The sequence below is a fragment of the Cibotium barometz genome, chromosome 57, assembly GCF_041138505.1.
Source record: "Cibotium barometz isolate CiBa-2024 chromosome 57, ASM4113850v1, whole genome shotgun sequence".
Taxonomy (NCBI): domain Eukaryota; kingdom Viridiplantae; phylum Streptophyta; class Polypodiopsida; order Cyatheales; family Cibotiaceae; genus Cibotium; species Cibotium barometz.
This window is the reverse complement of record NC_141102.1, coordinates 12,438,779-12,510,867: the sequence shown is the minus strand read 5'-3', so window position 1 is coordinate 12,510,867 and position 72,089 is coordinate 12,438,779. Positions and strand designations below refer to the sequence as shown.

At 40.6% G+C, this 72,089-nt stretch overlaps 1 protein-coding gene across 1 annotated transcript; it reads left to right on the top strand.

Moving 5' to 3' along the window:
* The first annotated feature begins 48,087 nt into the window (after positions 1 to 48,087).
* Positions 48,088 to 51,782, top strand: LOC147606436 (UDP-D-apiose/UDP-D-xylose synthase 2-like). The gene is made up of 9 exons (XM_086792146.1): positions 48,088 to 48,618; positions 49,421 to 49,513; positions 49,623 to 49,730; positions 49,889 to 50,003; positions 50,101 to 50,234; positions 50,467 to 50,568; positions 50,678 to 50,770; positions 50,859 to 50,994; positions 51,262 to 51,782. The coding sequence occupies exons 1-9, from the start codon at positions 48,349 to 48,351 to the stop codon at positions 51,375 to 51,377; spliced, it is 1,167 nt and encodes a 388-aa protein (XP_086648272.1). The 5' UTR covers positions 48,088 to 48,348; the 3' UTR covers positions 51,378 to 51,782.
* The last annotated feature ends 20,307 nt before the right edge of the window (positions 51,783 to 72,089 follow it).

Sequence of the window (72,089 nt, the reverse complement as noted above, 5' to 3'; positions counted from 1 at the left end):
TGCTACCCTTTATTCTCTCCCAATAGATTCTTCTCACCTTTTCACAGGTTCTCTCACATTTACAGGTTCTCTTTTATTAACGAAGGGCTTGTTCCCGCACACACCCTATTCACTTGTATATTTTAACAATACATGCATTAGAAAATCATTTACCTACAGAGATAGATAGATAGAGAGAGAGAGAGAGAGAGAGAGAGAGAGAGAGAGAGAGAGAGAGAGAGAGAGAGGCCCAACAAGTGGACCTCAAGTCCATTCACACTCACACCCTTCTCTCACCCTTCTACATAACCTTAGTCTCTTAATACTCCCCCTCAATACCAACTATGAAAGAATGGAATAGGTGGTATTGGACATAAGATGCCTTTATAACATTAGGTGTACAAGGTTTGGAATATAGGTGTGGTTATCTAGGATTTACAAATGTGTTCCTAGAGCCTTAGAGGCTATTACATTGATGCCTTCTAAGTCTTTATTTGTTGTCGATGAAGATGTACACCTCAATGATGGTGCACCCCACTCTTTGTATTTGCTTGACTTCTTGTAGATGACATGGTTGAGACATACATGCCATTGCTTCCACCACATGCTTTCCACCTTGACCATTCTCACACAATGATCATGATGACAAGGTTGCCACCCTTGCTTAAGTGGTTTGCTTTTAGATGGTCCTCCAACATGCTTTATGCTTCCTTGAATAATATATCTCTTCCATGAGTAATGAGGTAGATTTAAATAGGAAAGGGAAAGGGAGGGTCTTACCACTTGCCTTATGGATTGGTCAAGGGCAGTGTCTACTCCACAATTACAATAGCTTTTATGCATGTTGGTTAAATGATACCCTTTAGGGTTTGAAGTTACAAGCTTAATGAGTAATTGGTTGAGGTAAATACTCAAACAAATAAGGTTTATCATCTTTGGCTCAAGAAGGAGAGAACATGGCTCATAATGTTACCAATGCCTCTTACAAAAGTAATGCCAAAAAATGCTTAAAATCATGACAACCAATAAGGTAGAGCACTTAGGGATGCTATGCTCAATCTTACAACTCATCTTAGATGATGAAAGTGCAGAATATGTAGCAGAATGAAGTGCCTATGTTATGTGAAGTGAATGAATCTGATGAGATGGGATGGAAAATGATGTATCTCGTCAAGAATGGATACACTTATGAATTGGGTTTGGGTTAAGTAATATGGATTGATGTGGAACAAACTGGAAAGATGTGAATTCATTATAGAAACTGTATTTGTTATCTGTTTGTAAATGACTGTTTTATGTCAAGAATGCTGGGAAAGCATTTTGACTATCTTGAGAATGTGGTCGTGAGAGGACCTACCTGATAAAGTTGCAACTATTGTACGGAGAGTCAATGGAGGACGTCTCGTGTAGCAAGGTCAGTCAAGGTCTTGACCAGCCTCGGTTCGATTTAAATGGTGAGCTTCCGGTACGCTGGATGAGGGACCAAGGAAGCGGCCTATGAGTGAAGCGCTAGGTGACCTACGAAGCGAAGGATCCTAGAGGGTACTGACCATACGGTGCTCGGGCTCTGGGTCGCCGAAGATACCCACACGTGCGTCGTGGAAGATATTGGAATAAGGAGTAAGAGTTGTTTTCTAAAACCGGGCATGGATCTGGTTGATTGACCTTGCTGGTCCTCAATGGATGAGTCCATGGCTCTTTTATATGGATCTGTTGGTTGATCTTGCTGATCTTCAATGAGGATTCCATCTTGATTTTATAAGTGATTATCTACCAGGTACTATAAGCTAGGAACTATAGAAAAAGCCCCTGAGCGAACAGGAGGTGGTGAGCGTTCTGGTTGCCAATGATGCCATAGATACTCCGATGAAGGAATGATTGGAAATTAAGATTCAACCGGATACTTGGAAGTTTATGATCAGTAACACTATGATTTCTTTAAATGATTGAATTAAATACATTTGAATCTAGGAAAAAGGTAATTTTATATTGGGTGTGTAAGTGGTGTGACTGGAGTTAAATTTGCATGAACATCCGGCTAGGGAGCAGGGGAACTCTTTTCCTTGGTACCCGGGACAAAACCTAACCAAATTCCTAATTGGATCCCATCACTATAGTGGTTGGGCGGTTGGCTAACCCATGGGATTGGATGGGGTTAGGCTGGACTGATGGATCCATAAATTGAGACTCAATTTCTGTTTAGTTCGATAGATGAAGTAAATCTCAGACAAAAATTGTTCTATGGAAAAAAGGATCAACGGCTGTGCCTCTCGATGAGGAAAAAAGCATTGGTCTCTATGATCCAAGTGCAATCTATCCCTTGAATCTGACTATGGAACTTACGAGTTCGATCAGATCAGTTCAGTTAAGTAAGGCTTTTGACTACGTTAGGGAAAAGTTATCCTGGTGGAATCGCCCATGCTTTCCGGGCAAGAGAAGTTTTTCCGAGTTCAGTTTGGAACAATCGAGGAATTAGTCACCTGTCCGAATATCCGTGGGTGAGGCCCCAAGTGTGGGACCCTGCCCTGCGCAAGATGTGCTACTTCCGCCTGCTAGCACCTCGAATCCATTGCGCAGTGGGGATAGGGATCCTACAGTAAACCTCTCCTCTGAAGTTACATCATGTATGGCTATAGTTGGAGTCTTGTTCATGATGTAAACTGCTGTAGAAACAGCCTCAGTCCAATAGCTATGCGGCATATTCTTCTCTCCCATCAATGCTTGCGCAATCTCAGCAATGTGCCTGTTTTTTTGCTCAGCAACTCCATTTTGTGGCGGAGTGTATCCGCATATAAACTGTCTCCGAATACCATTTTTCTTCAAAAATTCAGAGAACTCATTGGAGAAATACTCTCCCTCTCCATCTGACCTTAGGCACTTTACATATTTCCCTGTTTGCTTTTCAACCATAACTCTAAAATTCTGAAAATGAGTGAACACCTCACCCTTCTCCTTCATGAAGTATACCCACATTTTCCTTGTGTGGTCATCAATAAATGTCACATAATACCTGCAGCCTCCCGTAGACATGGTCTTCGTAGGACCCTATACATCTGAATGCACAACATCTAGTGCATTTCTGCTCACATTTCTCTCACGTGGAAATACATGCTTTGTTTACTTTCCAAATTGGCATGCTTCACATATTTTCTGCATACCTTCAACTTTAAACTTTGGCAGCCCTATCACAATTCCTTTAGTCTACATAGACTTCATTCTCTCTGCACATTTGCATGTCCAATTCTTTTATGCCAAATGTCTGTGTCTGCAACAATTCCTGAACCATTTGCAAACATCGTAGCACTCACTTCAGGCATGTTTACATTCAATGTAAACATTCTACCCACTCTGTTGCCTTTTGCAACCAACCTGCACTTGTCTTTAAAATCTTCAACATAACAACCATCAGGGTTAGACCGAACTTGCAAACCCTGCTCAATCATCTAGCCAACTAAAACCAAATTCTTTGTTATGTTCGGAACATGAAGTACATCTACAAGGTACTTCACTTTGCCATCTTGCATAGACAATGGCACATCTCCAACAAACATGGGCAATTGGATGAGCAGTGTCATTCCCTGTTTCCACAAAGCCTGGTCTTTCAAGGTTTTTCATCTCCTTGAACCACTCCCACCATGACTTGTCATGTGGTTTGAAGCACCTGAATCAATGTACCATACATCATCTTTATGTGCTACTTCAACATTTTCAGACATGGCATTAACAACATGCTGCATAACAAACAACCTTTCACTATCCTCATTGTTTTTGCTCGAGGATGCATAGTTATTTTGCTGCAATTTTCCATTTTGCATGTCAGCCTGCTTCTTATAACAATCTACCTGCACATTTCCAGGCTTACCACAATAAAAGCATCCACGTGTATCATTATACTGCCTTTGCTAATTTCCACGACCTCTTTGACTCTCCCTGCCTCTGAATTGGCCTCTTCCACCTGCGTGTTGTTGTTGCAGCTCTGCTGGCCATAATTCTGATTACCTATTCAGCCACCTCCTTGGCCGTGTCCACGGCCTCCTCTACCTCATCCTCTTCCTGAACTTGTGTAGAAGGCCTATTGCTCTGAACTATTTTTGTTTTGTGAAGATTGTTGGTCTTCACCCAAGCTCTTCTCTTCTATAGTTAACATAGACAACAAATCTGTGAAATTGGGAATGTTTTCCCGAGTCTGAATAGACGTCTTGAACGCCTTGCATTGTGGCCCGAGACCATGTAGATAGACTTCCACCTTATCATCATCATCTACTGAAACACCAATAGATGCAAGGGATTCCACAATACCCTTGATCTTCAATGCAGTCACAGACATACTCTTTTTCTCCCTGAAGTTCATTCTTCAGTTGTATCTTTCATGCCTTGGTATTCATTTCATAGAGTTTTACCAAGGTGTCCCACGCCTCCTTGGGGGACTTGACATCCTGTATGTGCCCAATCATGGTGTCCTGTATACTAATTACAGAGCCAATACATCACTTTTCTGGCTCCTTGGTTCCAATCCTTGAACTCTTTCACATTTGCAGCAATCGGATTGATCTCTGGTATCTCCAGTGCCAACCCAATTCACCTTCTATGTAGTCCCAATAACCCTTTCCCACATCAAGAAATTTATCAACCTGAACCTCCAAGCGTGGAAGTTGTTCTTATCAAGCTTCTCAGTAACAATCTGGTTTATGCCATCATTTGACATCTTGCCAGACACACAAATTTACTAAAAATAGCACTCTGGTTTGTCGTGCACAAACTGCTGTATTTTCTGCAGAGCAGCGATACTGTACTACACTCAAACGTCACAACCAGTGACATTTGAGTGACCTCAATGTGCATACATACTACACTCAAATGTCACAACCAGTGACCTCAATGTGCATACATACACCCAATGGCAACTATTGACCTCCTTGCTTGCAGCACACACAATGTTTGCACAACCAATTTGTCTTCCTGCAGTTCTTAAAACAGAGTTCTGCACAGAATTGATGACTTACCCGCACTGCTTGAAATCGCCTGCTTTCTGAAAAACGGAGGTCCTAACGCGCCCAAAACACGTTTTCGGCCCGAAAAATTTTATTCAATAGGACATTATAGTTGCCCTACAGCTTTACTCCCATGAAGAAAGCTCCTCAATCAGAGATTGTTTGTTGCCAATGCCTCTCGTAGAGCTCCCGAAGGGTGTAGTCACCCAACACAAATAGGGAAAAGTAGATGAAGCTCTTACCCTCGTACGACTTCCTATGCTTCTCTTGCTTGCAAATCAGCCCTTAGCATAAACTAGGCTCTGATACCATGAAAAGATGTAAGGGAGAAGAGAGCTTGATCTTTTGCAAGCACACACACACACACTCACAAAACCCTAAAAGAGAACACACAAGGTGAGAGGCTGAAAATCTTCTTCTTCTTCACACAACACTCAACACACCATATACAAAGATAAGAGTACACACCATATGGAAAGGTACTCAACCAAATACATACTAGGGTTCTCTATAGTGTGAACCCAACTAAATGAGTTGGCGCTATAACTATGGCAGCAGTCTCTCTAGAATGGCTGTCACACAGCCTATCATCCCACTGGCCGCATATCACCCATGATCTCACCAACCATGCCAGTGGTGTAAGTGTGGGGCCTATCCCCCATGCGGGTCATGAGTGTCCACCGCCTCACTAGATGAGCTCGATATCTCAACACTACAAACATGCAAAATTAAGTGCAAACAACCCCTAAAAACAAGCCAAAGCTTTACCTCTATGCAAGCTTCACTGCTTAAACAATGCTCATTTATCTAATTTCAACATGCTTCCCTAATTCCAATAGACAAGAAGAAGCAAGAAACTTGTACATGTGACTATTGTCTCCCTAGGGCCTAGAGCTTCACCCTCCATCCTTTGGCGTGTCTTGGCTTTATTGATCAGCATCATAGGAGAGGCCATGGCCATATCATGCCTCAACATTTCCCAAAGCATTGTAGACATTGAGAAACAAGGCTACAAAGCTTGACTTGCTATGCAAGATTCACTACTAAAACAACATGTGAAGTGAGAACCGTTCAAAAAAAATTTGCCTTGCAAAAAGTGTGAGCAGATTCATTTTTACTTGATTTTGTTTATTGATTTTTTTAAATCAAAGAATGAGAAGTGTAAGAAGCATTATAAAAGCTTTGTTTTACAAGAAGAATGTGCAAATGTTGTTTTTTAAACTTTTTTTTTTCCAAGTGGCTTGATATGTTTTGAGGCCTTTTTTTTTGCTTTCATATGCTAACCAAGTAAAGAAATGTTTGGCAAGATCAAAATATTTTTTATCAAATCAACTCCCTTAAAGTGAGAGATCAAGTAAACAATTTTAGAACCCACATGCTTTGCACTCTATAGCATAATCTATGTAAAAGGGTTGATTTTTTATGGGTGTTTTGAACATTTTTTAAACCTTCTTTCTTTGTTTTTTCCACCAAGAACACTAAAAACTCATCAAAGAATTTGTTTTAATTCTTGGGGGGTAAAGCTATCCTTAAAAAATCAACTGTGTATGTGACTGTAATAAAGTAGGAACTTTAGTTAGGGCATGGGCAGCATGGGCTCAACTATAAAAGGGGCTCATGGATCTTCATTTGTACCTTTTGATACTTTTTATCACATGCCTTTTGGAACGTACATTGGAGCTTAGAGCTACCATACCTTGGCTTATGGAAGGCTATTTCCATCCTTTGGTGTGAAAGGTTAAATCACTTAGGCATTGTGTATGATTTCTTGTATGCTAATCTATATAATGATTTGTCCCAAATCTCAGCTTATGGTCGCTCCATTTCAATTAGTATCAAAGATCTTGTGTTTTGATCCATGGTTCCATTGATTTTTGCCAAATTTTTGGAGAGACTATGGTTCTTGGACCAAATCTTTTGAGGCTGTGGACCAAATTCGAACTAAGTGGGAGTGATTAGTGTTAATTTTTTGATAATTATATTTTTACCTTCTCTTCCAATTTTCTTCAAGCTTTCCATGGCTAGGGTTCATCACACAGCAGCCATTTGCAAACAAAACCTTGGGGCTTTGGTCGTGGACACTCTTAGCAACACATAGAGCACCATTTTGACCTATTTTTGAAGTATGGATTCTCTAAATTTATCCCTCTTCCCATGTGTTCAAGAAACCCTACAAATGGTGTTTTCAAGATTATATGGTGTTCAATATCCATCATACTCATCATCTACTAGCCTTAGAGCATACTTGTGAGATTAGATTGTGAGTTTTTCTACTCCAAGCCTCCTAGGGATCTGGCGGTGATTTTTAGCATGGGAGGATTTTTTTTGCTTCAATCATTTGCTAAGTGCAAGATTGGATGGCTTCCATAGTTTAGCAATGATCATGGGAGGTCAAAGAAGACTTTCTTGGAGATTTTGGAGCACTCTTGAAGGGGACAAACTAGAGAAAAGTTCTTAACAAATCTACATCAACTCTAAGCATTGGTGTTTCCTAAGGGCCATTGGTGAGTTGCTATTGCCGAATCTTGATTTCTTCTTGCAAGATTCAATGGAATTTATGGGTTTCTTCAAGAAACTCTAATTTCTAAAAAATTGGCCATTCCCTCTTGCCACGCCATTGGGAACTCATTGAGGTTGTTGGAAGCATTTGCTGCTTATGGATTTCCAATTGCATAAGCCACAATCTGTGTTATGCCATGATTAGACATCTTGCCAAACACACAATTTTACCAAAAACTGCACTCTGGTTTTTCCTGCACAAATGCTGTATTTTCTGCAGCGGTACTGTAGTACTCTCAAATGTCACAACCAGTGACTTCAATGTGCATACATACACCTAATGGCAACTATAGACCTCTTTGTAGCACCCACAGTGTCTGCACAGTCAATCTGTCTTCCAGCTCTCCCTTGCTGACTCCATGTTGATCTTCTGACCTGGATACACTCCAACTGACTCACTTCTATCCGAATTCTAATGCAAAATTATGACACTTGTCCTCACTTAGAATCTTGTCCTCTATGCTCCCCTAATGTCCTTCAATGTCAACTCACCTTGAAACCCAGCTTCAGAAGCTCTCCATGTCAGCCATATGTCCTCTGTTGATGCTTTCATGTCCCCCTTCTGACTAAACTAGATTCTGCCTCAGCAATTTGAAACAAAATACAACCTCAAACCCTCAAGCTACACTAATCTCACAGAGATATCACACTTGAGGCTGCCTGCTGCTGATAGCTGCAAATGCACAGCTACCTCCCAACTGTCTGTCCTCCCAAAGATAGCTAGAATTAACTCAACTGACCTTACATCCTAATCCCTCTACGTTAGTAGCACTTTCAGATACTCAAACCACACAAGGTCCCATCATAATGGATACTTAACTAACAGCAACCGACTCACTGCTGCCACAAAAAGCATTGAGACCTTAAACCCTTCTAAGACTGGTGATAGCAAATAGACTTCCAATCATCAGACTAGGCTCACAAACATCACCCACGCTTAGACAAGCCAAACTAAGGTCCCTACACTCTCAGCTGATGATATTGAAGCTCGACTCTTAGCCGACTGTGTATTCTCTCTTCTGGCACAGATTGAGCCAATTCTGGCACCCAGAAACAGTTCACTAGTCTCATCAGACTCACACACACAGATAATCACACTCCACAAACTCAATGAAAGTTACTCACACACCACATCTAAACATCAAAACAAAGATCTCCCAAACCATCCACAGTTGACACCAACCAAATTCTCAGATTTCTTTTGATAGACAAGAACTCCTTAATGTCTCAATGGCCAAAGACCTGGGGCATGAAGAAAAAAGAAGAAAATATAGTCAACTCATGGGTCCTCCTCAAGGAGACCTCAATGGGTAGCAACTTCATAACATCATCTTCATCCATTACCAACCATCTTCCAGATGACAAGTAGCCACAGTCAAGCACTTCTGATCTAGATCATGTGTCTAATAGAGGTTCTGTTTAGAGAACCCAGGGGTCACACCACCTTGGCCGATTCTCTGGTCTGATGCCATAGTTTTGCACACTGTGCTGGTCTTCTCAATGCAAATTTAAGAAAAAATTATAGGTACTTTAGCCTACACACCTCAATCAAAGAAAAAACATATTGCAGGAGACCACTCTACTCAAGACTCTCTTCCTTTTCTCTCTGGAGATCTCTCCCAATCACTGCTCTTCAAGAGTCCCCCCAAACAAACTCGATCCTCTTCTTTGAAACCCCATCATCGCCTCAACTCCCTTGTGGAGTATGCGTAGCCCGCTTCACTTGGATCACCATAACCTTTCTATTTTTGATTTCACGCATCTGTATTTATCCTCTTGGCCATGCATCATCTCCTGCCATCTTGGATTTATACCACACCATTCTATACACACTACATCTACCTTTACATTGTGCTTTGGAGGGCTTGGGATTCCCCTCAAAGCGTGAAAGTGCACGTTAGGTTTTCACATTGTGAAACTTTTGCTTTCCCTTATGCATGCAAAGGGGGATACCCTAAATAGTCCTATATGCTCAAACATTCCAAGGCCAAAAAATATGCATTGAGGGGGGATGAACTAAGCATGTGAAACATATGAACCTATTTCACGATGTGAAATGGGTTAGACATTTTACGGCATGAAATGCTTAACCCTTTACCTTGTACCTATTGAAAATTGAAGTTATTTGCTTTGTATCTAGGTACTCATTGTTGTCACCTTCCCTCTTTCTTATTTCCATGGGAGCCAAGTTGGTACTTTGGAGCTTGTGTGGGTATGTGTTGTTGTACACGCTTTAGCATTACCCTTGTCCATAAGTTGGCTATGCTTGATCTCTTTTTGGGTGACGGAGGTTTCGCACTCCCTTTTTTACTTGGGTGATTGGTTTTCTTCCTCCAAATCAATTTTGGTGCAACCTTGACACGAGATCTATCTAGGCCCTGATTTTGCTTATGCTTATGGCTATCTTCTTTTGTTTTGGAGATAAACACTACACTGGATCTTCTGTTGTTTTTTGGTACCCATACTTTCATGGCTCCTTTGATAGTATCATTGGGCTGCTAGTAAGTCCTTTTTTACCCACCTCTTGTGAATGTTTACCTGTGCTCGGGCTTGGTTGGGTTGCTACTTTCTCTCCTTGGTTTGGTTCCCTTGGCTCTTGCATGTATCTTTTTTTCTCTGCCCTAACACCCCTGAGGTGTTGTCATTATCATAGTATCCTTGGGCTTTAAGCTGGGATTTAGAAACCCACTGTTGTCTTACTGGATACATATAGTGCTTTTGTTGCGGTCCTCATCAGCAGTGATGTTGGTTAGAGGTGGTCGTCTATTCCGTGGACCCTTCCGCTTTGCTTAGCCTTAGCAGCTCCATGTCACATGTAATTGCTTGCTTTCCCTTATTCAAGGGACTCCATAATGGAGTGGTCATGGTGTCATTGCCATCACTGAGTTGTGTTGTCTGTTTCTCCCATTGGATGATATAGTTGGTGGCATAAATCTAGGATCTTCCCAGAATCATCTCCTCTTCCATTGTTCCTGCATGCATAACGAATACCTTCCCAACCAAGGAATTATTTTTGATGGAGATGTTAACATCAAAAAACCCCATGGTTTGCATAGCAGATCGATGCACACTGTGAACCTGGGTATTAGTAACCTCTAGGGTGGATCTGTTGTTTAGAGCCACCCAAGTTTCATAGGATATCAAGTTATGACTTGATCTCATATCAATCAATGCACTGCTCTTTTTTTATTACCTTGGTAGAGACATGTACCCTCAGGCATGCAGGTTCAATGCCTAGGTCATCCTCTTCAAGCTAAATGACTGAAGCCATGTTTACGTGTAGTGTTCTCCCTTGGAGTCTTTGTTTTGTTTTGGCTTCCCTTACCTTGGCTTCTACTTGAGCTTGTCTAATTTTTTCTTTTACTAGCTCTTCTTTTGTTTAAGAAGATGCTCTTCCTTTTGTTTAAGAAGATGCTCTTATGTGGGCATTTCTTGGGTCAGGGGTCCGTAATATTTTTTCAACTTACTTTCATTGATATACCCCTCCATTTCTACCCCATTGATGGTCTCGATTCTCACTGATCCTTGAGGGGTGATCTTGAACACTCTAAAAGGTCCTAACCCTCAAAACTTCAATTTCTTTTTCTTGGTGCTTCCAACACCATACAGGAGGACAAGGTCCCCCCTTTCCAGTTCTTTATGTTTTAGGTTATGGGCAAACCAATGTTTTCTCCATAGTTTCTAGACCATGAGCCCATACGATGCAATTAACCAGGTTTCATCAAGTTTCTCTAAGTTAATCAACCTCTCGACTAATGCATTTTCTATGAGCCTTTCTTGTATCACAATATGTAAGCTTGGAACTAGGAATTCCATAGGCATTACCGCATCGGTGCCATAAGTTAGACAAAAGGGAGTGTATCCCGCCGCTACCTTATACGACATATGATAGGCCCATATTGTTGCAATGAGCTTATGTCCCCAATCCGCTCCACTAACCTCTAAGGTCTTGGTCAAGATCGCATATAGAATCTTGTTAGTGCTCTCAGCTTGACCATTTGCCTATGGATAATAGCGTGATGATTTCCAATGGACTAAAAGGAATCCCATGAGTAATTGTTTGATCACCTCATTGATGAAATGTAAACCTCGATCATCACTGACTAATTCTAGTGGGCACAACCAAAACTGACTAATTCTAGTGGGTGCAACCAAAACTGGAAGTGATTTGTTCATACAAGAACTTGGTCGTAGTTTGAGCATCAGCTTTTTTAGAGGCTCTCGCCTTTGCCCACCTGGTGAAATAATATGTGGCCACGATCACATAACAAGCTTATGACGGATGCGCTACTAGACTAATGGGTCCAACAAAATCAATACCCCATTTCTCAAAAGGTTGTCTCACAATTATAGGGGTAAGTGGCAACCTATCTTTTTGTTGCGGAATAGCAGATCATTGACATTCTTCACACCTTTTTACAAATTCTATGGTGTCTTTGAATACCAAATCATTGACATTCAATTGTGGAATAGCAAATCGTTGACATTCTTTGCACCTTTTTACAAGTTCTATGGCATCTTCGAATAACATAGGCCGCCATAGTCCTGCTTGAAGCACCTTGTGAGCTGTAACTTCTCCAACAAAATGTCCTCTAGATATTCTCGAGTGTGCTTCTTCTAGTACCGTTGACGAACTCATCTTATTGCACACATCTTCTAAGGATATATCTTTGCCAAGCTTATATAGCTCTCCCACAATCAATTGATATGGTGTGGCCAGCTTAATAAGTCGACACATTATCCTTGTTCAAGAGCCGATCTTGTAGAAAACCATAAGGTAGGTACTCGGATATTTCCTCGCTCCACTCAGGCAACCATATCAATCTTGAACAAACATGCATCTGGAAGGTCATCATCAATGCCATTTGTGCAAGTTCTCCATTTGGAATCCTTGACATATGGTATGCCAAAACATGTTGTTTTCCCTTTCTCATTGGTGACTGTAAAGTCGAATTCCAAGACTAAAATCAACCATCGTGTGATCCTCCCCGTGGTGCATAGCTTGTTCACCAAATATAATAAGGCCTAATGATCCACAAAAAATATAAACTTGTTGGCCAACAAATAATGTCTGTATTTCTTAATAGCATATACCATGGCCAACCTTCACGCTCAGTTGTGGTGTAGTTTATTTCCACATCATTTAGTTGTTGACTGGCAAAGAAAATCGGGTAATCCAATTTGAATTCCCCAGGTTGCGCCAATACACATCCTATAGCAAAATTCAATGCATCAATGTGCACATGGAATATGAGGTCCTAGTTGGGTAGTCTCAAAATTGGTACACTAGCCAGTGCTTACTTCAACTGATCATATGCTTTTTGGCATTCTTCAGTCCATATTCAAAGACGATGAGTAGTCTATACAATGGCCTAGAAATTTCAGCATTAAATATGATGAATCTTTAATAATGCCCAACGTGTCCCATAAACCGTTGCACACCCTTGTAGTTTGTTGGTGGTGGTAATTCCAAGATTAACTTCACCTTGCTCTCATCGATAGAAATACCATTTTTAGACACAATGTGCCCTAGTATAACATCATGCTGGACCCAAAATTAACATTTTAAAGGGTTTAAGGATATGCGATATAATTGACATCTCTCAAAAACACCTTCTTTAAGCAAGCCAGATGTTCAGTCCATCATGAGTGTACACAAAGATCGTCAATGAATACCTCAAGCCACTTTTGCAAGTAGTCCTTGAAGACCATGCACATCAATTGTTGGAAAGCTGTAGGGCCATTAGTGAGGCCAAAAGGTATAACTTTAAAAGCATAGGTCCCCCGCATTGTGTTAAAAGTCATCTGGTGTTGGTCTTCTGGTGCAATGGACACCTAATTATAGCCTGAAAACCTGTCTAAGAAGTTGTAGGCTTCCTCACTGGCTACCCATTCTAATACATACTCTGTATATGGTAATGGGTAGTAGTCTTTCCTGGTAGCTGCATTGACCTTTTTGAGATCAATACAAACTCTTAGATTCTCATTCTTTTTTGGAATGATCATGATTGGTGATAGCCAATATTTGTGCTCAATCTCGTAAATGAAATCTGCAGGTATGAGTTTATCAATTTCCTCCTTTACAATAGCTACATGTTTAAGATTCATCTGATACGGTTTTTGCCTAGATAGTCTCGATCCTTCCATGATCGGGATAGTGTGTTGAACTACCTTGAGTGGTACACCCTTGATTTCAATATACTTCCAAGCAAAACAATCCTTAGACTCTTTTAGGAGAGCAATGAGCTCTTCTTCTTCAGCAACAGTCAAGTCGGTTTAGCAATGTAGATAGGTTTGGGATCCTCCCTTGGCTCTACAATGTCTACCTCCCTTGGCTCTGCAATGTCTACCTCCTTAACTTCTTCTAGCCCATCATAAGACCTAGATTGGCCATCCTCCTTCACTCTTTTGGCCATTAGTTGGGCCACTTTCCGCTCATCTCAGTGGTGTAGGTTTTGAAATGATCCGATAGTGGGTGCAGATCTGGCTCATCGTCATCCTCATCCTTTTTTCGAGCCATCACCTTCCTTGCCTCTCGCTTGGCTTGAGCCAAAAACTTATTTTTTTCCTTCTTCTTCCTGCCTTAGTGAGTTTAGGCAGATCAGGCTCTTGAAGAGGAGTTTTCTCTTCTCGTTTTCCTTCCAAGGTGATCTTACTCAACTCACCCTATTTCTTAAAGAACTCATCATGTGCCTTAGTGACTTTGACATATCTTAGCCACTAGGTGTGTCCGTGGGTTTACTTCATAACAAGGCATTACGTCAAGTGATATGCCTCTTTTGTTTCTACCACCACAACCTGAGGCATTGGGCGTCAAGCGATATATCATGCAATCTAAGCACTTTTGTGCTTGAGGCTTCATCCTCAATTTTCTCTTCCACGAGTTGCACATCCACCATGCACACTGAGGTAGTGGGAATCGTTCCCAACTCAGCATACTTTCTTCCTCTAGGAGGCAACACATCTATGGTGGCAAGTATATGCATCCAGTTTTCACTAAAGTTCGGAGGTGGAAGTGATGCATACATCTCATTCTTTTCCTCTTCCCATGAGTCTTCTTTAACTAGTTGGCAGACTTATAAGGATGTGGTTTGTTCAGTTGTTGTGACCGAATCATCCCCAAACAATTGCCCTTCCATGGGGTGTGCCTTCCACGTATGGAGATCAATCTTTAGAATTTGTGAATCCTTTCGTATATACACTTAATCAAATGCCCAATCATGCACCGCCTTGGCTTCTCTCATGAAGGGTCTACCCAAGATAATATCATATGAATCTGGTTAACACAAAAAGTCCATTAAAACAAATGCATGATGGTAACGAAATGAAAAGACCTTAAGCTTAACATTTTTCAATAACCCCATTGGCCTTGATGATGTTCCATCTGCCATATTAACAATTAGGTCCGCTCTTTCTAACCCGAGTATAACACCATATTGGGGAATATGGGAATTTCCCACAAGTTTGGGACACGTGGTCAAAAGTTTGGATTAACCATAACTTGAACACCACTAATCCAAAATGAGCGCTTTATATCTCTTTAGATTCCATTTTTCAAGCACTTTCCAATGATAGGTCATATGATAGGGTTTTGAGAAACTTACAAACATGTTATCCATGTCCCCTTTTTTAAGTATTCAAAAATGGGAATTGGGAAATTCCCAAATTCACTAATATGGTGTTGTATTCCCAACATCGCTTGGTGATAATGCTCACACCTGGACCGCCATCTATGATAGCAAGTGCTTAGTACCCATTATGGTGGATTAAAACTGTGGCATTCATATTATCACTCCATGTATTTGGATGAATGTGGGTGCTCCCCGTTCCTCAGGTTCTTGGTTTTTCCCTACCAAGGGTGTCTGGCTCTCCTCTGTGGTGGTCATTGGGTTCATTCTTCCTTTGACCCAATCATTAACATCTTCTCACAATGCCAACGTCGTGTTGCATAGCAATGGTCCAAGCAGCATTTTAACATTCGTAGACAATATTGCTGAGAGACTACCTATGTCTCTAGGTTTTCTAGCAAGTGAGGGCTCCTTCCATGTGTTTGACTCATATTCAATCCTATGGAGTGAATGGTTTGACAATTCTTGATCTGCCTCTACAAATATTCTTACCGCCGTCATCAGATCACTATGAGTCCCTTCCTTGGACTCTTCTAGAATAGTAGGTATATCCAATTTTCTTTCCTTTAACAGATCATTCTATGGATACACTGTATCCCCAGCCCTGTTAGCCCTCAATCTGTCGTCATGGTTACACTGACACTCTGCTACAAGGGCCTTAGCTTCCTCAATCTTTCTTATTTCCTCCTCAGAATTTGGATATTCTCCAACACCCTTGGGGGTGGCTGGTCTCTCTTTTCCCTGCTCATCTGGCCTCGGCACTTGATTGTCTCCTTCCCTTGATTGGGTGGAACCGGTGTCAATGGTATCTTCCTCGGATCCATCCTAAATTACGACCAAGGTGTCACCCTTGCCTTTCACTCTTCTCCTTCTCCCAGTCTTAGAGGTTCTCTTGGTTTTTTTCCTTTATCCACCTGTTTCGATTATGCGTGTGTCGGGACATTTATTAGCATGATATTTCCAGGCTACACACTTATAGTACTAATGGTGGCATGGTTAGATGTAGAAGCATTACCATTGGCGCATGAAATGGGCAGTCCTTGAGATCAGATTATCAACACCACACTTAACACATGAAAGAGTTGGCATGGCGCTAGTCTACGTTGCTATAAGCTGAGTTTAACCAGCATTAGCCACATTTTTTAGAGGAAACTTTGCTACTCGATGAGGTCCATTACAATGAAAACACTTTATGGGTTCCCTTCTCATAGTCAAGTTTATGTCTTTTCCCTTTCACTGTACCATGGTTTGAAACACTAGTACTGGCATGCTATTTTGTAAGACATAATACTCTGGTGTAATCTCAGTTGGTTCCTCGTAGTAGTTGTTATTCACTTATACTTTACGCATAGCTTCCCCTCTTCCAAGGGCTTTTCAATCAATACCTGGTTGATCTTGGCCTATGGTGGTAGAATAGGTGGCAGTAATGGTGACATGTCCTGCATCTTGAACATTCCTCTTAGTAAGTAGGACGTATTCGGCTACCCTGCAACCACATTGGGTTGCATCAGTGGTGCTGTTACAGCTAGTGGCACTCTGGGTGCCGGCAATTGTGCTAAAGGTTGGATCCTCAGCAGGTATCTGTGCATGGTAGTATTGTGGTTTCCTAGTCTTTGACACACTGAGCACAATAGAGTAACTACCTCGGTCTTAGGTGAGGGCATTCAGTGTTTGTATGATTTTATCTACAGATTGAGCACCAATGTTAACCCATGACGGACATTGAGACATACTATGTTTTACGTCATTTATTTAAATATTCTGAGTCATGGGCCGGGCTTGTCGGCACCATATGTTAAGGATAAAGGGATTGGGTGATCGCCGATGAGAGGCGCACCTTGAATATCAGTAGGATAAGGGTTAGGATCGGCCGGCCATGTATGGGCACCCAAGTGTGAACGGCCAAGTCACCTATAAGAGTCAAATGTAACCCTAAAATCCTCATTCTCATGTGTTGTGAATAGAAGAGTGCTCTTGCCTTATCCTCTTGGTTTCCTTCTCCTGCGTATGTGTGTGAGAGAGAGAGAGAGAGTGAGAGAGCGATCGAGCACTGTGTAGCAGCACGACGGCAGCGAGGCGGTAGAGCGGTGACGGCGGCTCCTTCTTCACGGCTGCGACGCAGGAATCCTTCACGGCGGCGGTTGAGCAGTGAGTGACACACCTTTTGCATTCTGTTTGAGCTTCCTTCCTTAGTTGTATGCTTGCAACCATTCGTGGCTCGCGTACGGTGCTCGGTAAGTCCCCAGCTACGACCTGTGCGGCAAAAGCGCACATTTTTTGCGCCGCTGCCGGGGAGTTGCCCTGCACCAAGCTCCAGTTTGCAGCTCGGGCTGCTACGCGAAGCTTAATTTACACTGTAGGAAAGCGAATGTGTGTTTGTTGCTGAGGTATTTTCATGTTCTTTTAGGCTGTTTCTACAATTTGTCTTTTGCATTTCTATTTCTTCTGTTATTTTTTCGCTCCGCGTGTGGGCGTGCGTTCTGTTATCTGGGTTCCTGCGTGCAGGGGGATTTCTGAATCCCTAGACCTGTGCTGTGTATGCGAACCGCGCCGCGGCCAAGGCTGAAACCTAGAAAGAAACCCCAGAAAACCTATCCCCAAAAAAAAAGAAAAAAATTAAAAATAATTTTTTTTTTAAAGAAAAAAAAACAAACGTGTGAAGAGGAAAGATTTTTCAATTGAAAAAAAATTTTGAAAAGAAAAAACCCCCAATTGACCTCGACCCCGACCTCGGTCTCGGTCTTTTGATATATATATATAGGAGAGTGAGCCTCCATAGCTTTCTTTCAAGTGAGAGCTTATGGGAAGTTGTGCCCTATATGTAGCCCACTCCCCAAGGAGTAAAGTGAGCATGTGGGATAAAGCTCTCACCCTTTCCTCCACAAGCAAATAGGCTTTTGCCCCTTCCCCCCAAGGGAAACGGACTGTTTTGAGGACTACAAGAGCTCTAGATAGGCGAACACAGTGCTGTAAAGCACACTAGGACTCTTTGAACGATACGCTCGTTTCGAGCTATCACACGCCGACCATAAGTAAGGGGGTCAAAAACGGGTTAAAAACAATCTAAAAACAAGTAAAAATGGGGTGCGAAACACCTAAGAAACCACTTGTGTGAGTTTCAAGGGTAGTTACCAACGCACGTAGGGTACCCATGTCACATGCATCTACGTTCTGGTCGGGTGCTAGAGTCTGAGCCACTAGAAAGCGTTTCAGTCTACGCAGGCTCACACCATCCTTCCACGTTAGCATCTTGGCCTTCGGCTGGAACCCAAGGGAGTGCAACCCAAGATCCACGAATAGTGGATAGTGACTCGTCCTCTGACTTAGAAGCCATGGAAGGGCACCCTACCAAGAACCCTGAGGAGACAAGCCAAAACATGCCAGTGTGGGCCCCACAACCCGGATCTAGCATGTTTAGTTGTCTAATAGAGACCTTTAGTAGAGCTACACGCTCTGAACATGCGACAAGCGAAGTAAATGAGGAAGGAGGGGTAGTGGATTCGCCATTCACATCTTATGCAGACCCTACCCTCCCAAAGAGTGTCCATGTGGATATTCTACCCACTTCGTTTAATGAGGGCCCTTCTGAGCTACCACCTTCCGATACTCTTCCTAAGGTAGAGGTCCCTAGAAGCCAATCCATAAGAAGTGACATTGCATCCACTTCAAGAGAACCGTTTGGCACACCAAGTCTAGATGGGATATTTCTCAATGAAAATTGGGAATATGATCTACACACAGAGACTCTAACGGACCTATACACGGGTTACACATACCATGTAGGTTGGTTAGAAGTCCTACGATCTACATCTAGCGCCACTAATCTAGAGGAGCAACAACAAATGATATGTGAGGCTATTCATAGAATTATTCAAATTGAGAGGCAAAATAGGGGAGTGAACTTAGTTTCCACTGGCCCTATGAGATTTTTGGATACGGGCAAGGCCAAACAACCAACCCTATCACAATTGGAGACTCCCTCGGTGAGTCCCATAGACCCTTCGTATGTTGTTTCGCCTGGAGTCTCAATGCAGGTTGAGCCCACGAGTAGTAACTTTAGCTTTCCAACCTTGGCTCAACTTTCCATTAGGGAATCCACAATGCCTACCCCAATGATGAGAATAGCTGAAAGTGCACATGTTACCGCTGTAGTTAGTATGACACCGCTACCTAGTGGAACAGTACCTACAACAGTGCGTGCCAGTGCCTATCGACCCTATGTACCTATCGCTACTCATGCTCATGTAGCTCCTACGCCTCTTAGTATGCCAATGGCGTATGCTCCACGAATGCCTTATCACAACCCTTATCCAAGAGGAGCTAGGCCTAGCCACATATCATATCCTACGTCATTTGCCAACATACTCAGACCAACGCCAACTCCTATCAGCCAGGCTATCCCAGAAGTGCCTCCACCAGCTATACCTGCTCACCTAGGTGATCTTGCAGCGTTTGCTCAGACGATCGGACGATCTATTGTGGAAAACATGTGGGGCATGCCTGAGAGAGAACCTAGAAGCAAGGCAGTACAAGTGGCTAAGCTCACTCAAAACTTCAGTGGTAACGAAGATGCGAGGAAGCACATTGAAGTCTTCGAACATGTGTGTGATTCCTTAGAAGAGCACAATGAGCTGCATAAGTGTAAAGCCTTAGGCTTAACCTTGAGTGGGAAGGCTGGGGATTGGTATCGAACCTTAAGGGTTGAAGAGCGCACTCACTACCCCACTCTCAAGAGATTGTTCTTGAAAGAATACATACGTGAGGGTGTGCTTTGGGGAGTAGCATCTCAACTCCAAAAAGCTGAACGCGAGGAAGGGGAGTCAGTGAGAGACTTTATAAGTCGATTGAAGCATCTGAATTCTCGCTGCACTCTCGATGAGCGCTTCAATAATAACCAACTGCTCGATAGATTCATTCGAGGATTGCGCCACGAGGATATATACAATGGCCTAGTCATTAGAGGTCTTACAACGTGGGAAGCAGTCACTGCCAATGCAATCCAGTTAGAAGACAACTTGATGATTGCAGGTAAAAAGGTGTCTTCGGAGACAAAATCTGTTAGTTCGCAAGTATCTGGGCACGAGCCAATGACGGTGAAACCTATTGCCAAGGAGCCCAAGATATCTGAAATGTCTGTGACCGATCTTATTAAGGCTCTCCGAGAATACTTTAGGGGTAATCGAGCTCCTCAGAATAGCCATATGTACCCAAGGAGAGAGCAACAATGGTGTTCGGTGTGCTTAGGACCACATAGCACGAGTGAATGTCCCACATTCAGAGTCAAATTCAATGGGAATTGCAATGCATGTGGTAAGTATGGCCATCAATCTAAAGATTGCCTAGTACTACTTAAGCGAATGTTGGCAAATCAGGCACCACTAGCCTGGTCAAACACACCTCAAGTACCCGCGCTGATGCCTGCACAACCTGTCAAGCAACCGTCACAGCACATAGTTCCAAGGAATCCGAATGTAGTCCCATCTGTGCCGTTACTACCGCCAGTGCTAGGACCACAACCTCCACATCCAAGGATTACCTCAATAAACCAGATAGGTTGTGAGTCACATAGTGCATGTGGGGATTATGAAGAGGAGATAGACCCCAGTGCTCCATACGGGATTGATACGTTTGAAATGATTCCCCAGTACTACATGGAGGATCATTTCGGGCAAGTCAAGCCTGTATATCAAGCGGCTGCTCTCGCCACTAGAGGGCAAAACCTTAATACCATGGCAAGGAGACCACCTCTTCAATGCTACGAGTGTGGTGGACCGCATCGTGTAGTGGAGTGTCCTAATAGGCTACAAAAGATCGCTATTCAGATGCAACCAAATCAAGGGAGCACGTCGGGAATGCCGGTACTTGCATGTAATCATTGTGGCATAGATCATTTGATTGCTCAATGTCCACATAATCCTAATGCACCCAAGATTACGCCATTGAATTTGGTTGAGGTCACCAACCAAGCACGAGGAACCACACCCGTTGTACCCGCGAATGTAGTTACACGGTCAATGCTTCAAAATCAAAACTACATTCTTGAAGAGAGGGATACTGCATCAATCGCTCAGGCAAAGAAAAAGAAAACACGACGGAAGAAATCGCTTAATGCCACGAGTTCCAAGCCTAGTTCAAAGACTAACATAGGGACAGGAGACGACCCCGTGTATATGAATGATCCTGAAGATGATTCTGATTCAATAGAAACCATGGGGACCAAAGCCACTACCTTAAGGGAGGAACCCACTCGGGAGCTCAACAAAGGAGAATCAAGCGAATACATAAATAAGGGGAAACAAAAGGAAACTTCCTCGGCCCCACAACCAAGTTAGTTAATGTCCTCTCGACCACCCAAACTGACTGAGACTCCCCAAGACAAGCCACGTGGGCCAAAAACCCTCAAGAAAAAGATTGGAACTTACCCAAACCCAGTTGAGGAGATTGAACAAGTGCAACACTTAAGGGGTTTGGTGGAAGAAACACAAAGAGAACTGGAGCCAAACCCGAGAAAAATCAAAATTCCAGACACAGTGTTTCCTACGCAAGTTCAGCCTCACAGGAACCATAAACCGTTAGCTATACCTAGTATCATTCGGGAAGAAAGTGAGGATAGGACATCAGGAAGTGGGCAAACACCCTTCTTGCTGGAAAGGATGTTTAGTGAGGGAATGCCTGACCCCATCGAAGAGGAAGTGATTCCATCATCACCAGTCCCTAGTCAAGGGGCGATGTCTCGAAAAGCACCGTTGAATGTGTCCAAGCTAATGGATTTCATGTCCTCTGAGATCAGAACCACGATCATATCCAAATTATACGGAGATCCTGAGCTATTCTTAGCTCTTCAGGCATTTCTCAATGGAGAACTAAAGGCGGGGCTACCACAATTTGCAAATATGGATAGACCCGACACGCTTCAAGATGAAGGGGAACATTGGGATCTACAACCCAACCTAGATGAAGATTCAGTCGTTGAAATACCTGTGAACAAGTTGGGTCAGTACTTTGAAGGGGACGAATCTAATGCCACCCTCCCCATTACTACCAAGGGATTAACTCTAAAGGGAATCCTTGATGGTGGTGCTGGAGTGAGCATTGTGACTAAAAACTGTTGGGAATCCATGGGAAGACCTCACCTTGAAGTCACAAAACATAGTGGTTAAGATGGCAAACAGAACCATAGCTAAACCTATTAGAATGTTAAGGGACCTTAAGATCAAGGTCCTGGGATACAAGGTAAAACATACCTTCATTGTAATGGATTTCTCCAAGCATCCTATGTTATATCAAATGATCTTAGGATGTCCTTTCATGAGGGAAGCACAAATGGTACATGACTAGTCGAAAAACCATGTCTACCTACAATTCCAGGACTCTGTCATTCGAGTTGATCTTGAGAATGGTCGTGCACATCCTTTAGGAAGCAAGGTTATCATTGATAATCGATCGGATACCACTGTTCACTCCGCCCCATTAAGGTATTGCTATACATGCAAAAAAGAGACTGATGATGGGAAAGATTCTCCTTATATGGATGTCCTACCGGGTATGACTGAGTCGGATAACGTGGATTGGGTATACCTAGCGGCAACCATAGACACATGGGGAAATAGAGGCACAAGCTGGGTAACACCTGACGGGCAAGATATGCCACCGTTAGTGCCAATAAACATGATAGGTATTATGCACTTGACTCCTGATGGCGAGAACGTGGCAAACTCCACCGACACTGAAAGTAGCGAAGACTCTGACCAATGCAACTCTGAGTATGAATCTCAAGAAGAAACTGACCCTGAGCCTGATGGGGAAAATGAATCAAATATTCACCCAAATGTGGAAGGAAGGTGCTCAAGGCCTAGGATAGTGACCTCCTGCAGTTCATCTGAGAGTGAGGGGGACACAAGTGAAGATCGACCAAGTGAGTTTGAATATGATAGAAACAAAAATCAAAAACTTGGTAAGAAGAAAACGAGACATAAGCGCCAACGCTATCGAGCTAATGTACGAACTGCAATAAACAAGGAAAGATCCACTGCAGAATGGCTTAGTTATGTAGGATCCATTGACGCTAATCGGAAGTTAGCAGATAATTGGGGACAATACCTCCAAAGTGTCATGTGGTGTATTCCGCAACCTCATGACGTTGCCCAATTATGAGAAGCCAAAACTAAGTCGTACTGCAAGAAGGCGGCAAAACCAAGAGTTGGCTCAGCAGCAAAAGGAAGTGGAATTGAAAGAAAAAAGCCTGGCACAACAAGAACCAATAGACTTACACCCCGCACCCGAGCATTTCAAATCATTCACCACAGGGGAACGTAAAGTGGTCTACACAAAAGCCCAACGAATGCCTACCAATGGGAGTAGCGGTGTCTACGATAGCCATGCGGTAGTTAAGGAGATAGACTTAGCAAATCCGGGTGAGGAGTCTAAACCAGTTTTTATTGCTCAAGACCTCACCAAGGCGGAAGAAGCTGCACTTACGAAGCTTCTTAAAGAATTCAAGGACATATTTGCCTGGACATATCATGATATGAAGGGTGTTCCACCCTCGGTGGTGCAACACATGATTCCAATGATTAGCACTACTAAACCAGTCCAGCAACGTCCCTACCCAATGAATCCTAAGTATGCAAAGATTGTACAAGAGGAAATTGAAAAGCTTGTAAAATGTGGATTCATATACCCTATTGAGCACTCAGAATGGGTTTCTCCGATAGTCATCGTACCAAAGAAGAATGGGAAACTCAGAGTGTGCGTTGATCTCAAAAAGGTTAATGTAGCCACTAGAAGGGATCATTACCCCTTGCCATATTCTGAACATGTTCTTGAAAGAGTGGAAGGCAAAGAGGCATATAGCTTTTTAGATGGGTACTCGGGTTACAATCAGATCACAATTGCAGTCGAGGACCAAGCTAAAACAACATTTATCACGGAGTTTGGAGTGTTTGCCTTTCGCATCATGGCTTTTGGCTTGACCAATGCACCTGCAACGTTCCAACGATTGATAAACACGGCCTTTAAGGAATATCTAAGGGACTTCTGTGAAGCTTTCTTAGATGATCTTTGTGTTCATTCCTCTTGGGACGAGCACTTGATGTGTTTACGAAAAATATTTGAAAGGTGTAGATTATATCGCATCTCCTTGAATCCTTTCAAATGCCAATTCTGGGTTAAACACGGAGTTATCTTAGGGCATATAGTGTCCAAAAATGGGATTTCCACGGACGAGAGTAAAATCAAGGTCATTCTGGAACTGCCACCACCCACCAACTACAAGGGAGTCCAACGCTTTATGGGCCACGTTGGTTATTATCGAAGGTTTATTCTCTTCTTCGCCGAGATAGCTCGACCATTGTATAAGCTTCTCATCGAGTTTATTTGGACCGAAGAATGTGACCGTGCCTATGAGCTATTAAAGAAGGCCTTGGCGAGTGCTCCAATCTTGAGAATGCCTAACTGGGATTTACTCTTCCATGTGCATATTGATGCATCAAACTTTGCTATTGGGTGTGTGTTAACTCAACCTGGAGAACACAAGCTAGACTACCCCATTAGCTTTGCCAGTCGCCAGTTGAACGATGCTGAGATAAACTACACCACTACGGAGCGAGAAGGGTTGGCAATGATATATGCAGTAAGGAAATTTCATTATTACCTCCTTGCCACCAAGTTTGTTTTCTATGTGGATCATCAAGCATTGTTGTATCTGGTAAAAAAACCATGCTCCACAAGAAGAATCACACGATGGCTATTGATTCTTCTTGAGTTTGATTTCACGGTTGTTGTGAGACCTGGCAAAAAATATATTATGGCTGATCATTTGTCTCGCATACCTAATGGTGAAGCTCCTACGGGAGTTGATGATGACTTACCTGACACTTCCCTGTTCATGGTGGAGACAATTCCTGAATGGAGTGAGAAGATTGTTAACTTTTTGATTAATGGCTTTCCACCCAAGGAGCTTCGTAAAGATCTAGCTCGAAAGCTGATCAAAGAATGTGAACCCTATTGCCTGATAGGAGGGACTCTTTATAAAAGAGGAAAGGATGACGTTCTTAGGCGTTGTGCCCGAGAGGATGAGTATCTATACATTTTGCAAGAGGCACATATGGGTGTAGCCGGTGGTCACTTCTCAGGAGACTTAACTGCGCGAAAGATCTTACAATCAGGGTATTGGTGGCCCACTATGTTCCAAGACGCATCACTCTTTATGAAGGGTTGCGATGAATGCCAACGATACAAGAAACCCCAACGGAAAGATCAGATGCCCCTACATCCGATCAAAGTAAACCAACCATTTGAAAAGTGGGGTTTAGACTTTGTAGGTCCAATTAGTCCAGCGGCCCGAAACACACAATCTTGCTATATTATTGTGGCCACTGACTATATGACCAAATGGGCTGAAGCGAAAGCGACACGTAAGGCAGATGTAAGGCAGATGCGAGGACAACAGCCAAGTTCCTCTTTGAAAATATAATCACACGCTTCGGTTGTCCTTTTGAACTTGTGAGCGACAATGGTACGCATTTTATAAATGAAGTGATTAAGGAGCTCACAACAAATTTCATGATATCCCATCATAAATCTACTCCTTATTATCCACAAGCGAATGGCCAAGCTGAGAGCACCAACAAGACTTTAATCTCTGTTTTGACAAAGACAGTTGAAGCTCATCGCACGGATTGGGATCTAAAGCTTACGACAGCTTTATGGGCCTATCGTACTGCATACAAAGTGGCTGCACACCATTCAAAATGGTATACGGCCAAGAAGCAGTCATGCCGTGGGAATTTGTCATTCCAAGTCTTCGTGTTGCTACTCAAGAGGGTTGGGATGGTAATCCCTTAGCAGAACGTCTGTATATCCTTGAGCGGCTAAACAAAGAAAGACAATTGGCTGTATACAATGCCCTTGTGGAGAAGGATAGAAGGAAAAAATGGTTTGATCGCCACCTGAAGAACAAGGATATCAAGGTTGGGGATAAAGTTCTGATGTATGGAGTGCGTAACGAAAAGAAGAAGCTCAAATATGCTGGTAAGGGACCGTATAGAGTATGTGAAATTACCCCACAAGGTACCATCAGAGTGGAGACTCTCGACGGAGTTGAAACCATTGGATTCCTTAATGGGAGCAAATTTAAAAGGTACTATGACCCCCTGAGCCAAGAGGAGTTACATGCAATCCATCAAAAGAAGGCAACCAAAGAACAAGCTGAGCTTAAAAAGATACAAGCGAGAGTCAAAGCAAAAGAACGTCAACAGCGTGCTAGGCAACAACGAGAAGCCAACTTGGGAATTACGCAAGTATTTTTCGAGGAAGCAGAGGAGGATGCACTGGAATCTGACGCACCTCTAAGATACCCAATTGAGTTACAGAGTCCTTACGGGGAGGTGCTGTATAATGCATTATTGGATACAGGAGCTCAACACAATTTGCTATCATATGGCGTGTGGTGTCAACTTGGAAAACCACCTTTATCCAAGAGCGCTATCCAAGTTCAAGGAATCAACAAGAAGAAAACCCCTATCTCAGGAATTCTGCACACTCCGGTTGCCTATGACAAGGGAACCGTAATTCAAAGCTTTTTGGTTATGCCTCCTGGTACCATGGAAGGGACTGTAAACTTAGGGCACAAATGGATGATGGCCACCAAGTGCAATATCGATTGGGCAACCAGACGAGTCACAACGCAAGAACCAACACTCAGTCTGACCGCTCAAAATCCCGCACCTAAGTCATCAACTCAAATGCTAGATAATGAAAAATCACAAAGTCCAGTGGCAAAACCATCTTTGATTGTTTGCCACCCCTCTAACGCTTCAACGCCAAGAGTGGAAACAGGCAGTGTGGTCTCTAAGGCTCCTCTCACTATGCCAAAGAGTATATACAAATGGGTCCCTAAAGCTTCGTTAACAGCTACTTCCCCTGCTGAATCTCGTTCAGACAAGAAGCCTCGTAGAAGGAAAGCAACTACCCACCCGAGAAAGGGCAATGTAACATCACGATGGATCCCTAAAAAATTATTAGTAGCCCAAGGGTACTACGAGGGGAATGACCAGATTTGGGTCCCTAAACATAAGCTGAATCCCTCTACATCACCTGTAAAACCTTGCAAACCAATTGTTGCCACCCCAACGACAATTCAAGACCATGGTAAGGAAAAGGTAACAGAGTGCTCCGCACCACTACTTCCAAAGCTAGTTTGGATTCCCAAATGATATCGATCAATACCACCTAGCTCAGGAAGGGGGGAGTCACATGAAGCTTCTAGCTCTTCATGCCAAACACACATTGATATAAAAGTTTCTACATGCTCTACACCTACTCTTGCCAACACCCAACAAAAAACCGATGAGTCTACGTCTCCCCTTGTAATAGTATCATCGGAAACCATTTCCTCCATTCATCAATGGGAGCGTACACTACCATCTCTGCAATTGGATGTGGCCACAAGGGTCATAAAAAGCTATCTGCCCACATCACAACCTATGACCCGCTAGACAAATTGGTTCCAAGAGGCTGCAACATCATTGCAAATAATATGATCTACCCAAGGAAAGGGGGAGCATGTACTCACGCTCAACATTCTAATGCTTCCTCCTTAACCTTCTCCCCTGACCATTTAATTGCCAAATTCAAGGAGATGTATATATATAGCTTCATACATTTTTTAAAAAAAACAAACAAAGAAAAGAAAAACAAAAAATAGTAAAGAGCACAAAGACAAGAGAAATATCCGTATACAATCAAGAACTAGATTGACCTGTCACATAAACCTACTGATGCTATATCTGTGTTTGCAGATATGGCAGATGCCCGATCATCATACACTTCATCCACTCCTACCTTTGGTGAGAGGTATCATCTGTACCTTTCTTAGATATTCCACATGTGCTATCCTGTAATTGAAACTGAATGGGATCATATAGATGTACTAGCCAGAGAGAAAAATGTTGAGGAATTAGAATGGCTAATTCGCCTATTGACCATGACTGACCCCTACTCCGTAGAGGAAATATCCCCGATAGCCCAATGCTTTCCTCTTCCACAAGATGACTATCCTCGCATGGTTACATTCTTGATGAGTTTATGTGGATGGGAAAATGAAAAGGAAATATCTGACAATGATGAATGGACGGATGAAACTCATGGCACTACTGAGGTTGACTTTATTTGTTTGGATGATGCGGATAGAGGCTTAGCCTTAGGGCTAGAGCCAGGACTCTACAACATCCTCTTATCGTATCCTCAGTAGTAGTGTGGTGACTGGTAGGTAGGTTAGTGTTTTCAAGTTTTTTCTAGTTTGGAGTCCTAAAACGAGTCTTGAATTTTTCACACTGATGTGCCTCTCGAGGTATAGTGCTTGTTAGTTGATTGTACAGGTTGAAAAGTTTGAGGTGGGTTCGCTTTCAAATCCTGAGACTGCCGCAACGTTCATCAAAATATATCTACATCAAATTGCAAGCTGTCTCGTCAAATCAAGGAGATCTCCAATTACAGGTGTAATTCTTCCATACCCACTCTCTTTTGTTTTTACTGTTCAATTAATTGCATAAACTATAATGCATGACCACATGGAAATTGTCAATGTACTACTTAGTTTTTGAAGTTGCTTGACGTGCTAGTGTCAATCATTAATGAGCTTAACCTTATTGGATATATTCTTGAGAATGCATGACGTCTTTAGTTAACCTTGGAATACGATTGTCTTAGGTCTAGGGTCAAACCATCTTAATGTTTGACACCTGGCCATGTGTGTGTTGACCTCTAGGACATAGCTATTACCCCTTTGTCGAAAGGATGCAAGACAAATTATAGTTCAGGAGCGAAGATCAAAAGAAATAGATTTTTAAAAAAAACGCCTACAATAAATGGCAATACAAGTCTATGATGTGCTTTAATGTTGGCCTATCGCCTTATTGATACTTGGTAGGCGAGGAGTATTCTACTCCAGACCGATGCCTTGGTTGGTAGGGGGTAGCCTTGCCTAAAGTGAGCTAATAGATTCCTGGATAATGCCTTGTGTTAAACATGGTACCAGGATCGATGTTAGTTTTGCCTTAGGAAGGTCGCCATTGTGTGTAAAAATTGTCACGTGCATAAAAAAATAAAGGCAAAAGGCTCCTGTAACTCTGATGTTTCTTGTGTCCCTAGGCTCGTGGTATTAACTTGTTCATAGAGTAGACACAGTGTGGTCATCTGTTTATTTATTAAGCTTGGTTATTTTCCTTTACTTAGGCCAGTTATAAACCTTGATTAACCTTTAACACCTTGCTAACTCTTGATTTCCTTTCAATAATTTTAAACTCCTGTTAATTTGCTACACTAGCTCATTCATGTGACCCTTAAACTAAGTTCTCATAGTAGCAACATCCATTGTGGTCTAACATGCTTGAATTTATACACTTTATATCTTTTGAATTCCAGCATACTTTCACTCTACTTCCCTGTTTTGCAGACGGTCCACCACAACAACCCTATCGAGCTTACCATACCATAGCTTCCGAGGACGGAATCTACATCAGGAAGGGGGGCATGTTAACCCATGATGGACATTGAGACGTACTATGTTTTACGTCATTTATTTAAATATTCTGAGTCATGGGCCGGGCTTGTCGGCACCATATGTTAAGGATAAAGGGATTGGGTGATCGCCGATGAGAGGCGCACCTTGAATATCAGTAGGATAAGGGTTAGGATCGGTCGGCCATGTATGGGCACCCAAGTGTGAACGGCCAAGTCACCTATAAGAGTCAAATGTAAGCCTAAAATCCTCATTCTCATGTGTTGTGAATAGAAGAGTGCTCTTGCCTTATCCTCTTGGTTTCCTTCTCCTGCGTATGTGTGAGAGAGAGAGAGAGAGAGTGAGAGAGCGATCAAGCACTGTGTAGCAGCACGATGGCAGCGAGGCGGTAGAGCGGTGACGGCGGCTCCTTCTTCACGGCTGCGACGCGGGAATCCTTCACGGCGGCGGCGGTTGAGCGGTGAGTGACACACCTTTTGCATTCTGTTTGAGCTTCCTTCCTTGGTTGTATGTTTGCAGCCATTCGTGGCTCGCGTACGGTGCTCGGTAAGTCCCCAGCTATGACCTGTGCGGCAAAAGCGCACAACCAAATTAACTCTCTCCAGGGATAGAGATGGGCATTCCTTGATGCTTCTCTCCCATCCCTGACTTTTAAATTTTCCAAAATGGCAATACTGAGTTCTTATCATGTTGCCACTTTCTTGTCCTTGGTCCTGCATCCTGATGACTAGAGACTCGTGATGCTGTTGCCACCAAAGCTACCCTGACATCTTTTGGTTGCGGCAACTCAAGCATACTATCTTCATACTCAATAGCCAACTTACAGTATGTATCTAGAGTAGTCGGTTAGGCTAACACCAAATAATCATGCATCTTCATACTCAATAGCCAACTTACAGTATGTATCTAGAGTAGTCGGTTAGGCTAACACCAAATAATCATGCATCTTCATACTCAATAGCCAACTTACAGTATGTATCTAGAGTAGTCGGTCAGGCTAACACCAAATAATCATGCATCTTATGATCTCGGACACCTCTCCAAAAATAGGGCAATAACTGATCATCAGTTAGCCTTTCCCTCAATTTGCATCTTGAGTTTAGGTGCTTGAGTCGAGAAACATAATCCCACATGGATTCATTTTCTTTTTGATTGATGTTATAGAGCTGAGCCACATGACTCCATCTGTCACCACTTCGAGCAAAGCTTGGTATGACCACATTCTTAAGCTGCGTGAAATTGACTTTATCTTCAAGCTTTAAGGTTTGATAGCATTGGTAGGATTTCCCTTCTAAAGTTAGAGAAAAGGCATGTATCATGGTCACATCATTCACTGGCCCATATGTTTCATGTGTTGACTTAAAGATCTCTGTGTTGGAATGGGTCCCCATCTCTTGAGAACTTCTGCATGAGAACTTCTGCACAAGTTTTAAAATGATGTGTGGCTTCATCTAAGATGGTCTGGATTCAAGGGTCATGCCTAGTTTCCTAACCATGCCTCTGCCCATTTCTACGACCATATTCAACAAATCCGTCATTGTCGTTGTATTTAGATCTGCATGGGGATCCACTATAGGCCTCTGCTCGTTCCCCCTACCTAGACCTCATCTAGGTCTGGGAAATTCCTCATCACCTGGCTCATTAGTGGCCTCATCCCACCTTTGTTGAATTAAGAGTTCCACGCTCTACAAGAATGTGGGATTATTGATCATTTCATTTATCTCCTCTCTTGTGTAGAGCCGATCCTCTCCTCTGAGGCAGATGTCCTAGGTAGATTGTCCACTTCTTCTTGCATTTCGAGGTCTCCCTCAGCCTTGGGTTCCTCATTTATAGGTTCTAGGGCTGGTATGTCTCCTTTTGTCATTCCCATCTCTATGTTATCCATGGCCTCTCTAGATGTTTCTATCACCTTGCCACATGGCAGTAACAGATTCAAATTACCAATTTTCCTATATTCTGCCATCATTCTTTACATAATATCAAGATCTTGCCTTTTTAAGCTTAGAAGCCACAATTGATGCTCTGCTTCTGCCATTTTTATGTCAACCTCTAATTCCTCAGATGTGGGGAAGAAGATTTGACCCATCTTGGTAGCATTTTCTTGTTCTGTGCCTAGCCCTAAGAGTCATTCCACTAGGTCTCAAAGGGTTAGTGTTCTTGGGTCCAGACATTAGGGCTATATGTGTTGGTAAGTTTGATTTTAGACCGTGTCCTGCACTCGTTGATGGACCCTTACCCACAGATTGCCCACAGATTGAGCCTCATCCTCTGTACCAGTTTAGAGACTAAAGAATCACCTAGAAATCTCAAAGATTCCGTTGAACTTTGCAGGAGAAGAGGGATTCCCTTCCTTATTGATTTCGGAGAACCTTAGCCCTTCTTTCATGGATTCTTCATTTGAAAGATTTTTTGTACAACCTAGCATAATAGTACCTAGACCTATTATTGGGGATTTTGTATCTTTTCCCAATGCCACCATGATGTCATCTCCCATAGACTTTAGAGGAATACCAATCCTTATAATGTGTCATGTACTCAGAAGCCCCACTATCAATGATCGTTGATTGAACAATCATTATGTGATGTAATATTCACTGTTACACTACACACTTATTTTGGTAATAAACTACTCTAATTTTACACCATGGTTAGATTCTTCCTTAGTCTTTAGAGTGTCATTCTAGGCATCTGCTTACTTTTTTCTATATTCTTTAGCTATGTTCTCTTTCTTATTAAGGAAAATCATTTAACTTTTTTTTCTTATTTGAAGAGTTAGACTCCTTAGTCTTCTTGTTTATGTTAGCCAAAAAGTTCTAGTCACCATTACAACACTACATCCTCATCTCCTCATCTTGAAGTAATGAGCTAAACTTCTCAAATGTGAGAGGAGTAGGCCTGACACCAACATTCAAAGATGTAACAAACCTATCATGTACTTGTACTTGGTGGTAGTACCCTTAGATAGTGATGAACAAGTGAGATCTGGGGAGACCACACTCATGCCGATTGCAACCATGTGTTTATGGGGATCTTTGATTATAGTGTTTCTAGAGAGAAACACCTCTACCATTTCACCTTCTCTTGTTTTGAAGCTGATTTTTGAGATTTTGAATCCTTAAGGGATTTTTGGTCTCATACTAGCTCTGCAAACTGCTAATCCCAACATGGGGTGATGTTTATACTCCTAGATTAAAAAATGTGATTAAGTAGATAGTTGGGGAGAGTGAAATAACATATGAGGAGACCACGACATTTAGCCAGCTTAACCAAAGGCTTGTTCTTGGTTTTATCCAATTTTCTTTTTAGCTTTCCTTATTTTTTCATAAAGAAGATAATTTGAGTCACTCCCTTTGGAAGTGTTTTCACTAAGCATTTCTTTTATGGACATAACAATTCATCATAAAAAAAATATAGCTTCTATATTCTCATCTTTCTAAAATTTGGTTCTGATTTTCTAAGGAACCACACCCATGGTTGTCATCATTGCATCTAATTTTCATAATAGGTTAGATCTAGAATTGAAGCTTTCTCTTTGTTTCATACATTGGTTTCGGTTGCAATTTTGTTGAGATTAATGTCTCGTTTCCCTTGTATTACTGCTCTTCTTTAGCAAAGTTTCTTTTACCTAGGATTTTTAATTCTTTCTTTGCACATGAGACATGTACTAATTTCAGTGGATTTCCTTGAATGAGAAGTCATATCAAAATCTAGATCTATAGGGAGTCTAGTGACACGATGAGCACTGTGATTAGCTAGATTAACTTTAATCACCTGCTTATTCTTTATGAGATAAATAATGTTGGTTTCCCAATCATGGATCATCAACAATTTCCTCATGAATGGCCTTTCTAGGGTAACATCATAGTTCATGGGCCTAAGAAAATCCATAATAATAAAGGTATGCTCAAAGATTATGCCCCACGTATCCATGCACATTCAATCCTTTCTTACAATATGTGGGAGTGGTGCAGTTCTATGAGAATCTCATTAGGACTTTCAGTGAGGATTTAAAATGAGTAACTCATGTTCAATCCATCAAGTCTACTTTTGAAAGAAGGTGAGAAAGAGAGGCAAAGAAGAAAACTTAGGAAGAGAGGCAAAGAAGAAAACTCAGGAAGAGGAACATGTTAAAGAAGATGTATCCAAAATCCTTGAGTACTTCAGAAACCAACACAGACAAATGCGTTATTTATGGTGAAAAAGCCATGCGAATAACTAAAAGTTCTAGACCCTCTTATGAGGGCCCAATAGAGGTTAAGCAAGTTAATCTTTTGAGAGCCAAGCAAAGTCCCCCAGCCATTATACATTGTGACCAATATCACTAATGAGGAAGAAAGAGATCTTATTTATCTTTTAAAGGAATTTCAAGATATGTTTACTTGGAAGTACACAATATCATTATACATTGTGAGACCAATATCACTAATGAGGAAGAAAGAGATCTTATTTATCTTTTAAAGGAATTTCAAGATATGTTTACTTGGAAGTACATGGACATAAAGGATATGTTTACTTGGAAGTACACAAACATGAAGGATATGTTTACTTGGAAGACCCTCTTATGAGGGCCCAATAGAGGTTAAGCAAGTTAATCTTTTGAGAGCCAAGCAAAGACCCCCAGCCATTATACATTGTGACCAATATCACTAATGAGGAAGAAAGAGATCTTATTTATCTTTTAACGGAATTTCAAGATATGTTTACTTGGAAGTACATGGACATAAAGGATATGTTTACTTGGAAAGGATATGTATACTTGGAAGTAAACAGATATGAAGGGTGTATCACGTGAAGTCTATAAATGCACTATTCCTATTATAGATGATGTGTGACCAATGAGACAATGATCTCGACCTATTAATCTAAATTATGCAAACGAGTTCAAGAGGAACTAGATAAACTCATCAAAGTAGAGTTTATTTATGAAATTGAGCACACTAAATGGGTCTCTTTGATTGTGGATGTGCCTAAAAATAATGGGAAACTCTGAATGCATGTCAGTTCAAAAGTAAATGTGACACCAATGAAGGGTCAATTACTAAACATGTACTGGAAAGGAAAGAGGCTTACAGCTTCTTAGATGGTTTCTCAGGAGAGGTTCAAATTGATCCTATTAGCCAACATAAGACAATGTTCATTATAAAATGGGGCATCTTTGCCTATGAGGTTATGCCTTTTGGCTTAATAAATGCCCCAGCCACATTCTAAAGACTAATGTGTGCTCCACAAATTATCTCAAGTAATTCTTAGAGATTTTTATGGATGACCTCAATGTTGCATCTCTCTAAAGAGAGCATTTAAGTTGTCTTTGGAAAGTTTTTCTTAGATGTAAACTTTACATAATATCTTTAAATCCTAAAAAAACCCCACTTCATGGTAAATCATAGGGTCATATTTGGTCACATAGCTTCTAAGAATGGCATATCTACTGATGAAGAAAAAATTAAAGTAATCTTAGAGTTAACTCCACCAAAGGAGTTAAACAATGCATGGGTCATATGGGCTATTATCATAGATTCAGCTTCATGTATGCTAAGATTTCCTAGCCATTGTACAAACTTTTGATTATGTTTGTATGGAAAAAGAATGCCAAGAATCTTATGACAAATTAAAGAAAGCATTGGCTTCTACTTTCCAATACTCAAAGCCCCAAAATGGGATGTGATTTTTCATGTCCACATAAATGTAGCAAAATTTACTATTAGGTGTATACTAGCACAACCTAGAAAGCACAATATGGATTTCCCTATTAACTTTGCTAGTATAGACAAGTCAATGACGTTGAGCAAAATCATACACAATAATGGGGGGGAAGGGCTAGGAATGGTATATGTAGTAAAAAAGCTAGGACACTATTTGTTGGCAAACAAATTTGTGTTCTTTGTTAATCACCAAGCTCTCATTCACCTGGTTAACAAACCATACACAATTGAATGCATCACTAGGTGGCTCCTTATCCTCATGGAATTTGATGTCACTACTACAGTTCAAAAGGGGTTACCCACATCCATGCAGACCACTTGTCAAGGGTTACTATTCTAACAAAGTGATGGTACTTAATTAACACTCCTAATCAAGCAAAAATAGATTCTATATGCCCTAAACCAAGCCAAAACCAACTTCTAAGCTATTGAGTAAAATCAAAATTAAAAATAGATATCATGCAAGGGAAATTATCACATAAATAAAGTTTTTAAAAAATCAAAACAAATTCTTATCAAATCCTAAAAATCAAAGTACATAAAATCATCCGCAACCAATGCAAAACTACACATGGTTCACATTGTGCCACTATTACATCATAGACTCTACATACCATTACATCACTCAAAGACATGCTAAAGAATAACAACCATGAGTTGCAAAGACATGCTAAAGAATAACAACCATGAGTTGCAAAGATGCAATGCTATCTTTAACAATCATGAGTTGCAAAGCTGTAAGGCTATCCTCGACAACGACTCCAAAGATGTTCACTTTCTCTCACAATATATTTTGAAGACTTACTAAAATGCCAAGCTCAAGCATAGCTAAAGAGCTTCACCTTCTTGTGTCGATTGCTTGATTTTCAAGTGGTCCTCTCACACTCTTTCTTGTCACACCAACGTAGCTCCAAATGTTATAGGTGGTGGATGCAATACAATAAAGGAATGGCTTGCATTATTACCAAAAGCTTTGAGCCATTAACATATGAAGTATTTTTTATGGTTTGTAAGCCACTCTCTACATGCACTATTTGATGATAAGGTTAACAACATATAGTTCATTATCCTAAATGATGGTAGGTTACCCCACCATGATTTGGAGTGATTCTCAATAGTGTGCTTGGATTCATACTACTAAATTAATGTTGTTCACAAATTGGTATATGTAATTTATTGTGTATCCATCTTGCATGAACACTTATATTATCTTTTTAAAATTTGTTTTAGATTTCTTATAAATGGCATCTCCATATTATATTCTTTGTATCTAAATTAATTTTATTTTTCACATTATTTTTATTTGATTTTAGTTTATACACTGATACTTCCTAATTTTATACATTGATACCTAGTTCCACTTTACTTCTTTTCATTATACATCATAACCAACTTTTTTAAAGTTAGTTTGGTTAAGTGACTTGTTTGACTATATTTTGAGCTCTCTCTCTCTCTCTCTCTCTCTCTCTCTCTCTCTCTCTCTCTCTCTCTCTCTCTCTCTCTCTCTCTCTCTCTCTCTCTCTCTCTCTCTCTCTCTCTCTCTCTCTCTCTCTCTCTCTCTCTCTCTCTCACGCACGCGTGCACACACACACACACATGTGCACACGTACACATTCACATGCACACACACTTCTTCCATGTTAAGATGGGAAACACAGTATAAAATATTCATGTTTTTAATTCTAATAAAATCTAAACATGTATATTCTAATAAAATCATATGTGTAAATTTATGATGAAAGGGAAACTTGACATTTGTCACATGGTTTGGTGAGAAGTGGGCCTTATTTTTCTTTCTGAGAGAGAAAGGTCCTTGCTATATTTAAAAGGCATCCTTGTATTAATTTTCATGATAAAATGCATCCAAATGACCAATAACAAAGTTCATAGAGTTGCCATAGTCAAAAAGGGCCTTCATCAATACTATTAGGACCTATAGATCTACCATGGCCCAAAAGGATGTGTAATAATGTTAGACCACTACCAATAAACTTTAACTTTCGATATATAATGTCTTTTGTAAATTATGTTATAGCATTTTTCAAGACTATGCCATCATTCAAATTATTTATGTCACCAAGCTATTAAATGGGATGCCACTTGAGTAGTTTATTTACTTTACTAATTAGAAATGTGGGACACCCACATTTTGCATTGAATATATGTATGTAAAGTGAGACAATTATGTTAAAATCCCTAGTAGGGAAGTAAACTTAAGAAAGATATCATATTAATAATGCTATAAGAAACAATTGATAGAGCATATTAGTGAAGTTAATGCGTGAAATACCATGACTTGATGCATATCATAATAAAAATTATAAATGTAATGCATAAGAAGTTTGCCCATATTATTATTGGAATTCACAATTAAAAATCTAGACCATTGAATCTCTCTCGCTTGTAGCACTAGATGTGATACATAATGTAATTTTTATTTCAAGGATACTAAAAAAAAGCTATATGACATGAAAATAAGTATGCCCTAGGTTTTGATCATGTATAAAGTTTGATATTTTCATGTATTCATTAGTTTATGAAATATTGATGCCTTTGAAATATTCAATGGTTTTGGAATTTTGGTATAACAAATTATGTTATGTTCACTTCCTCAAGAGAATCCATAGCTTCACAATGATTGGCAATATCAATGATGGGTTGCTATCTTTACAAGTGATTGTTTACTCTTGACTTCACATATAGTTATTCTATTTGAGTTTCACAATGATTGGCAATACTAATGATGGATTCTATTGAGTTTATGTTTAGTAGTTTTGTTTCATTGTGGGGCTTGTATAAATTTAAATAATATTATCCCTTAAATAATGCTAAAAGAGAATGATTTGCTTGGAGCACTCATACTATGCTTTGAAAGAAAATTTCCACTTGCTTCCACCAAAGCATTATACATAAACAATTTATGCATATTATAGGTTATCACCACCTTGACATTATGAATGAAGGGACTAAGGAGATCACGTGGGCAATACATAAAAATCAAGGACATAGCAAGTGTGCCATGTGGGCTGCCTGAAAAAGAGGAGGGGAATAAGCCTATTAAGTGAGTTACGCTCAACATGGGAGCATGCTCTACTCTTGTGTGCTTATAGTAGGCAAATATTCTTGTGTGGTTTGGAGGTCACTAGAAGAGTAGCAAAGTGCTTTCACAAATATAGGGTTTCGTGTTCTTTAAATTTCAAATCAAAGTTGTGTAGTTGAGAAAGGATTCAAAGTATAGACTACCCAATTGACATTGGATAAACACTATACAAATAGAGAAACACAATGCCCCTTGAGTAGTTTAATGTTGTAACAATGCATGAAGACAATTAAAATTATTAAAATGATCTCATGTGAACTATCTTGCCATTCTATATGGCATGTTTTCTAAACAACATTATTCCAAGGGGTTGTCTAACAAGGTATCTAATAATACCTTGAAGCCATGCAAACCACTCACATGACTCCAAAAGTGATATGTCATAGGTCACACATCCCTTCAACGTTCTTATTTTCATGTCAAGTCTTCATTTGCATTTAGGTGTTATTTATCAATGTTAGAAAAAAAATGATTACCAAAAAGTCAAAGTAAGGAGACATCTTGGCATTGGATGGGGTTTTCCTTCTAAAGATATACACATCAATCGGTTTAATAGCTAATAGTTTCAAAATCTCACTTATTAATTTCAAGGAAAACCAAAATTTAAATTGATTTTTTAGAAGCTTATCCTTGAAAAATAAGTAAGGATGATTCTCACTCATTATTTTCAAGGAAAACCAAAATTTCAATTGATTCTCAACATGGGAACATGCTCTACTCTTGTGTGCTTATAGTAGGAAAATATCCTTGTGTGGTTTGAAGGTCACGAGAACACATTATGCTCTACTCTTGCGTGCTTATAGTAGGCAAAATCCTTGTGTGGTTTGAAATTTGTAAGAAGAGTAACAAAGTGCTCCCACAAATGTTAGGGTTTTGTGTTTTTTAAATGTCAAATCAAAGTTGCGTAGTTGAGAAAAGATTCAAAGTGTAGACTACCTGATTGACATTGGATAACAAATAGAGAAACACAATGCCTTTTGAGTAGCTTAATGTTGTATTTGTGAGCTATTATGCAACAATGCATGAAAATATTTATAATCAAAATTGTTAAAATGATCTCATGTGAACGATCTTGCCATTCTATATGGCAAGCTTTCTAAAAAACATTCAAGGGGTTGTTTAACAAGGTACACAGTGATTCCCTTAAAGCCATGCCGACCACTCACATGACTCCAAAAGTGATATGTTATAGGTCACACACATCACTTCAAAGTTCTTACTTTCATGTCACGTCTTCATTTGCATTTAGGTGTTATTTATCAATGTTGGAAAAAAAAAAGATTACCAAAAAGCCAAAGTAAGGAGACATCTTGGCATTGGATGGGGTTTTCCTTCTTCTAAAGATATACACATCAATCATTTTCATAGTTAATAGTTTTAAAATCTCTCATTAATTTCAAGGAAATTTGACATTTAAATTAATTTTTTAGAAGCTTGGCCTTGAAAAATAAGTAAAGGATGATTCTCACTCATTAGTTTCAAGGAAAACCAAATTTTTAATTGATTCTCAACATGGGGACATGCTCTTCTCTTGTGTGCTTATATTAGGAAAATATACTTGTGTGGTTTGGAGGTCATGGGAACACATTATGCTCTACTCTTGTGTGCTTATAGTAGGAAAATATACTTGTGTGGTTTGGAGGTCATGGGAACACATTATGCTCTATTCTTGTGTGCTTATAGTAGGCAAATATCCTTGTGTGGTTTGGAGATCACGAGAAGAATAACAAAGTGTTTCTATAAATGTGAGGGTTGTGTGGTTTGGAGGTCATGGGAACACATTATGCTCTATTCTTGTGTGCTTATAGTAGGAAAATATCCTTGTGTGGTTTGGAGATCACGAGAAGAATAACAAAGTGTTTCTATAAATGTGAGGGTTTCATGTTTTTTAAATGTCAAATCAAAGTTTTGTAGTTGAGAAAGGATTCAAAGTATAGATTACCCAATTGACATTGGATAAGTACTATACAAATAGAGAAACATAATGCCCCTTGAGTGGTTTAATGTTGTAATTTGTGAGCTATTATGCAAAAATGCATGAAAATATATATAATCAAAATTGTTAAAATGATCTCATGTGAACTATCTTGCTATTCTATATTGCATGCTTTCTAAACAACATTATTCTAAGGTGTTGTCCAACAAGGTACACAATGATACCCTTAAAGCCATGCTGACCATTCACATGACTCCAAAAGTCATACAAGTCATAGGTCACACATCACTTCAAAAGTTCTTATTTTCATGTCAAGTCTTCATTTATATTTAGGTGTTATTTATCAATGTTATAAAAAAATGATTACCAAAAAGTCAAAGTAAGGAGATATCTTTGCATTGGATTTCAAAGTAAGGAGATATCTTTGCATTGGATTTGGTTTTCCTTCTAAAGATATCTATACATCAATTAGTTTAATAGCTAATAGTACGAGCATTAATTTCAAGGAAAAATAAAATTTAAATTGATTTTTTAAAAGCTTATCCTTGAAAAGTAAGATTCTCACTCATTAGTTTCAAGGAAAACCAAAATTTCAATTGATTTTTTTGAAGCATCGCCTTGAAAAATAAGTAAAGGATGATTTTATTGTAGCACTCCTCCTTGATGTCCTAGGATGATTTTTTTCTAGCACTCCTTCTTATTGATGTCCTAGGATGATAATAAATCAATTGGTTTATTCACAAATGAGTACTGAATTGGTGACTAATCGTTGAAAACACAAATGGTTCAAATGTGTAAACTTTCTCCCCCCCATAAAATGTAAGGACCTATTCACATGCATCTTATGGTGGACAATGAGGTGAAAAGTGTAAGTAAACCTACAACAATATAAAACTCACAAAAGGCAAGATCTTTTTCAAAAACATAGCTCAAGCACAATAGAATACAATAAAGGAGAAAATAAGGGTATATTGCAATACGCCAAATATATCACCCGTGAACTCCCACTGAGTGAGCTTGAATGGATGTTGAAAGTCCTTAAAGTGTGGCTAAGGTAAGGGGATAAACACAAATGGTTCGAATGTGTAAAGTTTCTCCCCCTCGTAAAACCTAAGGACTTGTTCACATGCATCTTGTGGACAATGAGGTGTTAAACTAAACCTACAACAATAGAACACTCATAAAATGCAACAAGTTTTTCAAAAGCACACCTTAAGCATAATAGAAGACAATAAAGGAGAAAAGAAGAGTATATTGCAATAGGCCAAAGATACAAGGATTTCACACCCATGCACACTCCCATAGAGTGAGCTTGAATGGATGTTGAAACTCCTTAGAGTGTGGCTAAGGTAAAGGGGTAAACACATAGTTATACTTGATGGATTGTGTAGTGCAAGACGGCCATGACTAAACTTTGTAGGTCCATGGTCATAGTCGATACCACACCATTTGTGGTGTAGACTTAGTCCTATAAAGGACTACTAGACTTAGTCCTATAAAGGACTACTAGACTTAGTCCTATAAAGGACTACTAGACTCTTACCATCATCAGTGGTAGACTTAGTCTATAAAGGACAACTAGAGTCTACTAGAAAGGTCTAGAGTCATAGTCAGTACTGCCATCTATGGTGTAGACTTAGCCCATAAAGGACTACTAGAGTCCACCTTTGTTGATGGCCATCCAAGCTCATCTTGGGCCCCACAAGCATTTGGAAGTCAAGGAGTGGTGGTGTAAAATATTGGAGTTAAGCATGCCCTAAGTTTTGATCATGTATAGAATTTGATATGTTCACATATATCCATTGATTGATGGAGTGTTTATGTTTTGAAATATTAAATGGTTTTGGAATTTTGAAATATGTTTTGTTCACTTTCTCAAGGAGAATCCATAGTTTCACAATGGTTCCCAATACCAATCATGGGTTATGTTATTTACAACTAATTATTTGCCATTGAGTTCATGTATATGAGTGTGCTTCTATTTGAGTTTCACAATGATTAGCACTCTATTGGTAACACCAATAATGTATTACTATTGAATTCACATTTATGAATGTTCTTCTATTTTATGGGGCTTGTAAAAATTGAAGTAGCATTATCCCTCAAGAGAATGCTTTGTCCGTAGCATGCATACCATGCTTTGAAAGCACTTTGCCACTTAGTTTGCAGCAAAGCATTATACCTAAACAATTTATGTTATGTTATATGTTATAATCACCTTGACCCCTATGAATGAAGGGACTAAGGAGATCACATGGGCAATACGTAAAAAGTAAGGACATAGCAAGTATGCCATGTGCAACACATGAAAAAGAGGAGGGGAATAAGCCCATTAAGTGAGTTCTACTCAACATGGGAAGATATTATGCTCCACTTTACTCATGTGTGCTTCTAGCAAGCAATTATTTATTTGTGGTTTGGAGGGAATGAAAAGTGCTTCCACAAATGTAAGGTTTCATTTTTTTAACGTCAAATCAAAGTTGCATAGTTGAAGAAGGATTCAAATTACAGACTACTCAATAAGATTGGATAAGAATTATAAAAATAGAGAAATACAATGGCCCTTGAGTAGTTCAATGTTGTGCAATGCGAGCTTATTATATAACAACACATGAAAGTTAATGATAAAATTTGTTAACATGATCTCATGTGAATTATCTTGCCGTTCTATATGACAAGATTTCTAAACAACATTATTCCAAGGGGCTCTCTAAAGCTTGTTTAACAAGGTACACCGTGATACCCTTAAGCCATGCCGACCACTCACATGACTCTAAAAGTGATAGGTGGTAGGTTGCACATCACTTTCAAGTTCTTATTTCTATGTCAAGTCTTCATTTGTGTTTGGGTGTTCTATATCAATGTCAGAAAAAAACACCTTTTCCATAAAATGTCAAAGTATGGAGACATCTTGGTCTAAGGGCATGCTCACATGTCTTTAGTGAGGTGAAAAATCATTACAAACCTATAACGGTAGAACACAAGCTCCATTTAGTAGATATTGAGGTGATAAGCATTAGAAAATTATAATGGTAGAACACAAGATCTTTTTTAAAGAACATATCGTAAGCACAATAAAAGATAATAACATAGAGAAGAAGAGATATTACAATAGGTAAAGATACGTGCACTCACACAGGTGAAGTTGCTAAAACTCCTTAGATGTGGCTATAAGGTAAGGGGGTAAACACACAATGATAATTGATGAATTGTGTAGAGATGAGCCTCAAAGAACATCTGTATAGGCTTGGAGATGAAGAGGACATAGTTGTGACTAGACTTCGTAGGTCCACAGTTGGTGCCACCAGTTGTGTTGTAGACTTGGCCCATAAAGAATAACCACAGTCTACTATGCAATTACCCCACCTCCCATGGCTATCTTGGCTTATCTTAGGCCCCATGATGTCAAGACAAGGTGTCTTAAAGTAAAGTTTACCCACTCTAATATGAGTCTTAAATAGGGATTTGAAACACTAAGGCCACCATCCTAGTAGTGATTCTCGATAACTTGTGAGCTTCTTCCTTTATGTGGACTTTAAGTGGTTGTGGGCCACTTGAAGTAGATAAGAAAAGGCACAAGCACAATAGCCCCTATCAATAATAACAAGACTCCCGGTTTTGGCTGTTGAGATAAGTGCAATCTGTAGCTTGGGCTAATCTCAAACTATACCAGCATGAGAACGACCCTAACACGTAGAGCAACTTGGTGCATTCTCCACTGCACTAATCACATAGAAGAAGATAGGGCTTTATCTTTCAAAACCTAAGGGCTGGACCTTAGGTTGTTACTGTAAGGGCATGTTTCTATGAAAATACCTTTTTGAACTCTTTTCACATTGTTTCAAAGTATAAGAAGCGAGTCATACACCGTGGAGTCACACATTGTGGAAAGGATTAATCATATCCAATTCTAATTTAGTCTTTCAAGAAGGTAATCACACACATTCAAACTTCCACAAGCATTATATCCTTGTAATAAAGTGGCTTTCACACTTGGAAAATGAAAGTCAAGTTCATGCTCATGCTATGTGGGAAGGCTTTTGGGGCATTATTTCACGTTACAAGTTATAGACCACTGCCAAATCCCACCTTCTTTGATGGCACTATAAGTTCTCTCATGGAAGAGGACAAAAGACTAAAGAGTGACACTAATGTTGCTCATGGAGAGCACAAGCCTTCTTTCAAAAGACTAAGGACAAAATATTCAAGAAGTGCACATACTACTGGCAAGCTTGGACACTTGATTCAAGAAGAAATAACAATCTGCAAACACCATGGAGGTCGCTGAAGACCCAATAAAATCATCTTCAATTGAGGATACATAACTTTTCTAAAACGTGTCTGATAACACGCTTTTTAATACTTCCGTGAGAGTTAAAAAGTACATCTCTAAAAGTAAGTCCCAAGTCTAGGATATGATATAAAGGGGGGGTGTTCAAAAAATGATCTCAAAGCCTAAGGTTATGAATCTAGGTTGAAAAGGTTTTGTAAAAGGTGTAAAAGTCTAAGGGTTAAGCCTAAGGTTAAGCATGAATCTAGGTTGAAAGGGTTTTGAAAAATATTTGTAAGGTGTAAAAGTCTAAGGTTCAAAGGGGAATTTGTAACTCTAGAAAGTGGCAAGTCATGTCTCTAGGTGAAAAAGTCTAAGGTTCAAAGAGGAAGTGGAAAATCATGCCTCTAGGTGTCAAAAAGTCTTAAGTGATGAATCGTGTAGTGTATGTGTCAAAAGGGACTGAAGGTAAATGTCCCTATGTGTTCAAAGGTTATAAAAGCTTATAATCTCCTTTGAGTTTTAATGATATGCGACTAGTTTTTTTCCCTTCCAAAAAAGTACACGTTTACTTTTGTCTCTCTAATCAAATAGAATAGGGATTAATATTTTTAATTAATCATGTTGCTCTTCCTCTTTGATCCTAGTTAGATTAGGAATTTCAATAGGCACCTACCTATAGCAAATTTAGTAGTGTGCTAAATTTGGCTATGATTAGGAATTTCAATAGGTACCTACCTATAACAAATTGAGCAGTGTGCTAATATTGTATGGCCACTAAGACCATTGTTTGGTTTGGTGCCTAATCCATGCGTATGCTCAACCATGGCTTTTACTCATAATAGGGAACTTACAAAACATAAGCTAACTAAACCCATTACAAAATAGAGTTAACGAAACCCATTACAAATAGAGTGAGTGTGGACATTCATATCTAGAAAAAGTTAGAAGTAAGTAGCTAGATAAAGACGTATAAATGTTATGAGAGGATGGACATTCATATCTAGCAAAAAGTTAGAAGTAAGCAGGTAGATAAAAAGAGGTAAATGTTATGTTATCATTCATATCATCAAATGCACCCAAAGGATGAAGCTTGAGGGTAGACATATGGATGAATCTTAGAAGCTTGGGAAAGGCTTTTGAGAGGCTTTCTCACTCTTTGGCTTGTTAAAGACACATCTATTTGTGGAATGCAATTTTAAGAAATCTTTTTTCCCACAAAACATACAAACTTTTGTGAATTTTGATAAAGGCTGATAAATGGAAGGTAAAGACTTGGGAAATTTTAAAAAGTACTTTTTTTGGCATATTTGGTTGGTAGTTGTTGTCTAAATTCCTTCCAGGGAAGAGGCTAAGTGATAGTTTAAGAACCTTTGCTCACTCGATGTGTGGCATACATTTCGCAAAGACTCATTGGGATGGGATACTAAAAAAGAATTACCAAACTTCTCCTTTCCGCTTAAGCATATATATAGCATATAGCGATGTCCATTTGAGTCTTGAGGGTGTATGAGAGTTATGGGCTCCGATGTACGGGTGCACTATCACAAGCAACAAAGTAACTTTGATGTGAGTTAAGACTTTTAGCTTGAAATAAATGTTGCTAGTGATTGGGCATTCATCTTGTTGATTTGATTGCTTTTGGAGCTTTACAATTAATAAAGGGTCAGAAGCCTATGATGAAATACAACACCACCTTAATTTTACCTAGTATTACTTACGTTTCTAAGGTATTCAATAACTAAAATTCTTTAATCTCATTGGATAGGTACACTTAAAGCACTTAGGTTCTCCCTTGAACCACATTGGTGGGGGTTGCATGTTATGTGAAACCTATGCCACATTAAAACACTAGAACACTATGATCAAATTTGTTATTAGGCATAAGTGCCTAGCTTTTGTTTACATGCGTAGAAGGTGAAAATGTTGTTAATAAAGTATATATGGCAATTAGCTCACATTCAGTTTATGATAGTGTGTTTGGGTTATATTTGGGAAACTATCCTTTCTTCATCCCACCGTTCCCACAAATGAATGAAATCTAATGGTTTGATCTACTATTGCTACATGGCTATCTTTAACATGTGCCTCTCCCAACTAGTTTCAATTGTTGCATTGGTAATACTATACCCAAAGAGGACGGACTTGTAGCCCTTGGAGGTCAAATTATAAACTTGCTTGCCATGTTTAGGATAGTTCAAAATTGTAGTACTGATGTTAGAGTACCAATATTAGATGTCCTAGTTAACTACTCTGGAAACAATGTAAGTTGAGATGGCCTTGTTAAATGGACCATGAGGGTGTATCCACATGCAGGGGCTTTTTATCGGCTATGAAGTGTAGGTGGTGAAAATATGAAAGAAATGTGCATGCATGTGCCCAATTTCTTATTCCTCCTTCATCTTTGGAGGTTGAACATTACTCCACCGCTTCTCGGAGGTGTTAAGAACTCTCCCCCAAGGACCCTCTTTTGACCAACTTCTTGATAGTATCAAGAAATTACCAAGAAGTGGAGAAAAGGGGGCTAGATCATGAGGAAATTCTTAATTTCCCACCTCTTCTTGTCGTTGTTCTGGAGTTTCTAGGACCCAAGAAAGAGAAAGAAAACCTCTCCATATGGAGCTAATATAATCCGCTCCTAGAGCACGTTCACTAGGAGGAGAATGGCAATAGTGGCATTCTTCATAACCCCATGGGGAAGAATGGTACTATTGCCATTCCTCATCACCAACAATCCGCAACTACATTTGGAGCGTGCTCCAACGGGTGAACTTGCAAAAAGTAGGGCGTATTTGTGTCAACATCAATTCGAGCGATGTTTTGGGAGGTAGTTTTCTGGTTTAGGGCTGTAATGATGAAGGGTTTGGGCCGATCGAAGGCCATGTTTTCCCTGGTTCAGGCTTATAAGATGGTTGTTTTGGGCTTTGCAGAGGCAGGGTTTTTGGCTTTCGGGTGTAGCAAAGGATATTAGATAATACAAGGGAGCGTGTTAGTTTTAGTTTTAGTTTTTCGAGCCGAGGTCAGAAACGAGCAAGCTCGTCCTGAAACTTGAATAGAGAAACACTTTTGTCATTAGCTTCGTTGTCTCCAGTCTCAGAAATGATTTCTCTACTTCCTTAGGGCATTACGGGAGCGTGTTAGCAGCACCCTGCATCCCTAGCAGCACCAGACTCGACAAAGCTCCACCTCCTTTTGTGAGAACACCGCCTTATTAGGCTTTGATAACAATGTTGAAGCATGTGGCGTAGTTTTCACTAAACCTTTTGGTACCTGCTGCCACTGTGCACACAACGGTGCGCTACAGGCACGTGTCGGTGGAGCGCAGTTATTAGGAGCGTCCCACATCACGGACAGGTCAGGTTGTTGGCTATGTTGGCACTGGCAGTAGCCGGTGGGCCGGTGTCATCATCGTCATTGGGTGCTCTACGTCTCAAGGCCATTATATGGAGAGCACCGTCTCCTTCAATTTGTCTGCGGAGAGACTGTGTGTGGTAAGCCTGTCTGCGTTAGCGCTGCTTCTCCCCTCTGTGCTTTTCACCGCCATAGCCACAGCTGCAAGAAGCTCTCTTTCATCCTTCATTTTGAAGAGGGAAACGAAGCTTGGCTTGGTGACTGTGTGTGTGCGTTTGTGTGTGGCGATACTGTGTAGTGTGTAGCAGGCTATGGCTGGGGCTCGGAGAACCGACCTTGATGGATGTGAAGTGCAGCCCCTCACCATCTGTATGATCGGGGCTGGGGGTTTCATAGGATCCCACCTCTGTGAGAAGCTAATGTGGGAGACGGAGCACACTGTGCTTGCCGTTGATGTCTACAGTGACAAGATCCAGCACCTGTTGGAGCCAGGCCAGCCATGGTGCACCCGCATTGAGTTCCACAGGCTCAACATCAAGAATGACTCTCGCTTGGAGGGCCTCATTAAGCTCTCTGATCTGGTAATGCATTCATTCATCATAGCAAGCTCATTTGGTGTTTTTGTACATTTACCTGGTTTCTCACACACACACACACACACACACACACAGACAAGCGCGCGCGCGCGCGCGCACACACACACACACACACTCAGTCTTTCACACACGCATGCACACCGACATACACATCCACACAGACACACCCTCGGGGGCGCGCACACCTCCCATTTCGCTAACCCCTTGGTATTGCCTCTGGCTTTTTGTCTATGCTGGCCTCTAGTTTCTCTTACAATTCTGTGTAGTTGCTAGGTTAGGGCCTCTTGCCGTTCATTTCTGTGAACATTTTACTCACTCCTTACTAAACTCTTGCCGTTTGTCTAACTCTAGAGCAATTTTTCATGGAAATAGAACTTCTTGGGCTTAGGTCGAACAGAGTGGATTAGGCTTGCTTGATCGTTTTGTAACTCTTGCTCCACTTACAGGTTTAACACATTGTATGCTTGTTTGATTGACCTGTATCCTTTCCTCTTGCTTTAATGATATGTTTAACGCAGTAGATTAGGCTTGATCGATGTGTTTCTTTCACTCTTGCTTCTAATTATAGGTTTGAAACATTGGATTAGATGAGTTTTGCTCGATTAATGTGCACCCTTTATTATTGTTCTCATTGTAGGCTTAACACAGTGGATTAAGCTCGTCTTGATTGATCTGAACCCTTTACTCGTGGATCTATAGCTCTGTTCTTGTTTTGGAAGCACAATTTCTTGCACTTAAGGTGATCTCTACTGCATGCCTACTAATTGGTTCTGAAAACTTTAAAAAGGTGATCAATCTAGCAGCAATCTGCACTCCTGCGGACTACAACACAAGGCCTCTGGACACCATCTACAGCAACTTCATTGATGCACTCCCAGTGGTACCTAACTTCTTGCTGCCTAGCACGGCAGTCTCTCTCTTGCAAGGTTTAGCTTAATTCTGTTGGATAAAAGGCTACTTGTTCTCATTGCATTTCTCTGTATGTGTAGGTTCGTTACTGCTCCGACAATAGCAAGCGGCTGATACACTTCTCCACCTGTGAAGTATATGGCAAGACGATTGGCAGCTTTCTTCCCAAAGACCATCCTCTACGACAGGTTTGATTATGATCATGATGCATACCTTTATCTGCCTTGATCTAGATTAGGCTAGCCTACCATGGGCGGACGGAGTAGCAGCTGGTGAGGGCTTGTAAATCGGGAAGCGGGAGGTCCCGAGGCTGGCCCTATTTAAAAAAAGCCTATTTTTTGTGCAGGATCCGGACTTTTACGTGCTCAAGGAAGATCAGTCACCTTGCATCTTTGGTTCTGTTGAGAAGCAAAGATGGTCTTATGCATGTGCTAAGCAGCTAATTGAAAGGGTGATATACGGTTAGATATGATGGGAACCCTTCCTTCATACTTAATTATGGGAGGAAATGATTTAAGTTTTTTTTCTCATGTTTGGGCTCCTTGTTTGTAATTGTAGCTGAGGGTGCTGAGAATGGTCTCGAGTTTACAATTGTGAGGCCCTTCAACTGGATAGGCCCAAGAATGGATTTCATACCTGGAGTTGATGGCCCTAGTGAAGGAGTTCCCAGGGTATTAGCTTGTTTTAGTAATGTGAGTTCCTTTCTAGTCTCTCTTTAGTCACTCTTTTATTTAAGGGTTTAGTTGTATGTAGATTAGATGTCTGGATCAACTCCTGTTTAAGTAAAGATTAGTAAGTTTAAACCAGTTTTACCACTCCAGAACCCAAAACTCTTGTCCCTCGAAATCCTTGCCAAGGTAAAATTGGAGTTCTTATTGCAGAGCTCTAATAAAGCATGTGGGCTTTTTACTGTGTTGTTTCTAGAATCTGCTAAGAGGTGAACCACTGAAGCTTGTCGATGGTGGCATCGCACAACGCACATTTTTGTACATCAAGGATGCCATTGAAGCAGTGTGGCTCATGATTGTAAGATCAAGTCTCCCTCTACATGTATGGGTTGTAGTAGTTTTTTCTAGTATAGACACTGCTCACTTCTCACCGTCATGGAGTCTTACTGATATTCCTTTGGATGCAGGAAAATCCGAATAGGGCCAATGGGCACATTTTCAATGTTGGCAACCCAAACAATGAAGTCACAGTCCGAGAGCTTGCTGAGTTGATGACTGAGGTAATAAGCATTTCTCTCCTTCATCTGGTCACATGTTTTTTGTTTATGATTATGGTGTTTTGACATGTGTAAACATGGGCATGTCTAGGTATATTGTAAAGTAAGTGGCCAACCAATGCCAGAGGTTCCCACTATTGATGTGAGCTCGAAGGAATTCTATGGAGTGGGTTATGACGACAGCGACAAGAGGATTCCGGACATGACCATCATCAAGAAACAGCTAGGTGAGCTCTAGGCATAATGTCAATTATGCCAAAACTCCATAAGATTAACTAACTTTAATTCATTATTAGCGTGACTTGGAATCACCTTATTTCATTTCAACTCACATTTTTCATTTATCACAGCTCACATTACATAAGTAAATCAATCTCTCTCTCTCTCTCTCTCTCTCTCTCTCTCTCTCCCCCCCCCCCCCACACACACACACAACACACTGGTGGTATGATTAGTTTTCTTGCACTAATGGTGTGATATACGTGGGTATGAAGGTTGGGAGCCTCGCACTTCTTTGCCGGACTTGCTCCACACAACACTGACTTACCAACACCGAACTTATGCCAATGCAGTCAAGCAAGCTATGTCCAAATCGGTGGCATCACACTGAAGTAACTAATAAGAAGCCTATATGAAGCCTTTTTGGCAATTCTAATTTTGGAGGCTTATTCCCTCACAGTATTTGAGAATATTTTTTATGTGTACCATCGCCAGCAAGCAAAGCACCTCCGCTTCATAAAAAAGATGCTTTTTTGTTTGGAAGGTCTTTGCAACATGTGATTGTTCAACGTGCCTTGGGGTTTTCGTTATTGGGTATTTTTTCCCCACACAATTACAGGAATTTACTGTTGGGTTTTCACTAGTAAAGACAAGCCTTAAGCTAAATTCCAAGGAGCAGGTTTCTTGGAAATCTACAAGAGTGCACATCTTAAGGCAAAATGACAAAATGGAACACCGAAATCTTGTTTTTTTTAAATGTTCTCAATTAATTTGTATGGCATATGCCTTTTTAAAAGTTTGTTATAAGCCTCTATAAATAACAAATAATCTTGGTAGTGCAGGCTTGCAGGTGTGTTCTCTCTCTCTCTCTCTCTCTCTCTCTCTCTCTCTCTCTCACAGAGCTCTGTGGACTGCCATCTGTGCGCGTCTCTTTCTATGTCGATGGTGAGCAGAGCCTGCGATTTCTGGCTTTTCGTGCTACACCCCTCTCTCAAGAACTTCGTACAGGCGCCAGACCCCCCCCCCTCTCTCTCTCTCTCTCTCTCTCTCTCTCTCTCTAGCTAGGCACAGGGATCACATTTCCCTCATCTGTCGTCTGTGAAAGGCCGTAGGCTCTCTCTCCCTGTTGGAACGTGTGGGCCTCTTTCTGTCGCTGGTGAGGACCGAGAGTCGGCAGGACGACCTTCAATTGGGGCAAAAGGAGGGAGGTGGGCGAGGCATGAGGCATCTATGGCCTCTCTCTTTGTGAAACGCAGTCAAGGCGTGAGACGTTCTCTTGGGTCTGCAGGGTAGCTGGCGTCTCCAATACTTATTCAAGGAAAGGGGGGATAGAGTCCTTGCTGCATGTGCTGAAAGGAGAGATCTCTTTTTTTTTTTTCCAAGGTACTACGGTCTAGGAGAGATCTCTTTTTTTTTTCCCAAGGTTAATTAAGCTCAATGTTTTATGCACACTACAGGATTAAGGGTCAGACAAGGACCCAAAACAAAGGACCTCAAAGGCTCGGCTGTGAGCCATGCAATCCTTGATGAGCGACCATGACAATTGATTTCATGGTAATATATAGCTTCTCTTTGTGTGTTGTGTGTTAAGCTGAGCACACATTTAGATGCTCTCTTTCTCCCTAATTCTCTCTCTGCTTGAGGGGATTAGAGCCAACATTTCCAACCATTGGAGGACTTTCTCCCACCCTATGAGCCTCACTACATTGGGTACCATGTTGCAGCGCCCTGAGCTAGATTCTTGGCTGATGCGAGAGATTGAGTTTTTTTTTTAATTTTTATTTATTTTTTTATTTATAGTTTTTCTTTTAGTACTACAGTGAATTTCAGTGAAATGATATAAGACTATGGTACTGTATTCCATGAACATGATAATATGATTTTGGTCTCAGGTCATTTTGGCCTTTTGTAATACAACTTTCTTAATACGATTTTCTCTCCATATATGTCTCTCTGTCACGTCTCCATGTAGGTCTAGGTGGGCGGGCTTGCTTGTGTGTGTGTCTCTCTCTGTTGAGGTGGGTGGTAGGGTGCGAGGAGAGATGGGAGAGGCAAGCGCTGCACGAGAGATGGGTACATGCAAAGGGAGTAGGCCAGTGTAAGGTTCAGATCTTAGATGATTTAATCGGCGAGGTTCAATCCTTAGATAGCGTTAATTAATTCCCATTTTTGGGTCATTAATTAATCAATGCAATTTCACGGGTCAGATTGATTAGGGCAAGAGCTTCTTCTCTTCGTGCGTGCGTGTGTATGTGTCTCTCTCCACACAACGAAGAACAATGGTTAAGACACTTTGTGTGTGTCTCTCTGTCTCTCCACAGGGGAAGAAGCTTGTAATGTGCCTAAGCTGCACTTGTCATTTATCCTTGGACATCAAAATACTCCTTAGCTTACAATAAGAGTGCCATTCATCATCTTTCTTGATAAGAAAAAATATATTGTCATATGGCTATATGAGAACAACCATTGTTGACCTTTGTGACACTGAGAACATGTGGTCCTCTAAAGACAATATATGCATACTGTCTTGGTGCTCCCTTCCCTATGAAATATTGTCATTGGGCATACACAAATCCTATGAAACATTACATTGGAAGGGATTATACATCACAGCTATAGCAAAGCTATTTTCATAGTCGACTACCTTGAGCTATCAACTACCTTGAGCTATCAAAACATCAAGGTAAAAGCTTATTTGAAGAAATGCGTATTGTGCATATTATCATCTTGGTAATAAGTAGGCATTCCTGATTAAGCATGTTCTATATTTTGGACACTTCAATATTATATCGAATTTTACAAGCATTACATGTGGCTATTTAAATTGTGGTCTTATTGTACATATTGTCATCTTGGTAATCATGTTCCATAATTTGGACACTTTAAATATTATACCCATTTTCATGCAATAACCCCCACTTTTATCAATCCTCACAGTAGCGCTCTCCACCAAGTTTGTCGCCTGCACCATCTATGACCTCGAACAGTCACCCCACCAATGGTACCTTAAGTTTCACCAATTTATGGTTGATTGGGGTTACAGTTGTCTGCGAACTAAGCCCAACATGTGCATCTGCCACACATTAATATTATGCATCTGGTGGTAAATCTTAAAACGATCTAAGACTATAGATTTGTTTGACAATAATTTGTCTGCAAACTAAGCCCAACGTATGCATATGCCACACATTAATATTATGCATCTGGTGGTAAATCTTAAAATGATCTAAGACTATAGATTTGTTTGACAATAACGCCACAAAGGTGTAAAGGGTATATATAATCATAAATGAAAGTAATGAAGTACTTATATTTTGTAAGTGGACAAGTTGGAGTGGAACAATGGTAGATAATTGTGAGCGAATATATATATACACCCCTCACCAAGATCTATGGGGGTCAATTGGAAGTTGAATCCAGTGGTCATGTGATGTGATTGTATCTTCCTTAAAACCGTATGATTTGGATGACCAAGATGACAGTTCCACCTCAGGGTTTCTAGGACTTACTGCTGTCAGAGCATGGTCCCTGTTGAGGACATTTTGAAGTAGAGAGCCTTACCAGTGAGAGGAGTCGGGCCTTGATTATGTGGTAATGATGATAAAATTCCGATAAAATTCCACAATAGCACCATTGGCAGTAATCTCACGGCCACCCCCTCCCTCTCCTCCTCCTCTCTCTCCCTCCCTTTACTCGTTAAATGAGCCGTTTATGGCCTTTCATAGAGAAAGGGAGGGTATGGGTGAATGCATGGAAATAGAAGCATATAGTGAGTGGCTTCTATGTCGAAATAATACTGATCTTATCAAAAGGATTGGGAGCTAATAGCATCCATGGTTGTCTCGCAACAGTTGTAGTGAGCTGGAGGACTTTCTTGAAGGGCTTGGATCAACAACCACAAGGTTGCCTTTAGGACGAGAAGGCCAGAAGCCAGAAATAGCTTGATCACACAACACTTGGTCCTAGAGTTTTTCTCAAGATGACCCAGTCATTTACAATAGTGACAAGTGAAATTCCCACTATAGGGGTTAGTTGAATCAGAAAGATCATGCTAATTCGATCACCATTGTGGGTGTTTAGTATGTTTCATGTGAAGAAGTGCCATGGTTATGGGTCTAGTGGAGAATGATGTGGAGGAGCACAGAGCTTCCTCTTGGAGAATTTTTCTAATGAGGCCTTGAAGTTATGGAGGAGCACAGAGCTTCCTCTTGGAGAATTTTCCTAATGAGGCCTTGAAGTTATAATGGTTTGATGTGAAGAAGTGCCATGGTTTTGGGTCTAGTGGAGAATGACGTGGAGGAGCACATAGCTTCCTCTTGGAGAATTTTTCTAATGAGGCCTTGAAGTTATAGATTTTCCACTATGGATTGAGTGGTAATAAAAGCCCTGCACGAGGATGGAAGGGTTGCTAATAATAGCATAGATTAAAGAGTCTCACAGATAACTAGGCATTAAAGAATTATCTCCATTTTGGCCATTGGTCATGATGGGCAATGTCAGCAGCACCAAGATTAGGATTGATACCATTAACAATGGTCCAAAGATCACCTAGTTGAAAGAGAAGTTCCATGCGAAGTCTCTAAACTAGGTAATTAGAACCCACTACTAGCTTATCAACTTGGCACTAGTAGTGGGTGGTAACAAGGATGAGATTTGCCACATGCATAGGAACGACGAGGACTTGAGGAGCAAGGAGGCCATGAGAGTTGTCTTATGGAGGGAAAAAAAAGACAAAAGAAACAAGCTACCTAGTTCTTTGTAGAATAATACCATGTGAAAACTAGGAAAAGCTTGAACACACAATCATAGAGCATACCATGTGAAAACTAGGAAAAGCTCAAGAACACACAATCACCACATAGCATGTGAAAACTAGGAAAAGCTCAAGAACACACAATCACATAGCACATACATGGATATAGATAAAAGAAAGATTGGTCAAAAACGGTTCTAAACCTATATGGATATATAGAAGAAAGGTTGGTCAAAAACGGTTCTAATGTAAACCTATATGGATATATATAGAAGCAAGGTTGGTCAAAAACGGTTCTAAACCGTTAACTGTAGCTTGCTCTTTATGACCTATTGGTTGCATAATAGCATATTACCTCCTTCGAACTAGATGTGCTTGTGAATCATATCCAGTATTTTAGCAAAGAAATTGCTTAAGAAGCTATCAAGGATCCTAATCCCATAACAAACACAGTTTTCTCTCAAGGATTTGTGATTGGTGTTTACTTAAGGTAAAATTTAGAAAAAGTAGCAAACTTGGCTATCCATTTTTTGGAAGCTACTGAGAATTTTGGCTAAAATTTTCACTAACATGTGTTGGTTGCCAAAAAATAGATCGGATGTAAGGGTTTTTAATATATAGGTTATATATAGAAAGTGTGGAAAAAGCTTCCGAAAACAAAAAACATTGGTTGTGTTTGTGGAATATTTCTAATCATTCATAGACTCTCTTTATTGGAAGAGCAAATTATCCAATAATTTAAGTCACAAAAAAAAACTTGCAAACACATAACAAGGAAAAATTCAATACATGGAATTGGATCCAATTTACCTCACATAAGAGTGAGCCCACACTTCCTCTTGGTGTATTTTTAATCATATTCACTTGAAATAGCTTGTAGCTTTTACTTTTACAAATATATCAACTTCAAACATCAATAGCTTGCTTTATTAAACGTGCAAGTCTATCTACTTAAAATAAGTATGAACTCTTAAACATATGAATATGTACAACTGTTGTAATAAAATCAAATGTCTATAAGGGAGCTTGGTGCCAATAAATATGTACGCCACCCAAAATGGAATAAATGGCACACTTTGTACAAAATCAAGCAATAATTTGTCTACACCCAAAGTCAAGTGTCTCAAAATCTTCCTAACCACCACACCATCTCACCTCCATTATACAACAACTATGTCGATAAATAAATAAATAATTTGACTAAAAATACAAATAACTATATCCATACTTTGATGCATATACGAAATCACCCGTGTACGTGCAAAGTAAGCTATGATTGTCCAGATTTAGAAAGGTATGAACCCATCTAGGAGAATAAATAATGAGAAATGTGAGAATATTAAATTCCATGAATTTACTTCTCATAACATGCCCCAAGGGTAAGAAGCAACTCTCCTTAGTTGTCATAGAATCTGAAATAATCATGGGCGAGTATAAATATAAGATGAAATCAAGGATGGATAGGCAGTAAGGGCATGATCAAGAAACCAATGTGCCTTTTCAATGGGGTGGCCTTTAAACTTCTATGATTTATTTTTTCTCTTCTTGTGGTTGTCTGCTTATGGTTTAAAATAATTTCTTGTTCTCTGATCTCAAAATCTTCTTCTAACAATGGAGGGTCATCATAGAATGGATATGTGGAAAGAGTACCTCTAAATGGTCTAAATAGACTATATGAAAAGAGTAATGCATATACCAACATGATGGAATATCCAAAAGGAAGGCATTGTCATTAATCTTCGTAAAGTTGAGGAGCTAATTTCATTTTTGGGTGTTTCTCTACACTTTTAAATCTTCAAGACGAGCATCTTTCTTGCCACCATCAAATTTGATAAAAGAAAAAGTACAATGCCTAATCTTATTGTTCTTTTTAGTTGCTTGAGCAGCATTGAAAATAGTATTTATGATCTTGGCGATACATGTATCTTTAGAACCAAGAGCAGGCAGGAACTGCATTACCATTAAGGCGTTTCAAGGTCGAGACGTCTTTGTTTCTCATCTTGAAATTGTAGCTTAAGGAGTCAAATGTGCTCTGGTTGTGGAAGTGGAGAATTGGAGAAGTCACTATCTCAAATATGAGTGTCTTCATTGTTAGTGTCGTTGTCGACGGCTTGATTAAAATCAGGATTCGAATCCATTGATTTGGATTGAAGAAACTTGGTCCAGCACTTATACATGGCTAAACAATTTACCAAACTGCTTTGAGAACCTCAAGAAAATTTGTAGAAAAATTTTGGGTAATTTTTAAGTCTTTTTAGGCTTGAAAATGGCCACAAGTGCTATTTTGGCCTCAAAAAAATTACTAAAAAAATTATGAAAAATAATGTGGCTGATTTAAAACCTTTGGAGTACTCAAAAAATTTTCAGCACATTCAGATATTGCAACTCCATGCACAAGTCTTTTATGGTGATTTTTAAGCCAGTATTTATAATGGTATCACCCATGATATTAACATAATTTGGCATGACGCAAAGATAATCCAAGCGTCCCCGAATTATGTAAGAGGGTAGAATAATATTTTTAAGAGGGCTTAAAATATATTCCCATAACAATAGGGGAGCTTTCACATGTCCAAATAAATATGAACACCACCCAAAATGGAATAAATGGTGTTCATTGCATAAAATCAAGTGATAATCCTCTTATACCAAAGTGTGTCTCAAAATCTTTTTGACCCACCACCAGCTCGCCTCCATTATCCAACCTAATGATCTGCACTTACATCAACTATGCCAACCAATTAATAAATTAATTGATAAAAAATACAAATAGCCATATGAAGCTCAATAAATCAAGATGATGCAACCCATACTTTGACACATGTATGGAATTAGCGTACGTGCAAACTAAGCTATGATCGCCTTGATTTAAAAAGGTGTTCCAATCTAAACTCGTCTAGGAGAATTCATAAATAATAAGAAACTTGGGAATATTAAATTCCATGAATTTACTCCTCATAACACTCTCAACACTCAACAACTTTTGGAGTTTTAAGAGGAAATATAATATATTGAATATTTCAAGGAGATAAGTTCACAACATGAATCCATATCTCTGGCTCATTCCAATTCAAGTGGGAGCTTATAATGCACATAACTTTATTAAAGTCAAATAGAGGCTCTCTTGAAAAGCTAAGAAACTAATCTAGTTGTCCTTACAAGAGATCATGGAGCATTGGATCAACTTTGCTGTAAGCATTGTTAGTGCAACATTAGCATATGTAGTACAATCTTTCTCAATAGATTGTTTCACTCTTGATGTCTAAATTACAACTAGTGTTGCCTTGTTAGTGCAACATTAGCATATATAATACAACCTTTCTAAATAGATTGTTTCCACTCTTGATGTTGAGATTGCAAGTAATCCACCAACTCCAAGGCTTTCATATTCACGAAAGTTTAGTCTAAGATAATTTAACAACCTTATTGATAATAACCATGTAAGCTAGTAAGTTCCCTCAAGAACATGCTCTATCTTTGGAGAATTTACCACAACTTTGGTAGGAGTTAATCCTTTCATCTAGGTCAATTGATCCACAACCACACAGATACTAACATGACTATGGAAGGCTTGTGATAATATACACCTTTTCATTCTAGAATGAAACAAATATGTGCCACCTTGTCTCACATGTTTCTTTTTCGACTTGGCATCATTGGTAATTAATGTAACAATTCTAAATGTAATGTCAAATATAGCCCACATCCTTAGTCATTGGAAATCCATCCTCATTCTACACGACAAGGGCTATCTTGATAGTTAAGAGGAAACTTCTTCCTTATGTAATGTTAAATATAGCCCACATCCTTAGTCATTTGGAAATCCATCTTGATTCTATAGGATAAGTGCTATCTTGATGGTTAAGAGGCAACCTCTTCCTTATGTTTGATCATCAAGGATGCAAACCTTTCTTCCTTGGAATTGTAAATTATCCTAAAATGCTGCAATCATTCCTTTACATAGAAGAGAATCTTCTAAATTATTTGATGTTGATGTATTCCAAGACCCATTTGTCATTCTAGGAAACATATAAGCAAAAGAGTTCACAAAACCAATTTGTGGTAAGGCATCAACCTCCCATTTGACCATGTATCTCAAGGTCAAGTTCTTAAATTCATTATGATCAACACCCTTTCAAACCTTAAGAGTTCCAATGCAAAATGGAAATACCTTAACAATGACTCAAATACTCCCACCATAAAAGATATTTCAAAAAGTAATAATTCCAAATAGGACAAATTTGTGAAAGAATTACACAAATACTTCTTTCTCATGAGAGTCCAAGGCGCAATTGAAAACTAAAGGATCATTTTGCGCTCTCTATCTGAATCTCATTACATAAATTCCAAGCCATCAATTTCCATCTCATAGTTCTCATGTTCAAAGTGTTTCATGATTTTTTAAAGAATTGTTAATGTGGAGGATTCTTATTGACAACCCTATCCATCAAAGTTTGAAGACTATGACTATGGCTCACATGCCTCCCCAACATATATGCATGCTACTTTACATTTTGAAGGAGGGATTTGGCCATATATGTGACACAAGCATCATAAAATTCTATTTTGTATTTTGTCCTACCACCCACATTAGGAATTTTTTGGACCCAAAGAGGGCCTCTTGGATTAACTTTTGATTAGGAATGGACCAATAGGAAGAGGGCTGGGTGCACATTTTTGACTTCTTTGACCCTAGGGGGCCTAGGCTTTGGTTTGCTAATGGGGCCTAATTACTACTCTTGTCCCCCTACCTCTTGGGCCCAAACTTAGAGGTCCCCCCACCTAGAATCGCGCAGATTAAAAACCCTAAAAATTGAAAATTTTTATTTTTTTTTCCAAAAGTATGTTTTCCCTCTCAAACTTCCCCCCAACATACTCTAGGTTTGGAAAGCTCATTTTGAACCTCTTTCTTCCTCTTCTAAGCTCTCCATTGTTGTTGCAAAAACTCCATACCTCTCAAGCTCTCCCTCCTTGTCAAGCTCCCTCAGTCATCTCAAGCTCCCTCTCCCTCTTTCTTCCTTTTCTAAGCTCTCCATTGCTGCAGAAACTCCATCCCTCTCAAGCTCTCCCTCCTTCTCAAGCTTCCCCTCTCAATCTCCCCCTTTGTTTCAAATTTTCTTATGATTCTCCATTTTCTTATGTCTCTCTGCAGATATTTTCCCCTCTAATTATGTTGAGGAACAACCACTCCAAAGCCTCACTGGAGTTTTCTATGCTAATGCATGCATCCATTGGAGAGGCAATGTTTGTATCTCAAAGCCTCACTCATATTTTGTAGATAAAAAACTAGGTTTATTTGGCAAGCTAGAAGAGATCCCCAACCCCCCTCTTAACAATCCCGAATGGCCCAAACCTGATGCATGGACCATCTTATGCTTAAAGTTTAAGATGGTAAGTGATATCAAGGCATCACTCAAGTTTTCAAAGGCATCTAGGTCAATAGGGCTGAATTGGTTTTGTCCTTTACATGTGCACATGTTCAATTCCATGCCAATGCACCAAACAAAAACAATGTATATTTGTAAAGAGGTACGGTCTGACCTCATTCAAGGCATACTAGGAGAGGGTTGGGAGGTTAATGAGGGGTCACATCAAGGTGATGTGTACAAGTGCAATGTAGTAGATTCTACAGTGTCTTTCAGGTTCTTGAAGGCACGCTCTACTTTGTACATGCGTCTGCACTACCAAAGATGGATGCAAAAGCATGGGACATGGATCCCACTTCAAGCCTCAGAAGAAGAAATTATGCCTATTGAGGTAGCTGTGATGATGCAAAATGGATGGATTGAGCGAGTGGCAGCAAGCAAGCATTGGAGCCTAGCGAGCCTAGCACACCTGCGTCAACACTTTAGCATCATGGGCTTTGAAAATGTGGAAGAGTCAAGTTTCAAGTTGATGAGGAGAAAGGTATATCTGATTCCACTACATGTCTAGAATTAACCCTTACACTTTTTGGTTATTGTGCCACTTTCTATATTTTTACAGATTGGGAAGCGTAAGGAGGGGACAACCATGGTCTCAGAATCATGGCAAATGGGGGACCTTGAATTTTCAGCACAGCAAGGTGCATAGCCCTACCAACACATAGTAGGCATGTGGAAGAGCTTGAAGATGAACTGAGTATATGGGAAAATAGCCTCTGTTTTGATGCACGTGAGGGGCAAGAGTTTCAGGATCGAGGTGAAGGCAATGACAAGCTTTCAAGTCAACAAGGAGATGGAGATCAACATAAGTAAATGTCACAAGAGGGGCAAAAAATGAAGACATTATAACAATTTTAGATTAGATGACATGCTTGTAATTTTGTAGCAGGCTCTATTCTAACCAATCTTTATTTAATTGAAATCTTAATATTTTTACAAACTGTAATTTTTTTGTCTAGCGGTGTAGTGTGAAAAGGCCAAACTTTAAATTTTAACTATAAATAGCCAAAGGTGCCTTCTTTCTCATTTTCACGCGATAGAAACCAAGCACGAGCTCACACTATCTCTTTGCATTCACATGGCTACTCACTTTGACAACTTTTGTTGTGAGTTCCTCTCCACCACCCCATGGGCGGGCAAGAGCGAGCTCTTTGTCATGTTCTCTCGTGAAGTCGACTTTGAAAAGTCGCTCGCCCTTGCGTCCCAACATTATGAGACGCAGATTGCATACATGGAGCAATACTTGGCTTCGCACTCCATCTCTTTTCCCCATTGCCCCAATGATCGTCGATGGGTGCCTATTGAGCTGCTTAAGTACATTCAACAATATGCCCGCCCCTACATACGACGCCTTGAACGCTTCATCGACATCTACATCCCCGCCCGCAGGAGCTTACTGTACCTTAAATAAGCAGGAGGTGAAGAGGTTGGGGAAGGGCAATTTAGGAACTAGGTTCCTCTTGTGGCTCGCCACTTTTGCATTCCTCATCAAGCGATGAGGATTTGGATGAGGAGGTAGAGATGCCTGCATTGCAGTTGGCAGGGTATTTGAGGGATGACATGGAAGTGAAGGCAGTAGGAACGAGTGCTGGTGTAGAAGAGCAGCTTGCATTAGAGCACTTTCCAGAGGGTGCACAATATGCAGCTGAACAGCCCATTGTAATAGAAGATGCGAGGCCATCTTCCCCACACGAGGAGAGCAAGGTGCTGCCATAGCTTGAGATCAATCTCTTGAGCACCATTGTGGTGGAAGGTGAAGAATACTTATTTCTTCATGACCTTGAAAAGGCAGCTGGCTTGAGAATGGATGAATGCTTGGGCATTATATGCACGCGATGTGAGGTGGACCTTGATACGTCCAACCTCGGTCCTCACCTAGATAGTGCTATATTACCCCTTGGAGAATCTATCGCGCAGAGATAGTTGCTTTGGTCAAGGAAACTGTGGTTGAGACCACGGAGCAAGCCCTAGTTTCAGAGGAGGAATTCACAACCTCACAAGACAAGCTAGAGGCTGAAAAGAATACCCTTGCTGCTGGAGTGATGGAGGAGACCAAAGCACCAAAAAAGGATGAGGCTAAGTCCTCGATTGACCTCTCCGCCCCCACCAGCACTTTGGCAAAAGAAGTAATAATCGACCTTTTACAACCTAGAAACATTTGTAATTATGTATAGGAAAATATTTTGATTTTTCCTTTGATTACAGAGGGTGGTTGAAATTGATGCATTTGCTGGGAGAGGCGGTAGTAGCAGAGACCAGGCCAAGGTCCATGGACATGATGCTGCGTTGGCGCACTATCTTGGTCGACTTCCTATGGATGGCATCGCCATTATCCATAGGGACTACACCCCTCAATCTGCCTTCACTCTCTTCTTTTTGAAAGCCCTCTCTAAGGTGCTCTGTGTAGCCTCTATGGCGGCACAGAGCACCAAATGTATAGTTCTGATTAAAAAATCCCTTACCTTTGATGTTTTTGGTTCTGGATTTAGGGGGTAAGCTTCTTGCTCGTATAGGTATAGCCAAAAGCATAGGCATAGAGGATCCTCAAGAAATAGCCCAATCACTCCTTGAGCACACTCTACCCAATATCAAGAGAAGGAAGCTCAATATTGTAAGAAAGCTTTTGTAAAGATGATGTATCACTTCTTATTATGAATACAATACAATTTTTGCAAACTTATTTTCATCAAGTATATCATTGTTTTTTCTAATTTGTACCATCAATGTTTTTGTGAATGCATCAGAAATGACCCTGGGAGCCTGGGGGAGCAGTGCCAGAACAGTGCGAACTTTGAGCCTGCACCGCTGCTGTAGAGCCCAAATTCGCACTATTTTGGCACAGCTTCCCCAGCCCTTCAGGAGTAATTCTGATGTATTGGATGACAAATAATGTATTTTTACACATGATTAAAGGTATTTTATCTTGTAAATTACTATTTCTCATAATCAATGTACTCAACTTGATTATAAATGCATCAAAAATGATTCTCAGTGTGGCTGGGGGAGCAGTGCCAGAACAGTGCAAATTTTGAGCCTGCATCCCTGCTGTGTAGAGCCCAAATTCGCACTGTTCTGGCATAGCTTCCCCAGCCCTCCAGGAGTAATTTTGATGCATTGGATGACAAATAATGTATTTTTATACATGATTAAAGATATTTTTATTTTATAAATTACTGTTTTTATAATTAATGTACTCAACTTCATTATAAATGCATCAGAAACGATCCTGAGTGGCTGGGGGAGCAGTGCCAGAACAGTGCAAATTTTGAGCCTGCACCGTCGTTGCTTGCAGAGCCTAAATTCGCACTGTTCTGGTATAGCTTCCCAAGTCCACCACGAGCAATTCTGATGCATTGGATGACAAACAATGTAATTTAACACATGATTAAAGCTATTTTTATCTTCTAAACTATTGTTTATCACAATTAGTGTACTCAACTTCATTATAAATGCATCAAAAATGATCCTGAGTGGCTGGGGGAGTAGTGCCAGAATAGTGCGAATTTTGAGCCTGTGTTACCATATTATAGTAGTGATGTGTGTGAACACACTTAGGACCGCCGGGGCACTTTTTCCCTCACTAGGAGGTTTTTTCCCCCGTGCATTGTATATACGCCCATTATCTTCTAGGGCTTGTGATCTTTCATTTTGGCACTCATAATACACTACTGTGTTGTGCTCAAGCTTCCTCATCTTTTTGAAGTTGTGTGTGCATTCCTGCAACCCTAATTCCAACAATTGGTATCAGAGCAGGCTTCCTCCTCCCGGGCAGCATCACCGGCACCTGCCGCTTCATCTCCTCCGATTGCGACGAGGTTTCACGAGCGTCTGCAGGTTAGTATATGCCGTGGGAAAGCCCGTAGGGCTTGGTCATTTCAGAATTTTGATCTGAAGTCATTTCGCCCTCCGTTTTTGCATTCCAAGTACTGCGCAGGCAAAATCGTCCTACTTTGCAGATTTTCTGTCAAGATTAAAATCTGCAGGACAGGTGCCCATTCGTCTGTTTTGGGCTGTGCTGCATAGCACAGGTCGATTTTATACAGGTTTACCTCTTACAGACAGCATTTACATCTAGTAGTACAGTCATTGGCCATGGCTGACAACAATGATGTATTCCGCATGTTGGCTGCTGAGGATAAGTTGGATGGCACCAACTATCCATTGTGGGCATATATGATGCGACATGTATTGGTAGCAAAGGGGTTATGGAACATTGTGCAGGGTATTGATGCACGTCCTATTGTGGCTGGGAATGCTGCAAACACATCAGAAACAGGTACTGTAGATGATGGTGCAGGCACAAGTGCTGTAGCAGCTGTTCGAGAACCACCACTTTCAGCAGAGCAGATTCGTTGGGATGGTAGAGATGCGCAGGCTCATGCCTTGATTGCGCTGTCTGTCAAACGTACCATTATCCCACATATTCGCTCCTGCAGGACTTCTAAGGATGCTTGGGATGTACTTGCCACATTGTATCAGGCAAGAAATGAGGCTCGTGTTGCTTACCTCCGAAAACAGTTGGAGAATGAGCATATGAACGAAGGTGATTCTATGGATAGCTTTTTGACAAAGATCAAGGATTTCAAAGAGCAGCTCATTTCTGCAGATGAAATCCTGTCAGACAGTTCACTTGTGCAGACTGTTTTGAATGGTCTACCAGATTCTTATCAGGGTTTTGCTTCCACTCTTCGCTTGATGATGAAAGGCAATCCCAATGCCTTATCATTTGAGGAGTTAGTTTCTGTTTTGCTGCAAGAAGACCAGTCAAGGCAAAACAGGAATAATATGCGTGTCGCAGATCAAGCTTTCGTTGCTAGTCAGAGAAGCGGGAAAGGTAAAGCTGGCTTTTCTTCTAGTAAGCAGAAATCTGCAAATGCTGCGCAACCAAAGAAGGAAGACAAAGATGAGAAGAAGGGTGACAAACAGAAGACATTTTGCAAGTACTGTAAGGGAAATGATCATGTCATCAAAGCGTGTCCTAAGCTGGCTGCGAAAGAGGCTAAGAAGAAAGAGGCTGGTATGGCTGTTGCAGATGCCTCTCCTTCTAACAATGAATCTGCTAATGTTGTGCTAGATACAGAATGGGCATTCAATGCGCAGTGCAGTTATGACCCATCTTTGCATGACACATGTATGTCTGCAGTAGATTCAGATGTATGGTACTTTGACAGTGGTGCCACTAAGCATATCACCTCGCAGCGCAGTTTATTCACTTTCCTTGAGTCTGCTCCCACAGGGAATACTGTCACTTGTGCCAATAACTCCTCTTATCCCGTTAAAGGAGTTGGACAGATTGTGCTGAATGTTGCAAATGGCAACACCTTTACACTTTTTGATGCATTGTATGTGCCAGGGATCAAAAAGAATCTGCTGTCAGTCTCCGCATTTGCCAAAACAGGTTTGGTTGTAAAATTTGTGGATGACAGATGTACTGTTCATGATCTCTCTTGTGGTGACATCATTGTAGCATCTGGTTCACTATGTCGAGGGCTGTATAAGCTCAATATGGATGGCAAATGTGTAGAGGATTCAGCATGTGCTATTATGGATACGCAGGCTATTTCAAATGCAAAACTGTGGCATGCACGTTTTGGTCATCTGAATTTTGCAAGTTTGCTGCGCCTGCAGAAATCTGAAATGGTGTCTTCTTTGCCTAAGCTTGAGGCACCTGTCAAGCATGTTTGTGAGGGCTGCATATTGGGTAAAATGCAGCGTGCTTCCTTTCCCAAAGATGGATCAGTGAGAGCTGAACGCAGATTGCAGCTTGTTCACAGTGATGTTTGTGGACCCATGCAAACTCCATCATTTGGAAACTACCTTTACTTCGTGACTTTCATTGATGATTTTACCAGGCATGCATGGGTATATCCTTTGAAGGCAAAGTCCGAAGTGTTTTTGTGCTTCAAACAGTTTTTGGTTATGGCTGAAAATGTGTCAGAAAGTAAGATGGGCACCCTCCGTTCAGATCGAGGGGGGGAGTATATGTCTTCAGAATTTAATGCATTTCTGGCTGAGCGTGGGATAAAACACCAATGTACAGTGCCGTATACACCACAGCAAAATGGTGTGGCTGAGAGAAAAAACAGGTCTCTCATGGAAATGGCAAGATGTATGGTTAAGAGTCAAAGTCTACCACATGGTTTTTGGCTTGAGGCTGTCATGTGTGCCACTTATGTACTAAACAGGTGTCCCACCAAAGCATTACAGGTTGTCACTCCATATGAGGCTTGGCATGGCCGCAAGCCATCTGTTGGCCATTTACGTGTTTTTGGTTGCCTGGCATATGCATTAGTGCCTGTGCAACATCGCAGAAAATTGGATGACAAAGCTGTCAAATGTATTTTTGTTGGATATAGTGCTGAGAGCAAAGGCTATCGTTTGTATCATCCACAGACAAAGCGCATTTTGGTTAGCCGTGATGTTGTATTTGTGGAAGATGCAGTTCAGCCCTTGGTTTCATGTACTAAGGAGACAGATATCAGCTCACGTGATGTCTATGATACATTGTTGCCTCTTTTCAGTGGTGCACAGTCAAGTGCAATACCTCATGAGGCAGTTTTTCAGCCTATGCAGGTTTTAAATGATGGCACAGATCAGCCTATATCTGATGCAGATGTGCATGATGCACTTGAGGATGAGAGACAAGAGATTGAGGGCTCTAGGAACATGCCTAGATGGCTGGTGCAGACTTTGCGTGACAGCAAGTTGGATGCCCCTTTGTCTAGTCGCACTCGTTCTGGCTCTCATGGTGCCTCTTATGCGTCAGATTGTTATGCATTGGCTGTTTCTAGTATGTGCGATGAAAGTGAGCCTGTTTCATTTGATGAGGCACAAAGTTCAGAAAATTGGATGGCTGCTATGCAAGCAGAATACGATGCTATTATGAAGAATAGTACATGGTCTTTATGTGACTTGCCCCCTGGCAAGAAGGCCATTGGCACTAAGTGGGTATACAAATTGAAGCGTAAGCCTGATGGCACAGTGGATCGCCATAAGGCTAGGCTTGTTGCAAAAGGTTATGCTCAAGAAAAGGGCATTGATTTTGATGAGACTTTTGCTCCCACATGTCGTATGACCACTGTTCGTAGCATCTGTGCATTAGCAGCTCATAATGGTTGGAATGTACATCAGCTGGACATAAAGACTGCGTTCTTAAATGGAGATTTGCATGAGGAGGTGTATGTATCGCAGCCTCGTGGTTTTGTTCAAAGAGGGCAAGAAAACAAAGTGTGCAGGTTAAAAAAGGCTTTATATGGTTTAAAGCAAGCTCCACGAGCTTGGTATGAAAAAATACATGCATATTTGACTGCACATGGGTTTCAGAATAGTCCAACAGAAAGCACTTTGTATGTTAAACGTGTGGATGGTGTACATCTAATCATTGCTCTCTATGTCGATGACATGCTGCTCACAGGACCAAATGAGAGTCATATTGCTGATTTTAAGGCTGATTTGAATGCCTCTTTTGAGATGTCAGATTTGGGGCATTTGCATCATTATTTGGGGATACAATTTAAGCAGTGTGATGGAGGTATTGCTTTGTGTCAGACAAAGTATATTGAAACATTGTTGCGGAGATTTGGCCTTGAAGACTGCAAGCCTATTGCTACTCCAATGGAGACAGGTTTGAAGTTGAGTCTTCATGATGCTGGAGATCACTTTGATGTCACACTCTATCAGACAGCTGTTGGTTGCCTCATTTATGTATGCATTACGAGGCCAGACATTCAGTTTGCAGTCTCACAGGTGAGCAGATTTATGCATAGCCCAGGCATTAAGCATTGGCAGGCAGTGAAGCGTATCTTTCGCTATTTGAGTGGTACTCGGCATCTTGGGTTGTTTTATCCCAAGGGGGGATCATTGCCGCCAGATTTACATGTTTTTTCAGATTCTGACTGGGCTGGTTGTTATGACACACGCGTGTCCACGAGTGGTTTTTGCTTCATGCTTGGAAGCTCATGCATATCATGGTTGAGCAAGAAGCAGCCTACTGTGGCCACTTCTAGTTGTGAAGCTGAGTACAGGGCAGCTTTCACAGCTACGGTTGAGTGTGTGTGGCTCAGACGCCTTATGGCTGATTTGGGTGTTGGGCAGCCATCTGCCACCACCATCTTCACTGACAGTCAGAGCGCATTGGCAGTTGCGCGGAACCCAGTGTTCCATGCTCGTACGAAGCACATTGAGGTGCACTACCATTATGTCAGGGAGAGACTCTCTGCAGGAGAGATCAGTTTGGCTTATGTGCCAACACAGGATAACCTTGCAGACCTTTTCACAAAGGCTCTGCCTCGTGAGAAGTTCGAAGCTTTTCGCAAAGCTTTGGGCTTACTTCCTTTTGTGGATTCGTCCACATAGCTAGACACTTCCCTATACATGAGTGCTAGCTCTTGTTCACCGCATCACTCCAGGGGGGATTTGTTACCATATTATAGTAGTGATGTGTGTGAACACACTTAGGACCGCCGGGGCACTTTTTCCCTCACTAGGAGGTTTTTTCCCCCGTGCATTGTATATACGCCCATTATCTTCTAGGGCTTGTGATCTTTCATTTTGGCACTCATAATACACTACTGTGTTGTGCTCAAGCTTCCTCATCTTTTTGAAGTTGTGTGTGCATTCCTGCAACCCTAATTCCAACAGCCTGCACTGCCGCTGCAGAGCCTAAATTTGCACTGTTCTGGCATAGCTTCCCCAATCCTCCAGGAGCAATTCTGATGCATTACTATATTTTTACACATGATTAAAGGTGTTTTTATCTTATAAACTAATGTTTCTCACAATTAATGTGCTCAACTTCATTATAAATGCATTAGAAATGATCCTGAGTGGCTAGGGGAGAAGTGCTAGAACAGTGCGAATTTTGAGCCTACATCGTCGTTGCAGAGGCCAGATTTGCAATGTTCTGGCACAGCTTCCTCAGTCCTCTAGGAGCATTTCTGATGCCTTGGGTGACAAACTGGCACATGATAGACACTCCATGTTAAACAAACATGATGACACCGAGACATTGTAAGAGAAACTTAAAATTTTAATTATCAGAAGGTTACAAATGAAAGCCAGATAGGCTTGTTACAAAGGGGGGTTTGAAACAAAAGAGTTGCTTCAAAAAAAAGGTTAACATCTAAGATCTCTAGATCGTGTCTCGCTCGCCTCGAATGCACCGAGCTAGTTGCATGTCCTTGGCAGATGTGGTAATCCTCTTTGCATGTATTACAAGGAGGTTGGTATCTTCAAAAAGCCCAACAAGGTAAGCCTCGGAGGCTTCTTACAATGCTTCAAGGGCAATCCCCTGCACACGGAACTCTGTTCTATATCGTTGGAGAATCTCCTTCACTGTGTGAGCGAAAGGGGCTCTTCTTATCAGCAACTCAGTGTTCCTCTGATAAAACTTGATTTCTTGTAGAGCCCTATGCCCTTGGCGCATCCTTCTCCTTAGAGCTCTCTGTGTTGTGTTAGTGCGTTGGCGAGGTTGGGACTTCCTTGGCTTGAAGAGCTTGACCTTTCTATGCTTGCGCGCACTTGCAGGAACCTCCTCTTGGTCTCTCTACTTTTTGCAGCCTTGCGTGACTTTTTGCAGCCTTGCGTGCCTCTTGTGCAAGCTTAGATTGTTGGGCCTGCTCCCTAACCAATACCCTTCCAAAGGTTGTGCGATAAAACCAATTGAACATCTTTTGTAGATAGTTTGTACGTGTTCCTCCTGCAGAAGCTCCACCTCCATGTCTTGTATTTTTGAAATAAACCCCTCTTGCTTTATAATGTGATTTCTTTATCCCTTGGGTACTCCACATGTTGAGTGATCCATACTTGTTCATAAAATACACACCATGCACATAAACTATGTGCTGTATACATGATAATAGAATTTAATTAGAAAAAGTCAAGGTTAGAACACCAGTTTATTTTTTTACTATACAACTTACCATATAGTGTGTTACTTTACTCTCTCCCCAAGCACCTAGCACACTTTTGGTGAATTCTATGATATGTTGTTGGAATGATGCTCGTTCTTGGACAGTTGTGCTACGTTGATTCATAATGTGAACCATGTTATTGTAATTTATCCAAAGCTGTTTACGCATATTTACAAGAGCTGGCATTGGACAATCTACATTTGTGGTGATTGCACACAGGTCTCTCCAGAGTCCCCAAGTCTTCTTTGAATTCTCTATGTTTGCTGGCTTCTCCAAAAATCTCCTTGCCTTTGATCCAGTCATGGAGACCTTTTGAGCAACCTCGTATGACATACTAGAGGCCTGCTTATTCACTTCAATTTTCACGTTTCCACCATGGCAGCCCAGAGAATTCAAAAGATGCTCTAATTTACCAAGGGCTGCAACTTTCCTCTCTTGTGTAGCAGGCATTGTGAATGCATAATCGATATGGCACTTAAGCAATCGATCAAAGATTCTCATGAATGCATCAAGTGTGCAAAAGTGAATATTCTTTAGTGGAAAATTAATGATGGGGCTCCAATTTGAACTCTTGTTTGGTTCTCCTAGCATATCACAAGACATGACACCTTCCACCCATCTTGCATTTGGTTGTCCTCATCTTCATCATCAGTTGACTTGGTTGGATCTACTGCATCTTCTTGTTGCTTCTTCCTTTTCTTGGGACCTTTCGAGGCATCCTTCCCAACAAAACCAACCTTCTATATACCTTTTTCATTTGTCTTTTTCTGCCTAGGAATATCAATCTGAGCATTGTAGTATGGACAAGGCCATCTTGATGTTGCGCCTTGAGCACAACCCATCATGCATTTAATTATCTTCAAATCTCCCCCAAGATGCCAATCCACCTTGAACTTTCCTATGTTTTCTACATCTAAAAGTTGATCATCAATTTGCTTTTTATATTACATCTGTTATCCATGTCAATACCTCGTGTCTCCTTCGGTACCTCAAATGCACCAAGCCACCAGACCTCT

Excerpts from the sequence above, each read along its gene's own strand:
- LOC147606436 (XM_086792146.1), top strand. The coding sequence starts at position 48,349 with ATGGCTGGGGCTCGGAGAACCGACCTTGATGGATGTGAAGTGCAGCCC. Across the intron at positions 48,619-49,420 it reads TCATTAAGCTCTCTGATCTG|GTGATCAATCTAGCAGCAAT; the intron begins GTAATGCATTCA and ends AACTTTAAAAAG. Across the intron at positions 49,731-49,888 it reads AAGACCATCCTCTACGACAG|GATCCGGACTTTTACGTGCT; the intron begins GTTTGATTATGA and ends TTTTTTGTGCAG.